The 71537-nt window shown below is 45.4% G+C and overlaps 4 protein-coding genes across 4 annotated transcripts; 1 reads left to right on the top strand and 3 right to left on the bottom strand.

Annotated features, from left to right (window-relative positions):
• Positions 1 to 5475: 5475 nt before the first annotated feature.
• Positions 5476 to 8330, bottom strand: LOC129600622 (putative uncharacterized protein DDB_G0285495). Its single transcript, XM_055499160.1, has 3 exons — positions 8292 to 8330; positions 6243 to 7073; positions 5476 to 5937 (listed from the first exon to the last, which is right to left on the bottom strand). Exons 2-3 carry the CDS (start codon positions 6924 to 6926, stop codon positions 5476 to 5478), a joined length of 1146 nt encoding a protein of 381 aa, XP_055355135.1. The 5' UTR covers positions 6927 to 7073; positions 8292 to 8330.
• A 6212-nt stretch (positions 8331 to 14542) lies between these two features.
• Positions 14543 to 17556, bottom strand: LOC129600616 (uncharacterized). Its single transcript, XM_055499152.1, has 3 exons — positions 16773 to 17556; positions 15289 to 16134; positions 14543 to 14918 (listed from the first exon to the last, which is right to left on the bottom strand). Exons 1-3 carry the CDS (start codon positions 17445 to 17447, stop codon positions 14754 to 14756), a joined length of 1686 nt encoding a protein of 561 aa, XP_055355127.1. The 5' UTR covers positions 17448 to 17556; the 3' UTR covers positions 14543 to 14753.
• A 13255-nt stretch (positions 17557 to 30811) lies between these two features.
• On the bottom strand, positions 30812 to 33593 carry LOC129600621 (uncharacterized). Its single transcript, XM_055499159.1, has 3 exons — positions 32840 to 33593; positions 31426 to 32278; positions 30812 to 30976 (listed from the first exon to the last, which is right to left on the bottom strand). The coding sequence occupies exons 2-3, from the start codon at positions 31897 to 31899 to the stop codon at positions 30812 to 30814; spliced, it is 639 nt and encodes a 212-aa protein (XP_055355134.1). The 5' UTR covers positions 31900 to 32278; positions 32840 to 33593.
• A 400-nt stretch (positions 33594 to 33993) lies between these two features.
• On the top strand, positions 33994 to 61711 carry LOC129600615 (uncharacterized). Its single transcript, XM_055499151.1, has 5 exons — positions 33994 to 34364; positions 48407 to 48538; positions 58793 to 59292; positions 59455 to 59716; positions 60974 to 61711. Exons 3-5 carry the CDS (start codon positions 59228 to 59230, stop codon positions 61541 to 61543), a joined length of 897 nt encoding a protein of 298 aa, XP_055355126.1. The 5' UTR covers positions 33994 to 34364; positions 48407 to 48538; positions 58793 to 59227; the 3' UTR covers positions 61544 to 61711.
• The last annotated feature ends 9826 nt before the right edge of the window (positions 61712 to 71537 follow it).

Genomic DNA, 71537 nt, shown 5'->3' with positions numbered 1-71537 from the left:
TTCGGCGAGTTCTCGGTTCAGCTCGTGAACCGCATCCATGGATCGATCCAACATGCCCTTGAGTGTAGTAGCTTCGTCGATGTCATGCCGACACGGTTGGTCGGTACGCTTCAGTATGGCATTGAGCCGATCGATCTCCCGTTGTTGGATGGCGATGCCTTTGTTGGCGTCGGCCATTTCGCGTTCCCATTTGCTTCGTTCGAGCCGATGGGTATCTTCCGAGTTTCGGAGCGATTCTTCCGCCGAGTCGATAATTCTGTCTGCCAAAGCGATCTGAGTGATCAGTCTACGGCATCTCGAGCGGAGTAGGTCGACGTCTACGATCCTTTCGGGCGGTGTTGCCGCTATCCACTTCTCGGCCGTATATTCGAGTGAAGTGGCTTGATGAGGGAGGTCGTCCTTGTTGGACCCCAGTGGCATCGTGAAGAATCCGTCCGCACTATTCGGTCTTGACGCTGTTGTTGCGTCAAAGACTTCGTTTGTTGGTGGCGGAGTGCTACCGAGTTCGCCCGTTTCGAACATCGGTGGTGACGATCTGATTTTCAGGTCGACAGGTCGACTTTGTGTCGCCTTAGTCGACTTCACCGTTTGTTGAGCTTCAGTTACTCGAGTCGACTCGCATCCAGTTGGCGAAGGTCGGCTCAACGGTGAGATAACCCGTTCGTTGGGTGCTGGTATGCTAGTCGGCGATCCAGCTGGGCGAGGCCGCTTCGTGGCGGTACCTCGGAGTCTTTGTTCCACTTGGTGATATGGTTGGCTGGACGGCCAAATCCGACTTTGTGTCGGTTGGTTGCCGTTCCAGACTAGTCGGTTGCTTGTTGCCGACTTCCATCTGTGGATCCACTGTGGCCGGTTTCAGCTGACCGACCCTCTCAATTGGTGAAATCCTTCCGACCTGTGTGGTCGGTTGGACGTTGCCGGCTTCTGTTGTCGGCTTATCCATTCCGGTCGAGGTCGGTTGTTCGACCTCTCGAGTTTGGGGCAGGTCGGCCTGCTGTTGACCGACTTCTCTTGCCGGCGGCTGGTCGACCATTTGTTGGTCGGCCACCGTAGTCGGTTGTTGTTCACCAACTTGCTTAGTCGGAGATTTTCGCTCGGCCTGTGTGGTCGGCGATTTCCTTCCGACTTGGTTAGTCGGAACATCCATGTTGGGCGAGGTCGGCTTCGGCACTTCTTCCGTCCTGTTGGGTGAATGCCGTCCGAGCTCGGTTGTCTTTGTGGCTACCGAGCCTTGAGCTCTGTGTGAGCTCGATTCCAGGTCGGTATGAGACAATGTAGTCTCAACTTGCGGCTGTTCTACATCCCCCTTGGTCGGGTGGGACGGGGCTGCCATGTCAGCTGGGGTTTCCAGGAATGTTTTATCCCTGGCGTCCTCGAAGCTGTCATCCGAAGTTGGATTCGAGTCGGCAAGGAGGATCCGCTCGTTGCGCTTCTCCCTTGCTTCGGCCGACTTAGTCGAGTCGGTTGAGGACGGCTGACTTTTGTCTTGACCGTCTTGGCGTATCTGAGTGAGTACTTCCCGGTCATATTCGCACGCCGAGAATAGTCCGTGTTGAACTTTCTCGCGTACTGATCTTCTCGGGGATTCGACATTGTTGTCGAGTCAGGTCGGCTCTGGTGGAGCCTTAAAGGTTTAATCAGTTAGAGAGAGAAAGTCGAACAATCTTCTGTGTGAAGATGTTCGGCAAAATCAGAAGATGTCTTTTTGTTCAGGAACTTCCAAGGGTCAGGATCGTCCGGTGAGATGTTGTTGTTGTTGTTGATGTGTCTGTTGGTGACTCAGTACACAGGGTATTAGTATACAGTACTATGGTACAGTACAGTACGTAATAGTAGTACGGTGTAGTACGTCCTATATTACTGTGCTGACCAGTGTGACGTAACAGGTTAAGTGGTCTTGCACTTCTGCCTACGTCACAGAATGCGAGCCGCGTGCAAAATTTGCAAAAAACGATGAATCACGCCTATGTTAGGCTATGGGAACTTTCCCCTGCACTCTGATTGGCTGCCTCTTAAGTACTGATAAGCGGTCGTTATGACGTCACAAGGAAGTTCGAGAATTTTCGCGCTATTTTCCGCAAGAAAAACAAATTATTTTAGGTCGGCTAGAAAGTTTATCTAGTCGGATTTTAAAGTTTTTAACCGTTAGAAATTAGTTTTATTAATTAAGAAAATTTTCTGGTGGTCGAAACACCGTTAGAAATCAGAAATGAGAGAATTTCCGACCTGTTGCCGGTTAGCCTTTGTCTAACTGTCTAGACAGGTTCGTTGACCTAGCAGGTCGGTTCTCGACCAAAAGCAAAATTCCGAGTCGGTTTCTCCGTCGAAAATCACTTTTTCACCGTTAGAAATTTTAGATTTACGGATAGAAATTGTTTTCTACCGCTAAAAAATGAAATGCCGACCTAGTTTCGGCTAAAATCGACCTATAACCGTGACTTTACCAGTGTCGGTGTCGGTGTCGGTTCCGGTCGATTTCCTCCGTCCGAGGTCGGAAATCCGTCGTTTCCGAGCTGAAATCCGCGAGTAAAGTTGCGGGTCGCTGTTCAAAGCGAAGGTCCCCGTATAATTGGAGTATTCCTATCGCGCTGCAGACTCTCGTTCGAGTCTGATCCGTCAGTTGGGAGAAGAAAAGTCCGTGCTGTTGGGAAATGAGATTCCGCTCTTCAATGTGGAAGAGACCAAGGAACTGTGCTCACCAGCTGGGCAAGAATCACTTCAGTGATCCTCGTTTTCCCCAGCTGTAAGACGATGCGATCAATCCGATCAAAGTCAAGGGCAGAGATTGCTTCAGCAATCTATCTGACAGTGACTTTCAGGTTCCTCACAATTTCTCCGTGAATTGAGCCTTCACCGTCTCCTCAAAGGGTCCGTCGAAAGAAAACCAAACGATCCTGCTTACCATGTAACAGGCAAGCGCGAGGAGATCACGAGTGATGCTTTATTGTACAAATAAAGGAACAATGCTGCGTAATAGCAGGGAATGCAAGAACAAAGCACTGATGGCTAAGCAAGTGAATGCTAGAAAAGCTCTTGAGCGTTCGCCAAGGCGTGAAAGAAGCAACTGGCGGCAAGCACGTGCTGTGTGCCATCAGCTGTGTGATGATGCGCAGACTGGACTCAATCCAACGCGAGCGTATGAACGCTGAGTCATACCGCGAGAGAGGAACGAGAGAGAGCAAGTATGCTCAGTGTGTGCGCTGCGTATATCCGCTTCAGCGGATATGAGTGCAGTGCAGCAGCACACGTACGTACAGCGAGAGAGGCGATATGGCAAGCGTGAGTGCAAATACGTCCATGGTGGGCCGTATGCACCAGGCGCAGTCATGTGCCTCTGACAAAGGATAAACTTGCTTTATGGGATGTCCTGTTTACACAAATTCCGTCATATCTTTCGGAAGGTGTTCTTTCAAACCACGAAGCGTGAGGGGTTCGCCAGGGCCGGCAGGATAGGTTTTGTCTCTGCGCTTTCCTTATTCCGAACATCAGATTCGATAATTGTATACTAAATATTCAGGCGCTTCTCTTGTTCCCTGTTTCCGTCCGTTTTCTGTAATTTACTAATCCATAATTATTAGTTATCAATAACAAGACTTTTGGTACAGCTCAATGCATTAAACTTTTTAGAAGTTTATTACCATCAGAACTTTGTAACCGGATAATCGTGAAAACCGCTTAGGTGGGCGGAAGAAAATTCAGTCCTATGTATACAAATTATGTTCCATGTTAAAAAGCAATGCAAAAATGTGTTTGCAAGAGAAAGTTCCTGCAGATGTTATGTACCGGGTCACTTCCCTTATAAATGATACGGTGCCGGTTCACGGTACTGATTTTCATATACACTGATGTCCAGCAAAGCGTTTATTACTGCGCACTCTGAAACACGTTGTTGTAGCGTTTCATAGCATTCTACAGTCGAATGATTGGTATCCATTGGCCGGGAAACCGTTGGTGCGCGCAACGTCCAACAAGATCGTGGAATAATGTCGCCCTTGGTACACGCCTGTAGCGGTCGTCGAAGTCGACTTTATATGGGAAGCAGCGACCGTTTCGACAGAGTTAGCATCCCAAGCCCAGCGCACCCCATTTTGCCACACAAACAGTGTGCAGCCGTCTGGGCGTCGCTCGTTCGTGTGTGAGGTGCCGCGCGGTTCCGGTTTTGCGGGAAAGCCGGTTCAAACGAGAGCGCGGCATGCAGTGTTATTTAGCCGCCATGCTGTGGATGCCTGTCGGTGGAGAACGCGCTGCATAAACCGTGGCGTGCATGTCGGTCGAGAGGTTACAGTCATGTGGGTCACAAACAACTCCGCCAAAACAGAGGCCAAGCGAAATTTGCCACGTGTCATCTTCGAGTAAATTCCCAATGTGGGGAAGGGCAGCTTGTGTCTGTACCATGCATTTGGCAGGCTGGTGGCTTGGCGCATGCCAGTATTGCCAGATAATTTAATGAGAATAATAGTAACTGCCTGGCGGAAGGTGCAGTAGTGAACAATCTAACTGCGGAGCGCAATTAGGCAATCCGATAAACGTAAAGCAGTGGCCATCGTTTTAAGCACAAACTACGGGTTAGCTTTAGCTGTAAGACAGAAATTACCGGACAACGGGACAAGCTTGTACAATATCCAATCGAACGTGTCCTCCTTCAACTGGAAAAAAATCGGTTCCGGTCACAGGAAAAACTTGCACATTTTTAAGCCAATTTCGAACAGATCATTCCAGATTCATTGCCTTACGACCTTCTAAAATATGCGGGAACCAACCTTTGTGCTATTGGCCAGTATTGGGGTTATACTATATATGCACCGGAAACAACGTGCCATTTTTTCTATCATTGTTCCGTTTTTAAGCATCCTTCATTTTACTGTATTACGAAAACTCCTGGAAAATGCTGGATTTAAAGACCCAAGGTCTCTTAACAGTATTGTACGAGTAATAAATTTTGATTTGATAAAATTATTAATTTAACTGATAATTTGATAGAAGTATAGGTAATTTGATGTCTGATAGTGACCAGTGACTAGTGACCACCAATAAAAGTCTGTTAGTTCTACATTGTACTCGTACTCTGCAGTCTGTACTATGATTCCAGTTGCACGGCCGACAAATTAATTTTTTCACCAATATTCTCCTCGCTTTGCTTTCTTTGAAACTATGTAATTTACTAAATATTATTATTCTCTTCCCACTTCGTTCCGTGCTGCATCTCTAATTTACTAATAAATACGGAACCTGTTCGTGACCCGTGACAGAAAAGACGGCTCACGTTAGTCACGTACAAAAAACGGATTATTACCGAACCATCTCAAACATTGCAGTAGATTAGCAGAATCAAGACAAACACCCTAAACAATATCTGTAGGTATTTTTATTTACTCCCTAGAACAATCAGTCTATCCACAAGAGGGCTAGTCGAAACATTTCGTGCAGGCTACGCCAATACAAGCTGTGGCAAGGCGATTATTCGCCGTATTCCTCTTATTCTTCTTCCATAGTTTCGTCGAATTCGTGGCCCTGGACATCTTCATCGTCCTCGTCAACTTCGGCATTTTCTTCATCATCAAAATTGTCATCATCATCATCTTCGACGTTTTCGTCTTCATCCATATTCTCGTCATCTTCGAAATTTTCGTCTTCATCCATATCCTCGTCATCGTCGAAATTTTCGTCTTCATCATCTTCGTCATCATAATCTTCAGCATCTTCCTCAGCATTGTCGTCATCTTGGACATCGACTTGCTCTTCATTATCTGCGCCATATCTGTACTTATCCAACCTGATGGAGAATTTCAGTTCTCTAGGAAGCACGTCTTTCAGAGCGCGCAGAGTAGCGATGGTCAGCGTGGAGACATCCAGATCTTTCAGATCATCCACCGTCCAAGTTTGTTCGCGGTATCGCGTCGTCAGTCGCGCATCACAACTTTGGTAATCGTTCAGATACTGTCAGCAGTAAAAAAACACGCTTTAGATGCCAGTCATGACTTTCAGAAGATAACAATATCATCGGATAATTACAATTTACAAATTATAGTTAGTTACTATTTCTCCTCATAGAATTCGAAGATGCTATGTACTCGAAATGTTCTACATGCATCTCCGTACAGATTCGAAGCTGAGAGGTCTCACGTGAGTCGTGACACCACTTTTTTCCGAAATTTAAAATGAAGGCGATTTCTCATAACTGGTGTAGCTAATTCGAAATATAGAAACCCGCAAATGTTTATTGACGTTTTCGAATGTTTCACCTGAGCAACCATGCTGCGCAGTTTCAGCGACCCGGTGCGAATCCATTCCGCCATCTTCCCGAAATCCAGTCCATCGCGCGACAGACTGGCCTCATAGAGATCCCACAACTGTGCTTCAATATCCGCTGCATCCAGCGCAACCGTACCGTCCGCGATGGTTGCCGTCGTGCGCCAAAAACATTTGAACTTACACATGCGCAGCCGCAATCCATCGCAGAGGGGCGCCAAGTCGCGGAACGCCGCCGCCAGACGGTGGAGGATCCCTTGGCCTACATCCTCCAGCCCCACTATGTTGTCCCGTCGGATACGTGCGCGCCATTCGAATTCTACATCGTGGAAGATCAGCTGCTGGATGCGGTTATGGCGCAGCATCCATTTAACCACCGCCAATGCACCGTCCAGTTGTTCCCCATGCATCCGTGCAACGATCAGCCGTTGCGTCGAGCCATCAATGCATTTTATTAGACCGGCGACGGCGGCGTACGCGTAGATAAATTTATCCGCTTTCATGGGAAAGCACAGGTTATTGCGGAAGGAAACCCAGACAGTGTGGCCGCTGTCCGCGCCGGTCAAGACGGAATTCCACAACCAGCACACGCGTCGCAGTTTCACGCGGCTGACGCTCTCCAGTGAGTGGAAGATTTCGCGCAGCAGATGCGACTCGGGTGGCAGTGTACAGTTCATTTCCAGCTGACCGTCATCTCCCGGACGATAACGTTTCCCGCGTAAACGAACCGCACAGCTAGTTGACGGCTCGGCAACACGCTGCTTCCGATCTTTCCAGGGCTGGTTCCGTCCGAATCTCTGTCGGCACGACTCATATATTTCTTCCTATCCAAAACATACACAGAGTACACGACATACAGGGCCGCATGCTCGCCTTGAATGTTTAGTAATATTTAGTATGGAAATGTAATACAGCCCTGGCGCACCAAGTTTGGACAGTTGCGTAAAATAAATTCAAATAAATTCCCGTACGGCATTTTATCTTTATGTTTGTACTTTTCTAGCATAACTTTTTATTGCGAATCTGATAGTGCTGAAGTTGTTGTCGTTTGATACGACAGTAATGAGCCAGATGGCAACTAAGGTGGCGGGGTGGGGTAATTTTTTGGCCGCTTTTAACTGCCGCTCAAAGAAATGCACGAGTTCATATATCTGCGTTTAAGTTTTCCAGAATTATTGCGTGACACAATGGGGTGTATTTTATAGGTGAGCAGAAAATTCTTGCGCGATAGGTGCTCGAGGTCACCTCGCAGGAAGGTGCATCTTCCATAAACTTGTATGTTAAAGAGCACCTACAGAGAAATGCTGTTGCCTAGAGCGCAGATCGCATCAGACAAAATGTTAGTGCATAGATGAAATGTAGGAAGTGCCTGTTAGAAAACCTCGCTATTAGTTGGTAGTTCCTAACCTCCTCCAATTTTAGAATTATTCTCGAATGAACTTGATTATTTCTCAGAAAGCAGTGCGATTTTTGTACCAAAAATTAAATTAAACAGCTAGCTCCCGTTCCCTGTACTTCAGCTTTTGGCATCGAAACAAAATTTTGAAAGATACTGCAGACCAAGAGCTATCATGCAACAGATAAATAAAAATTTTTGACTTTACTGTTGAAAGTAGAGGAATCTGTATGACTGTCCAAACTTGGCACGGCAGGGCTGTAATTTAACAACAATACAAGGCTACACACAAGTTAAAACACTGTATACAGTTTTCAGTTCTTATTTACCAATGGTAATGTTAAATAAGTGCCTCTAAAACTACCAGTCCTGAATAATTTTCATGCGCCTTCGAATGGAAAAAAACTCTACTACCCGGAAAAAAAACTGAAAAGAAGCTGAAAAATAAATATTCTTCCTTTTTGAAGATTAACGGATTTAACCTTCCTTTTATTTGTGCGTAATCTTGATTTTAGAGGTTGCAGAATGAATGTACGAACCCCGCTCAATTGCTCAGCAAAAGCTATGAAATAGTAATATAACTGGCACGTACGCACCACTGCATTTTCTGTAAGGGGCACCGCGTTTTTTCGTTGCAAGTACTTACTTCAGTGTTTGGCTAAGGATCGCGACAATCCGAACATCATCATAAAACTGAAGGTTTTCCCGAAAGTAATCCGATCCCATAGAAGTGGTCGTTGGCCAAAAATTGGTAGGCAGCCGTTGTTCTCGCAGTGCAAAGCATCCCTCCTTCATCGACCGTTGGGCCAGTTCCTCCTCCGACGGTTGGAGGCGCACTTGATCAGAGGAGAAGAGTTCCTCTTGCACTCGACCATCCAATTCGACTGCCGCATACACCAGGCCGACGTCATGAACGTGGAAGAAAAAAGCCCGATGCAGGAGCCGCGCCGGATACCACAGCCACGCGGCACCCGGACGTGAGCGCCACAGCACCTGCACACTGGCGTTCTCCGTCAGCGTGGGACTCCGCTGCAGTTTTGCGTGCCAGCCTCGGTACGACGCCGAGCACGCGGCGACCGACGCGTCAAATAATTTGTCGTAGGGGACCAACTGGGATCGCTGTCCGCTGCATCGGAAATCCACAATCAGCCCGTTCTCCGCTATCTCGATCACGTCTCCGTGTTGGAAGAGGCCGTTCTCCGTCAGCGCATCTACCGAGTTCCAATGGTGCACGGGATAGAAATCAAAACGTTTCTCTCCATAAAGGTGCATTTCCAAGCAAACCAAATTTCAAAGCGCTTAAAAAGAGCAGATTATTATTGGGTGCCAAATACAGGGGACGAAACCGAGCGAATCAAATGACAGCACTTCATTACATAAGATGCAAGAAATATTATGAGACGTTTAATAAAAATCCAGCACTGTGCCGAATGCAGTCGCAGCCGCCATAATGAACACCCAAACGCACCGCCGCGTCATCATCGTCATTAGCGGGCGGTGGAGCATTACGCAGAGCTCACTGTGAGAGCGAACTGTTTGGTGTTTACAGGTTAAACGGACAAGTTTTACAGCTAAATAAAAAAATTACTGGTAATAAAGCCATTTGTCCTGATACGTTCTGAGTAACTGAATCACTTCGATCCTTCTTCGTGCACATCACGAATACCTTACCTCTCTTTCTTCAACAGCTCTATTCGGGTACGCGCGAATTCAACTGCGGGGACACAGTGCTGGCGCGCAACAACGGCAGTAGTGGCTGGGTTACGCTCAAGATATTGATAGTTACCTCGTCCTCGTGAACTTTGAGACCGGCATTATTGAAGCGGAATCGATTTCTTAAATTTGTACGTGGCCGTTTCCTCTGGACCCCGAACGTTGTATCACACCAAGGGGCCTGTATGCACATGGAATTACGCGAGGACGACGGTGGATCGATCTAACCATTAATGACCACTTGTACGATATATTCTCCATGCTGCGACTGGATAGTCCAGCTGGCTCTTGCATCTCGCACCGCTGTCGCACCGCAAGACCACCGGCAGTCCCGAGTTTGTCTGTGCGACCCACAACTGTTGCGTGTAAGAAATACATTGTATGTGGTGGCTTTTTGCCGAGCACACTGCATCGAAGCGAGACGGTCGATCCTAATCAGTTTGCTGTCAAATGTTGGGCGTTTGTGAGTGTCGATGTCGACATGATCATGTTTGTTTACGCTGAAATACATGCTGACGTCACCGGGAGCTTGGTTCTTCGTGAGACAATAAAGCAATCGAAATCGAGGCTGTTCGAATTAGAGCGTGCTACGACCGGAAGTACGTACGGATATCTCGTGTATATTGCTGTTATTGTTATCACCTTATCTATGTAGCAGCCGGACACGTTAAGCCTCGGTTACTACGTTCGTGTATTCGGTTAACTCTTTGCACTATTACAAACGGTAAAACTATGAAGTATTAGACCGTAGACATCACAGAGCGACATGGAGTTGGTCTCAATCGAAGAATGGATTCTTGGGCAGGCATACCATCGGGACCAGCTTGTGGTCGTTACATCCCTTTTTGCGTTTCCGGCCAATGGACCAAGCTAAAGTGGTGGAGCAGTGGAGCTCTCTAGCCTCGAGCACAACTATTGTCTTACCGGTAGCGACTGTATGCATACAAAGGTTAGCCGTGTGGGTAGCTGTAGGTGGTGCTGCGGAATCGCGATAGCAGGTCAATCTTGATGAAATACCGTAGTGCATATGAAGCCGCGTATTACATACTATGTAACAATATCATTAATATGTAATACGCGGCTTCATATGCACTACGGAAATACCTATGTATATAAAACGCGCTTGGCTGACTACGAGGTATAACTTCATCTCGCTAATTGAATGTTAAAGCCTCGGACCGTTCCTTGGTAAGTATAACAGAAATTTCAAACATTTGTGCTGGTATTTAGTAATTACCCTATGCCATTCAATCAACAAAAGACGTACGATGCAGAAATTTGCAGGCATCAACAGTTTCTACTTTCTACTCTTCCGTGCGTAAAAATTTTGTCGACTCTCCGTACGGTAAGTAATTTTATTTTAGCGGAGTAAAGAAACAAATATCTTGATGGTTAAACATACAGTAAGCTGTAAGATACACCAAAATTACAGTATAACTGGCGTTCAAAAATAGCAAACAATATGCCATCATTCAAACCCCAACACAAGGTTAAGCGAGTCTCTTGCTTCGTATTCTAAAGTCAGCCGCGGAATCTCCGAACAGTGCTCCTTAGTTGATAACAGTGTTGTATTATTATTCGCTTCCTTAGTACATTCCTGCGTCGTCAGCTTCGAAAATAATCCCATTCCCGTCGTCCCACTCTACCGGGAAATGCTCTTGCAGTACACGCAGAGTAATGGTGGTCAGCTTGGAAACATCCACATCTCCAAGATTTTCCACCGTCCACCCATGACCACGATAATTAGTCGTCAAACGCGGATCGTGGCTCTGATAATCCCTCAGGATCTGCAAGTGACAAACATCCACTTTTCAGTGCTTTTACATGCATCTCGCTTTCACGAAACTGGACTACCACGTTCCTTTCATCGCTTAAGGGGAAGTAACCCGTTCGTGTACATCCACGCAGGGGCGTAATCCCCGAAAATTGAAAGGTGGGACAATTTTAATTTGACTAGTTTATATGTGGAAAAATTTGACACGGGGTGTCAAACACCCTAAAATCGAAAATTTTTGCCTCGCGCAAAATTTTTGGGAAAGGGGGGAGTCAAATTCCAAAAAACTGCCGGTTGACAACCCCCCCCCCCATATTACCCCCCTGCATCCACGGGAACTTTCGCTTTCGTGCACTCGCAAACACTTTGTGCCGGTTGGTCCCGTTCACGGTACTGATCTTCATATACATCGATATCCAGCCAAGCGTTTGCTTTTGCGCTCTCCAAACACGTTTTCGTAGCGTTTCATAGCATTCTACAGCCGAATGATTGGTAACCATTGGGCGGTCAACTGTTCGTGCGCGCAACGTCCAACAAGATCGGGTATTAATGTCACGATTGGTATTGTACATGCCGATGCGTTTAAACTTCTCATCCAAATTTTAAATCGCACCATCTCGACACCCGGGCGTTTACGCGAACGAACCGTTGTTAGGCCAATGCAGACCAATCATATATGCGGGTTCAGAATGACACAAAACTGGATGCATACGAAACCAGTACCATGTATTGTGCCGGGCCAGTTTCCTTCACGCCTGTTTCTGTGTCCCATAAATATTTGACCCAAAAATTAAAATTTGACTAAAATAGTATAAAATTCGCTAGTGGCACAGTGGATGGCGGGTAATCGAACTTAAGTTTAGGCTAAGCTAGTAAAAAGATTTCAAAAACCCTGAGTATTTGTATTAATAATTTTCCTACGAGTAAACAGCAAAAAATTGAGGACTAAATATTGAGGCAATATAAATCTCCAACTTATTTGTATGTGTCGCCGATTTAAATTTATACTCACCTGAATAATATTCTGGCGAAATTCTTTTGGCCCTGTGCGTATCGAATGAGCAATTTTCTCCAAATTCAGCTCTTCGCGTGACAAATGCGTGTCATACAGATCCCACAATTGTGGCTCAATATCCCCGGCATCCAGCTTAATCGTCGCCAGAGGAATAACTGCCATCGCCATACCGCTGCAACTGATCTGGCACTGCAACATCCGCAGTTCATCACACAGCGGTGCCAAAGCGTCGAAGGACGCCGCCATACGCCGGGTGATTGCCCCGGCTATCAGGCTATACTCGGCCGTTATATAACGTTCCCAGTTGATCTCCACGTCCAAGAAGATGAGCTGTTTAATGTGGACATGTCGCAGCATCCAGCCAATCACCGTCAAAACATTCTCCACGTCTTCGTCAGTCACGTGCTCCACAATCAGCCATTGCGTTGCGCTGCTTACGAACTTGAGTAAACCACCCACAGCGCCGCACACCCTCTTCGCTTTCCGTGGAACGAACGGGTTCGTTGCAAAGGAAATACGAACCGCTTTGCCGCTGTCCGCGTTGGTCAAGATGGTATTCCACAATGGACACACGCGGCGCAGTTTCTCGCGGGTGATGGTGTCCATTGAGTCGAAGATGTCGCGCAAGAGATGCATTTCCGTGGGAATCACGCTGACCGTAAGCGGCTGTGCACTGTTGTCTCCGGGGTTTTTGCGCTTCTTACTGACGTTCAAGGACAGCCGGTCTAAACCGATTTCCCTTGCCTCCAAGTTTGCAGTGGCTTCGCGGATCGTCTCGCACTTCTTTTTCTGTCGCACAGTAGACGAAAACATTAGTGAATTAGAGACACGCGCAAATAAGATTCAAATAAAAAACAAGGAACAACCTAAAGTGCATTCAAAAATTTTTTCAAAGAACACTTTGCGGAGAGGGCGCGGAGAGCATATCCTGAATGTATTCCATGCCGGTGTCATCGGTCGTTTTCAAAGGATAACAAACATTATTAAAGAAGAAAGGAAAGTAAACCATTAAGTGGCCGCTTCGCTCCGCCTTTGCAGTTAGTAAAAAATTTTTCCTTTTTCTGTTCCTAATTTTTCCTTTCTTCTGAAGTGTTAGCATATCATTTATCGTAGTGCCGCACGTACCACTATCTTTTCCGTCAATGGTTTCCCATCAATTCGTTGGAGAAACGTCAGCATCCCGTTGTCAATCGACACAATACGCACACGCTGTGTCGTCTCAATTCGCTGACGAAAGCGATCGGCGAACCCGGATGCGATCGGCGAACCGAAATTCGTCGGCAAACGGCACTCTCTCAGCACGAAGGCGTTCGGCTGCAGCGCTCGTTTGGCTAGACATTTTTGCGAAAGCCGGAAACGCACCTGGTCGAGGTAGACCAGTTCAGCGTGTTTCCAATTACCACGCTCCATTTGGACAATCAACAACCCGGTGTTGCCGGGAGGCAAGTACATGGCCGGACTGAGGAGCCGGCTGCGATACCACAACCACGGAGAACCCGGATGCGAGCGATACAGCACTTGCACGCTACCGTTCGCCGCTGACAAGCCTAGATGCTCCAATTCTGCGTATGTATCATCGAATTTCGTGGAAGACGGGGCTACGGAAGAGTGGAAAATTTTGTCGTAGTTGACCGTTTGCGCTCGCTGACCGCTGCAGTGGAAATCCACAACCAGCCCCTTCTCCGCCACGTTGATCACTTCGCCGTGCTGGAAGAGTCCGCTCTTCGTCAGCACATCTACGGAATTCCACTGGTAAACGGGACAATACCCTGTTTCACTTTCTCCATACAGGAGCATTTTTAGCGACCACAAGGCACTGTATAACTGTTCTGCTGTTAACAAAGTATGGTATTAGAAATCGTGGTTGCCTGATGGGTGACAGGAACACTAGAAGAAACCGATAAAAATTCGTTATTAGGTAGCTGCATAAAGCATAAGAAGTGGATGGTCCTGTACAATTTCCAAAATTAATTGTAGCTACACACTGACACACTCTTCTCTCAGTGCAGCTGCACTGAGAGAAGAAGACATTGTACGTATGGCACTCAGATTTCAGCTCTTTCTAAGCGGTACTACCGGATATTACCCCAAACCGGACTTTGATCACTAAATGAATTTCAGCAGGTCATGAATATTTTGGTCACAAGGCCCAAGGCTGTCTGAACTCTGGTTTGACACTTTTGTTCCGTATCGTATTCTAGCAGCAAGCACTAAAGTCGGCATGTGGATCACAACCGGAATGTTTTATTTCAATCGACCAATTTTGTGCAGCATTAGGATGCGAGTTCTAATTGCAAGCTTTGGTCAGCAGAAGAATTACAGCCGGGCACAAGGTCGTCCCTGACGGAAATGGCGTTTGGCGTTGGTGTTTGGCGATGTTAAGTATGTACTGCGCACTTTTATACCTACTGCTGAGTGATGTTATTGTGTGACCCGTACAGGTTGCCATTAAATTAGCAGTCCACAGCCGGCTCGCACATTACTCTAGCCATTTGCAAATAAAACCGAATTTTTCACAAAAACATCAAATTTCCGGCACGAAAATAAAAGAAGACAGCAGTGCACACACTGCCCAGGAGAGATTTGTTGAGGCTGGTAATATAGGTTTACACATCTTCCATCATATCTTCGGGAAGGACTTCCTTCAGGGCGCGCAGAGTGAGGATGGTCAGCTTGGAGACATCCAGATCTTTCAGATTCTCCACCGTCCACTCGTGATCGCGATACTGCGTAGTTAAGCGCGGATCGCTTCTTTGCCATTCATTGAGGTACTACACAGAAATAAATTCTTAAACCAAATATAACTACTGCACTAGTACAGATACTTTAATTACTGTACGATTAATTGATTACTCGTACAAATGTAAGCTAACAAAGTACGCTTGCCTGCACTGTACAAACTTCCCCAATAATTTCCCAGTACATGTAATGATGTACAGATATTCATAAATGAACAAGAACATATTGCTTAAATGAAACAATATTCATTCAAACAATATTTTCTTGTACCAGATAGATTCGTTTCAATCTTAATGATTTTAAATTCTTGACAGTAAACTACGGCCGAATCGGCGATTGATTTTCGACTGACGAGGACATATCAGCAAACCAACCAACCACAATTTTTTATTGGCATTGTACCTTCGCAATCATCGTGCGAAGCGCTTCCGATCCTGTGCGAATCCACTCCATCGTTTCCTCAAGATTTATTTCTTCACGAGGCAGATTAGTCTCATACAGATTCCAGAACTGCGCTTCGATGTCCGCGGCATCCGGTTTCATCGCCGCATGCGCAACAACCACGGTCATCTGCTGGAGGCAGTTAATATCGCATCGGCGGAGTCGGATTTCGTCGCAGCTGGGTGCCAAATTCTTGAAGTACTTGGCCAGGCGCCGCACCAGTGTGCTGCCATCGCCCTTCACCTCCGCACCATCCACATCGCCGCTGCTGACGTACTGCTCCACGAAACGATCGTCCCACACGAACTCCACGTTATGGAAGATAAGCTGTTTGAGGTGCTTATCGCGCAACACCCATTTAATCACCGCCAGTGCACCGTCCAGATTCTCCCCGCACAACGCCTCAACGACTAACCGTTGCGTTGAACCGGTAGCGCACTTCAGGAGACCAGCGACCGCCCCGTACACGAAGGTGAAATTCTCCCCTTCCAGAGGGAAAAATGGGTTCCGGGAAAAGGAAACCCGGACCGTTTTCGCACTGTCCGCGTCGCTCAGAAGGTCATTCCACAGCGAACATACGCGACGCAGTTTCACGCGGCGGACGCTGTCCACTGACTGGAAGATCTCGCGCAGGAGATGCGGCGTGGTGGGTAACAGACGCTCCTCCTCCGGCTGTGCATCGTCGTCAGGGTGCTTGCGCTTTGCGGGTAATTCGATCGCGCTAAGGGATTCCCGCCCTGGAGCATCCTGCTCCTGCATTTTCTGAAGCTGTGCAAACGCCATCCGGCTCGACTCGTACCTAGTTGCCTAACAACACAACGCACGATAAAAAAACGGCCTATTTGGCTCATATTTATCTAACTAAGTTGAACCAAAAACATTCCCAGAAAAAGACGCAGCTAATAAGTACGCACGAGTATACGTACTTAGTACTCTGTACTGTCTTCAGTCAAAAAATTAGCGCTACGCAGGAAAAGTTGCAGACACAATTCCAACTATCAAACCGAAGAAATAACCGGTTCATTTTAGTTGTAAATTCAAATTGTAATTCCTAGTTTCTTACAAAACCCGATTTAAGCAACCACTAAAATTACGAATCTGGCTGACTTGGAAAAAAATTTCGAAACGTATTCCATAGGGATAAAATTCGGAGCGATAAAAATGTCAACTTATAGTGCGACTAGAATGGTACAATATAAATCAATAATACACATTAAAAATACACACAATTCCAAATGAATAAATAAATCATTCAAATTGAAAAAATAAGCCATCTTTATTACCAATCACTGCAATCAATAACAAGTAAATAACTTTACTAATCCCCGATGTTCCTCATTATTTCCGTACGAGTATGAACCAAGCATAAAAAAGAAAACCGGTAAAATCGGAAAACTTGTACTGTAAAGTTTATTTACATTTTACAGTACATACGCATTACGCACCACATCCTTCTCTGTCAGGGGCTTCGCGACCGTTCGCTGCACATACTTCAGTGTTTCGCTCAAGATCGACACAACCCGAACCCCCCTGTTGAAAAACTGAAGGTGTTCCCGAAAGTGATGACATGCCATAGGCGTGGTGTTCGACCAAAAACTGGCAGGCAGACGCTGTTCTCGCGCAGCAAAGCATCCCTGTTTCAGTACTCGTTGGACCAGATCGCCCTTCGACGGCGAAATACGCACTTGATCAGCGGAGAACAATTCCGGTAGCTGTCGACCATCCAGCTCAACTTCGGCCAACACGAGGCCGATATCATCAAAGGGGAAGAAGAAAGCACGATGCAGAAGCCGTCCAGGGTACCACAGCCACGCGGCACCCGGATGAGAGCGCCACAGCACTTGCACGCTGGCATTCTGCATGAGCGAGCGATTCCACTGCAGTTGGTGCAGCCAGGTTTGGTACGGCACGGAACCGGGGGCGACGGCAGCGTTAAAAATTTTGCCGTAGCTAACGAACTGCGCTCGCTGTTCGTTGCAGTGGAAATCCACGATCACACCGTTCTCCATTACGTCGATCACGTCCCCGTGCTGGAAGAGTCCGCTCTCCGTCAGCACATCCACGGAGTTCCACTGGTGCACCGGATGAAACTGAAAATTCTTCTCTCCATAGAGGTGCATTTTCAAAATCTCCCAGCTACTAAGTAACTGTAAAACCAGTGGAAAATCTAATTCTGAAGATGATTTAGACGGAGATGGCCCACTCCGTTTCCTTCAAAATCGACTTTAACTTTTTCGTACAGTAAAAATGTAAAATTCAGCAGACTACGTATCGAGCGGCGCTACGCAACCTTTCGCACGGCATTAAGGAAACTACAACAAGGTTACCAAGAGACAGGGTAGGAGTTACTACAAGGAAAAGAAGTCTGTTATCACAGACGTCATCCGATACAACTGGCCTACTAAGCCTGTGTTGCGCCGGACCGCCCCATGATGGCGATCACTGGATTTAATGTACCAGTACTCTTGAATTGTGTGAAATCTGATTTTCGAGTACGTAAGAAAAACTTTCTTCATACATGTTCTTCCATAACGTGGAATTGGTAAGGGACGATCGATTCACAGAGGAACACCCCAGCAGCAGTGATGTGGATGTGGCGGAAGTGTGGGATGGGGGCAACAACGCGCTGTTGCGACGCCAGGCGACGGACTTTAAGAATTTGGAGCCGAACTGCGGTGAAGTGAAGTCCGACTGCGCTCATGCGAGATTACTCTAACTGCTTTGCAGCCAATGAGCGCGGTTGTTCCGCATGCGACCATTAAACCGAATGTAGTGAATGTAGAAGCGCACCTCTGGAATTTGTAGGACGCTGCGTTTTCTTGATTGCCGGAAACTGTTCACCGATGCGACAATTGTTTTCAGTTATTTTGACAGTACAGTACTAAAAGTCACAATCTACATGTTGGATTACCATTGTACCAGGCTAACAGGAAGCAATTCCGTGCAAAAAAGCAATGGTTAGGGGAATTTTGAATCTGTTTTGAAAGGTCACCAGTATTTGAGAAAGTTTGCTTATATAAAAAACTTGGCTAAATCCTTAAGGGTGCTGTAAACGTCGTTTTCCTCAGTCAACTGAATTACGGTTTTGGCGTGCTTAAACGTCGACTTTTCAATTAGTTAAATCGGACTTGCCTGGATTTTTAAATTAAGAAAGCAGAAAGTGAAATCACTGTGAAATCTTACTTTAATGATGTCCAGCCGTAAATAGCTTCGTAATTATCGCCCTGAATCCTTGAGCACAAATTCCTTCAGAGCGTGAAGAGTGATGGTGGTCAACTTGGCTGCAGCCACATTCTGGATATTCTCCCCCGTCCATATGTGGCCCCGATACAGCGTCGTCAACTGCGGATCTCCACTCTGCCAATCCGTGAGACATTGCAGATAAACTAACTATTTAAACACTAAATTAACAATTTAAATAAACAAAAAAGTTATTAGTACTTTCTGCCGCGTTTTACTGTTTACTTACAACATGCGCATTTCGGAATGCTGCATCGGGTGGGACCAGTTGGGAACGCTGTCCGCTGCAGCGGAAATCCACAACCAGACCGTTCTCCACTACATCGATCACGTCACCGTGCTGATAGAGGCCGGCTTCTGTCAGCACATCCACAGTTCCACTGGTGAACGGGATGTGACTCAAAATCTTTTTCTCCATACAGGTGCATTTTCGAAATTTCAGAGAACAGACAACTAGAAAATTATTGGAAGGCAGAGAGCGGGAACGAAATCAAAAGATAGAAATGTCTAACAGCCGCCAACTGTTAACCCGTTGACGGGCATTGGCGTCAGGACGCAACATGGTCTTCTGATTTTTTTCCCAATGACTGGGGACAGCCAATGAATATCAATTAGCATAATTAGCAATAAGAGACTTTAAAGCAGCAGTAAAAACGTAATTCAAACTTATATCTCAAGTTATTTACAAATGACCGTTGCCCGAAAATGGCTAATTTCGGGCTTTTCAAGCTCTCGTAGATCTTGCCAATTAACTAATTAGTGGATGAATAATTAAACCAGAGATAAATCAACAAAGTACAACTAACAACGTTCTATCCAAAGTCAATTAACACGGGTCTCGTAAGTTGAACCGTAGAAGACCACAGTCCGTCAAAAATTTGTGTTGCGTGCCAACACCATTGCCCATGAAGGGTCTCAGATACACGGACGGGTGCAATTTCGACTGTTTCTCTATATCACATAATTAGATCAAGTTACTGTCGGTTCGTACGCAAAACATGCGCCACGCGGTTCTGTTGGTCGGAAGCTGGCAAAAAACGCTTTTGCGTATCAACACCCCGGGCGGTCGGCGAAAAGACAAAATCGTGCCTAAATTTTTCGGCTTCTGGAAAACAGAACGCTTAGAGGAACCGAACATGATAGTCCCAATTATAATTCTATACCGTCGTTGCAGTAACACCGTGAATGGCGGCACAACACCACGCGCTTTGCCCCGTTTCTACATATTGATGCATTGCTTGGGCAAGATAGGCGAGAGCTGCACAGCTTTGCAGAAACATGAATTTTGTTCGATCAGTCTCGGGCGGTTGAAAACTACAGTAACTGCACACTGTACGCGTGCACATTGGGGATCTTGACCTTTGCGGCAGCCTAGCTAGTTTCTTCCGGTCGCTAATGCGTTTCCAAAGGTGCTAGTGACAAGTGACCGCTAATATCTCGTTTTGCGCCAATAACCACTGTAGCTGGACTATCCACGCCGCATTTTTGGACAGTGGCACATGCGGCCATACCAAGGAAAAATGCAAACGCGCACCATGCGGGCAGTATAAAGGGGTGGTAGGCGTGCCAGACATTCGAGAAATGCAATGTTAAACCCCAAAAATAATGCTTCGTGCAGCCTCGTATGAGAGTATAATGAAAGTTATGGGAGAGAAATATCGTTAGCATAGTTTATTTTCTGTATTTGATGAGTGAAATGCCATTTCACTGAATGGCAAAATCACCCCCCCGGGAATATTCACCCAGGGCCCCCCATAAAAATGTTAAAATTAATAAAAAATAAATTTATTTAATCCATTAAGAAATTTTTAAAAAATGTACGTCTATACTGGTGCTGTATGCACATCCGTATGTTCAGCGTATCAGCCAACACTGAGCTCCCTTGCCACGGTAAGGCCCAAATGGACTGCGCCCTATGGTCAGCTTGGACTTTATCCTACGCTAGACTGTCATTCTGCGCAGTTCACATTTGCGGTCAGCTTGGACTGTGCCCTGCTGTCAGCTGTAATCCTACGAATTTCGTATTCATGCGAACGAGTAAAATCAGCGGGAGAACTTCAGTGGAATTACGGGCCAATATAGTTTATAGTGGTCTGAGATAATAAATATGCACATTATGTTACTTGTAGATATGCAATAAGACTGACAGCTGCGCACAGGTTTTGATAAAATCCGTTGTCCTGAGCCTCCATGCGGATAAATGAGGTTATAGTATGTTCATATGTTCAACGTATTTGATGATTTCAGTGATACCGCATGTTGTTTCTTGTCTGCTTTTCAATGCTGATGGAATGTACTGTATGTTTACATATTTCTTACTCATTAAGATCATAAGAATCCAGCTCTCAAGCAACACTTACCCGAATACAGCATGAACACATTATGGCTGATAACGGCTTGCTATGCTGACCACACAGACATGCTAACCGCACACACGCAGCACGTACGTGTATGTAATCACAATAGGCAAACATCACTCGATCTGAAGACCATGTGCGCTTGCAGTCGGTTAATGTTTTGTCAGGAAGTTCACAGTTGTTGTAAATGGTAAAGAGGTTCTTCATCGTAACTGTTTACAAAACCAATATTCAAGCATTCGAATATCAAAATGTGGATTATTTTGTGTTTCGTCTGTCTTCTTGCCGTCTCTGCCGGATATCCATCATGTCCAGAAAGCTGTTCATGCGAAGGGAAGGTTTGGAAGTGCGAAGATCCCCACATGACTTCGTGGCCGCTTGATAACCAGCCATCACTTGTCGTACGTGGTGTCCATGTTCTGGATCTGTCGGGATCTGGAGTGGACGTTCTCCCGAACTGAAACCCGCATAATTTCCCAGATCCGAAACTGATTGTTTTGTCTGACACTGTGTTTGACGGAGAGCGATGTCGTGAGCTGGAGTGCCTTCAGAATCTTAAGATTCAGGTTGTCTCCAGCTGCGGTAAAGGTAGGTTTACATGCGAAATTATTTCGTTTTGTGTATTCCGTTTTCTTCTTACCTTTGCACAAATGTACTGTACTGTTACTTTGCACTTGCTGAAAGTTTCACTGGCTCATCCTGACGTATATTGTACGGAGCATCCACTCTCTGTTCATGATTCACCCACTCAGCGTGGAACTACGTACAGGCTTCTGGCTACTAACTGAACGCAAATTGAGTCAACCTTATAAAATTACAGTACCGTACCGGTCATACAGCAAATAGCGGGAATAAATACATCTGCGTAAATAAAAAATGTATTTCATTTATTTTCAACTTTTAAATAGACATCGCTGATGTTGATAGTATTATTTGTTCGACCAAATAATTATTGGTAAAGAAGCGAATAATCACACTTACTCAAAGATAGTCAAGTACTGTACATATTTGTTTTGCTTTGGCTTTGTGCCAGATTTACGGAAGGGATGTTCGACTGCCCCCTGCTGTTCATGGACGTCTTTTCCCCCGAAGTGGTCTACACAAGCACCCCGAACGCCTTCTGCAGAAACCGCGTCCACCCGTGAACCTGCGCTGCCGGATCGTCAGTACACACAACGACCAGTGCCGCCGATTACGATGGTTACCGGTAAGCGTATGATTCATCCTACACTCCCCGTCTCCAGTGCAACACGTCAGCATTATTCACTGAGCAGCGCAAGTGTGACACGTACGACTACATCACGACCGTACAGAAAGAGTGTGGAAAAAGGCAAGATTTCACATACTGCGCGATACACACAAATCGGAAACGTGGGTACGACTGAGCAGCCACACCATACCACAGCACATAAAATTGAATATGGCGAAATTTATCAGCAATCGACCAACATACCTTACACGCCGGACAATCTGCTCTCATCCAGCACGTATATTCCAACATCACTGATATTTGTTATCATTGAACGCACGGAAAAACCGCAAATAACTACAACGGTATTTAACCGGGCTTCGAGACCACCCGATTACACATTGGCTCGCGTTGTGCCATCAACCACTTTACTGGGAAATCCACAAGATTTAACTCCGTTCAACACATTAACATCATCTACGAATCAAATTTCCTCCACCACGTACCCGTCAACTAAAGTGGAAGCAGAAGATATCACTTCGGAAAATCCATTACCACAAACCACTGTGACTGATTATCGTTTGATTACATCATCGGTACCCGTTTTAATAGATAAATACAACGATTCACTGCCAAGCGCCGTCGGATACTCTGTCAACGTTCACAATAATTCTTCGAACGAAGTGATGAATAATTTCACGGTCGGCAACCAAATTACTTTTGGTGACAAACGTTCATTTCCTCTACCTGAATTTTTTCACTGGAAACGAAACCATAATCAACTTCTCTAATTCTACATTACATGAGAACGACAGCAGTACTGATGACCTTGCGCACCGTTTGTATACGCATACTGCCGGTAACGATACTACAACCATTTTTGCAAATTCAACACACCACGATGGCAACGTTACTACTGAAAGTACATCGCACTTCGAACCTGGTAATAGTTCTCATTTCCGAAATAATTAATCATTTCAAAAGACGTATTTTTTATTTTAGCGTGTGTTTGCCCACCATGCCCCTCGTGTGTTCTAGGTCAGAGTGTGGACGGGGTGGCAATAGATATGAAAGCGGTTATTGGCAGTTCTGTGGGTATCGGTGGTCTGCTCGCTGTATGTTTATTAGTCTATGTTGTGAAGCGAGTAGTACGCCAAAGAAGGGCAGCAACACCGAATCTTAACAGCGGTCATCTGTGCACCGAGGAACAAAGTCCAGCTTTTGTACCCGCAGACAATATCTACTCAACACCTCCTACCGGGCCCGGGCTTGGCATTCATAACGCCAACGCTGATCTGAACAGGCGAGATGATTTTACTACACCGCAAAACATCCATGGTAAGACAAAAGTTATAAAATAAACTGCAACATTATGAATAAAAATAAATATCAGTTATATGAATGAAGGTGTAGTTACAGGAAGATTGAATTTTGACTCACCTGGCACAATCGACACCATTGATGAGACCAATAATCAAGGTAATATGTGCATAGATATTACTTCAATTTCTAACGTGCTTGAAACCTAAATAATATTTTATTCTTCAGATTTTTCTAGCAGTTCCACGATTGCTAATGAAGCCGAGAACGATATTCCAATGGCATCTGAGAATACCACTACGGTTATGAAGAAGAAACGCCTCCCGAAGACTCGTAATCCTGAGGACATCAAGTGGGCTCGTGAAGGTGGTCGGATGCAGCGAATGGATGACAAGGTTGACACCCACACTGGTTTGGAAACTGGCTCCAGTGAGCAAGTAGAGGACAACGGTTCAGACACCGGTACCATGTATTCTGCTCATGAGTGAGAATTTATCTGAGAATTTATCTCATTGGACTTTATCTGAGATTCAGATGGAATTGTGCTAAACTTTAGTAGACATTTATCACCGTACGCTCTTCAGAGCATGTATGGTGTATTAGAATTGTTTTTTCATTCAAATTGATGCGGTCTTGCTTTTTATTTTTTATTTGAATATTCGCTAAATGCTTTTATGGCATTATTAATTTGATGATTTGACATCTTGTATTGCAAAAGAATCATACGCAAGTTGGGCAACCTAAGTTTTTATGAATCACGTTTCAGATAAAGCTATCGCTGTGGTGTACTCAAAATATTCTGTAGAAAAATTCGGTAACAATAAACGCAATCGTAAGTACTCTACTTTTTTCATCAGTGCTGAATTAACAGAGATACAGGATCAAGGTTTTCAACATAATAATTAACGTTATTATTTGCGCATTCGGTCTCCTGATTGCTGGTGACAAATTCATTAGTTTTACAAGCCAGACAGTAAAAAGATAATCATCGGCTTTCGCGGTCAACCAACATACAACATACCCACCATTCAGTGCACAAATTTGCGCGCTACACCACATGCCTTTTGGTAATAAATTCGTTACTATTACAAGCGAGACAGTGGAAACATAATCGTCTGCGTTTGCGCCCTACCAGCGTACAGCAACTCATGCATTTAGGGCATTGAACAAAATCTTTAAAATAATTTTTGAAAACCTGATTTATGTGTCGCAAATTGAAATGACCAAAAATTTCCAGTGATGTATATCTGCAGTATGGATCCACAGCGTGTCCGGCAATTGGATCCGATGCAGTTTCTTCACGCGTCATTGCGAATGTTTTAAGAGCATGTCGGAAGTAGCTTTCGAGAGGAATCAGCGGATGCTCCATTATATTTCGATAATGATAAAAGTTGATTACACGAGTTTTGGCAATTGCTGAAGTGCTACAGTACAGTAATATCGGAACCGGAAGAGGCTAATAAATATAAAGAAATCATTAATCGAATAATAAACGTGACAAAAACAGGCCTCGTAGATACAGATCTGAATACACTTTTGCAAAACTTACAAGAATAAGAGAAAGTGGTGGATGCAGCTCAGTCACTGGTGACAATTTCGAATTTGATTGCTGACTCTCTACATCACCGAAAGTGCGTTTTCCCATTTTTACGTAACAATCACTGGCGGTGTGTCCAAAATTTCCAAAATTATCGTATAGCTCTCCTTAAGAATAACGCAGGTCAAATGTCGAGCTGCAGATTGCTTGGCAGCGATAGCGCTTGATCCGTTTCCGGCTGCGTGCAACTTTTGATTAGGAATACTTACTTCACAATTATAGACTGTGGTGTTCCCGGAACCGCTACGAGAGCGATGGTGATATTCAATATCAAAATTTAAAACATTAGCGATATTCTCGAGAAGCCTGTGGTAAGGAATTGAAACGTCTTGAGAGGGCTCATCAAGTAAATTTATAATTTATACGAAATGCGAAGTTCACAGAACAGAAAGTTCCAACATGAAGAGAGATTGCATCTGCCCAAGAACTTACTATAGCTGCAAGGACAGGGAACGGATTGCGGAACGGTCGACAACGTCAACACTGTCGCATACAGAAAAGCATTGCTGCGCTGATGCCTACCACAGTCCCACAGATCTTGTTGTCCCTTTTAACGGGTATTTGAAGTTTCTTTCTCATCCAAAGCTTTCTGATATTTTAACAGATCATATTAAATATAGAAACCTCAATTTCTGAGGCTAGAAATAGAAGACAAGAGCAATCTGCTGAGATGGGCTGGGATGGGCGCGGTTGCACCGAGCACCGAAAGCCGTCCACCCATGAGGGTGGACGCAAGTGCAACGGGCTTTACAACGCCCGTTAGAGAGCGCACGCCTGCAAAGGTCATCGCGGTGGTGCGGGCGTAGGCCTATCCAGATAAATAGACTTTTATTCCAAAGCCTATAGAATGTACATATATTTGTCAGAGGCTGCCATAAACACGGCTGTCCGTGGGTATCTAAGCGAAGGGAGGGCGGCCAGATGAAGTCCGAAAGAATTTCATGTTAAGGAAATTCTGAAAAATGGCGACTGAGCAGAATCTAACCGCTGGCTACCGCGTGTGATCCACGTAGCAAAGCCACTGTGCCATCGCCGTTGTTGGCTGAGATCAAGATATTTGTGCTTGAGCTTGAGACAACCAGGTAGGCGGCGGATGGGGCGGATGGGGCGGCTGTCCTGAGTGCACAGCTTTCTGCTCTGACATATTCGATACGCTTTGGTTATTCGCGTCTTGTGAAGCACCGACCGAAAAAAGACAAGTCTTTCACCTTCGATGAACGTAATATTAGCGTTATATCAAGGGAGTTAGACAGAATAACAGCTGGCGTAGCGTGGACACACTCTGAGCAGACAGGAGCGGCAAAATTAGCAGAGAGGTAACTCAGCTGACGCGGAAGTACAGAGCAGCTTGGAAAACATTCAATGGCCTAGATCAGTGGTCTTAAGCAATCTTTCGTTCCGTGCCCCAGCCACGTTTAGCGCAGTCAGCTGGGAGACTGGTAGAACGGCTTTGTCACGTTCTGTGCACAATCTATGCATTCTTGACAATAAGCGGCAGAATAGCAGGTTGAACAAGAGGCTAGTCATGGACGACAGGCATTTGTTTGTCGGTATTCAGCACAGTCTGCCATCAGACGCCAAGCAACGGCCAACGGTCAGTCTCCCCCTTTCAAGCCAGTAGTACAGCCATACCGAAGAAAACGATACACTGGCATAGCTGATTCTATTGTCAGTTATGCAACACCTACTGACTACTGAGTAGTGACCAATATATACAACTTATAAGTCTGTGGTATATGTGTGCGACCTTGCCGGTCGCGTGTATTCTCATAATATTATAACCTTGTACGTCCTGACTTGCTTAGATACGAATATACGCTGTTGTCACGTACAACTGCATGAGCAGTTAGTACGTTCGCAGACAAGTTACAGTAAACATCAATAAATACTAATGTAGTATTATACAGTACGTATCCAATATTTCACAAAGTACACAGATATGAGAGCGTGTTCTTAATACGACCAAAATTTTGCGAAAACGTCACGTTGAGTAAAAGTTCCCTGAATGGGTGTGTTGCAGACGCTGCATGGGATTACCTCCCGCATGTCCTACTGGGTGGACCTGCGCTCGTGCTGGGACAACACCGCCTACGAAGCCTTATTTCCGGACGGCGCCAACAACCTCTCACCCGGCGTCTTAGCTGTCGGCTGGTTGGGCTATGCTATCTCGGCGCCGTTCTGTATCCTCTATCACTTTGCCATACCGCTGTTGCCGTGGATCTTGCTACTGTGTGCGTGCTTCTGGTGTTGCTGGGAATGCTGTACCGCGAAACGCACGCAAGACACCGACCCGAAGCGCCAACCACTGGCCGAACAGACGGACCAGGGTATTCCAGCGGTCAGTTGGGTGTATATGATATCCGGGCATGTCGTCCTGTACGGGGCCTGGTGCTATGCGGCTCGGACCAGCTGGGAGTTTCTCTTCCCCGAACGCGCCTGTTTGTTGCTGCATATCGTGGCGGTAATGGCCTACATGGTTGTCGGGATCGTCTGGTTTTGGAAGACGGTGCGGCAGGCAGGACGCCCGGGTCAGTGTCGGGTGAGCTGTGGTTATGGAGCGATTTCGGGTGGCGATGAAGGATTCGATTAAACCACCAAACTAACCAAAGGACTCTACAACGGGCGGCCTTGCTTTTTGTTTTTAATTACTCTGATAGGTTTCGGGATGCAATCATTGTTGATCTTAGTTTTTCGTTAGCTTTGCTTTACTAGAATCTCCATAATTCAGTCTTGTACTAACTTAGGCAACTAACAGAACAGAGTTTTTTCGTTCTTGTATGATCTTAAGAATTTACAAGAAAACAAGCCACGAGTTACCTCGGTTTACGATTAACCAGTATTATTCCGACCGGAGCCATGCTGGGTAATTGGCTTAATGAAACGTCCTCGACCGTGTCAAGCTTTCATCTCCTTAGCCGGATAATCGTGGAGAATTCCACTTCACCACTTTCCGCAACCCATTAGAGCAGCAGTAAAATATGTAGAGCAACTGTTATATTAGAGCAGTTAACTAGGTTTTCCAGACGCAATTTGAGGGTCAACGTTTTCTTACCGGCAAGCAGCAACTGAGTTCGAGAGAAATGAACTTTTGTGACGACTTTTGTTCGAACGTGTCGAATAAATTTCTAATATACGAGCATATCGCCCCGGGACACTTCGGTAAAGAAAAGACCGCTCACGTATAAAAAGTCACTGTTACCGAGTCATCAAAGTCAACGCATTACTATGATAAAAAAAAGCAGAATAGTCAAGAAAGAAACACCCATAATTGTATTATTTTTCCCTTTGCAGAATTCATCTGCTACGAGTAGGTTTGTCTACACGAAAGCTAACCGAAACGTTTCGTGCATTTGAAGCCAATATCATATGTGGCACGCAACCCATTCTTCATCGTCTTCTTCTTCGCCGTTTTCGTCTGATTCCTTTTGTCACCTTCATCGTCCTCGTCAAATTCGTCATTTTCCACATCACCATCACTTTCGGCATTTTCGTGGTGTTCATTGCCTTCATCATAGAAGTATGAGAACTAACCATCCGCACCGCTCGAATACTTCAGTTCTCTAGGTAGCACGTCTTTCAAAGCGCCCAGGGTGATCGTGGTCAGCTTGGAGACATCCAGATCTTTCAGATTATTCACCGTCCACTGTTTTCCGCGATATTGCGTCTTCGGTCGCGGATCACAGCTCTGGTAATCCTTCAGATACTGCCATCACAAAAAAACTACGTTTGCGCTGACATCAGGTTTAATTCCGCATTTCATCACTCTGCGGTGCCAAAGCGTCGAAGCCCGCCGCCATACATCGGGTAATCGCCCCGGCTAACAGACTGTACTCTGCCGTTATATAAGGTTCCCAGTTAATCTCCACATCCAAGAAGATGAGCTATTTAATGTGGACATGTCGCAGCATCCAGCCGATTACTGTCAAAACATTCTCCACGTCTTCATCCGTCACGTGCTCCACAATCAGTCGTTGCGTTGCGCTGCTGATGCTCGTTTTCGGTGAACTGTGAGGCCGCCTTTAGCCACCCACAGGGCCCACCACACCCGCTTCGCTTCCTTGGAACGAACGGGTTCGTTGCAAAGGAAATACGAACTGTTTTACCGTTGTCCGCGTTGGTTAAGATGGTATTCCATAATGGGCACATGCGGCGCACTTCCTCGCGGCTGACGGTGTCCAGTGAGTCGAAGATTTCGCACAGGAGGTGCATTTCGCTGGGAAGCACGCTGACTGTATGCGGCTGTCCACTGTCATCTCCGGGAGTTTTGCGCTTCTTCGTGGCGCTCAAGGATAGCCGGTCTAAACCAATTTCCCTTGCCTCCAAGTTTACAACGACTTCGCGGGTCGTCTCGCACTCGTTTCTCTATCGCACAATAGAGGAGTTGCAACCGCGCGCAATTAAAATTTAAATCAAAAAGAAGGAAACAACTTAAAGTGCATTTAAACTTTTTTACGTAGCTAACTTAAAATTTATAACAAATTTGCACCAGACGTTTGCTGGTCCTTCTAAAGTTTATCTGAAGCTGTTAGCTGGGCATGTTTACAGTATGTACCGTAATAGCGTTGAAAAGCGAGACTAGCATAGGCATATCCTGAATGTATTCCATGCCTTTGTCGTCTGTTTAGAAGATGCAAGTCTTTAGCTTAATGGAGGCATTGGTTCGTTTTCAAAGGTAACAAACATTTGCTTAAAAAAAGGAAAAGTAAACGGCTGAGTTGTTGCCTCGCTCCGCCTTTGCAGTTAGAAAAAAAGTTTGCTACATGTTTCTTAATGAAAATGTTAATTCGTAGTTCCGTAAATCATCTATTCGTAGTTCCGTACGTACCAATATCTTTTCCGTCAAAGGTTGTCCATCAGTTCGCTGGAGAAACGTCTAGATCCCGAGACCGCTCTTCGTCAGCACATGAACGGAATTCCACTGGTCAACGGGGCGATACCCTGTTTCACTTCCTCCAAAGAGGAGCATTTTTAGCTATCACAACACACTGTAAACTATTATGGTATTAAACAGTTGGCAACTGTTATGGTAAACTGTTAACAAAATATGGTATTAGAAATCGTGGCTGCCTGATGGGTAACAGGAACACTAGAAGAAACCGATAAAAATCGCTATTTTTAACTGCATAAAGCATACGAAATGGATGGTACTGTACAATTTCCAAAATTACAGCTACACACTGACACACTAGTTTCTGCAACGAGAGAAGAAAAAATTGTACGTATGGCACTCAGATCCAGCCCTTTCTAAGCGGTACAACCGGATATAACCCCAAACCAGACTTTGATCACTAAATGAATTTCTACAGGTCATGAATATTTTGGTCACAAGGCCCAAGGCTGTCTGAACTCTGGTTTGACACTTTTGTTCGTATTCTAGCAGCAAGCACTAAAGTCGGCATGTGGATCACAACCGGAATGTTTTATTTTAATCGACGAGTTTTGTGCAGCATTAGGATGCGAGTTCTAATTGCAAGCTTTGGTCAGCAGAAGAATTACAGCCGGGCACAAGGTCGTCCCTGACGGAAATCGAGGTGTTTGGCGATGTTAAGTATGTACTGCGCACTTTTATACCTACTGCTGAGTGATGTTATTGTGTGACCCGTACAGCTAGGTTGCCATTAAATTAGCAGTCAACAGCCGGCTCGCACATTACTCTAGCCATTTGCAAATAAAACCGAATTTTTCACAAAAACATCAAATTTCCGGCACGAAAATAAAAGAAGACAGCAGTGCACACACTGCCCAGGAGAGATTTGCATTGTTGAGGCTGGTAATATAGGTTTACACATCTTCCATCATATCTTCGGGAAGGACTTCCTTCAGGGCGCGCAGAGTGAGGATGGTCAGCTTGGAGACATCCAGATCTTTCAGATTCTCCACCGTCCACTCGTGATCGCGATACTGCGTAGTTAAGCGCGGATCGCTGCTTTGCCATTCATTGAGGTACTACACATAAACAAAATCTTGAACCAAATATAATTACTGCACTAGTACTTTAATTACTGTACGTACAAATGCAAGCTAACAAAATACGTTTGCTTACACTGTACAAATAATTCCGCCAATGATTTTCCAGTATATCTACAGGCTGGTTCAGATACTCATAAATGCACAAGAACATAATATTGTTTAAATGAAACAATATTCATTCACACAATATTTTCTTGTACCAGATACAGTGGACTTCATAAATTAATGTGGTTACACATAGCCACGCGTACGCATAGCGCTATCGGCTTTAAGTGTAACCACATTTAGGAGTCCATTGTAGATTCGTTTCACTCTTAATGATTGTAAATTCTTGACAGTAAGCTATTGCCGGATCGGCGATTAATTTCAACTGACGAGGACATATCAGCAAACCAACCAACCACAGTTTTTTATTGGCATTTTACCTTCGCAATCATCGTGCGAAGCGCTTCCGATCCTGTGCGAATCCAGTCCGCCGTTTCTTCCAGATTCACTTCCTTACGAGACAGACTGGACTCGTACAGATCCCAGAATTGCGCTTCGATATCCGTGGCCCCCGGCTTCATTGTCGCATGCGCAACAACCACGGTCATCTGCTCCAGGCAGTTAATATCACATCGGCGCAGTCGGATTTCGTCGCACCTGGGCGCCAGATTGTTGAAGTGCTGGGCCAGGCGTCGCACCAGTGTGTTGCCATCACCCTCCACCTCCGCAACCTCCACATCGCCGCTGCTGACGTACTGCTCCACGAAACGATCGTCCCACACGAGTTCCACGCTATGGAAGATGAGCTGTTTGAGGTGTTTGTCACGCAGCATCCACTTCATCGCCACCAGCGCACCGTCCAAATTCTCCCCGTGGACACACTCGATAATCAAGCGCTGCGTGGAACTGTTCATGCACTTGATGAGACCAGCCACGCCGCCGTACACATAAATGAAATTCTCCCCTACCAGTGGGAAAAACGGGTTCGTGGAGAAGGATATCCGGACTGTTTTCCCGCTATCCGCGTCGCTCAAGAGGTCAATTCCACAGCGGACAGACGCGACGCAGTTTCACTCGGCCGACACTGTCCATGGACTGGAAGATCTCGCGCAGGAGATGCGGTGCACTTGGTAAGAGACGTTCCACCTCCGGCTGTGCATCGTCATCAGGATGCTTGCGCTTTGCCGGTGTCTCGATCGCGTTAAACGGCGTTTGCACTGGAACATCCTGCTTTTGATTTTGCAGCCGTTGAAGCTGTGCAAACGCCTTTCGGCTTGACTCGTACTTAGTTGCCTATCAAACACAACCCACGTAAAAAACGGCACACTCTGCCCATATTAATCTCTGTCATTTAGTCGTGTGGCAGAAAAGCGAAGCTGAACCCATAAGGTTTTCCAGGAAAAGACGCGTTATACGTAAAAATGCTAGGATAAGTATTAGTGCGTCTACAGTTAGAAATTAGCGCTTAGCTCTTGTAGTACATAACACATGCGAACACAATTCGAACTTTAAAGCTGAAAAAATATAAAACTGGTTCATTTTAGTTACCATTCTTACAGATTTCGAAAATCAACAATCTGGATGATCTGGAAAAAAAATCCTGAACGCATTCCAGAGGAAAGAGCGATCAAAAGTCAACATACAGTGCGACTAAAATTTTTTAAATCAATAAAGCTAAAAAAAATTCGAAATGGTCATTATAAATCACAAATAGACAAGCTTAATTATTAGATGGTAATTAATTAATTGTATGAATCCTTGATGTTCCTCGTAATTTCAGTTGCATTATGAATCAAGAATAATAAGAAAAGAGTCGAAAAACTTGTAGTGTACTGTAAGCACACAGGTACGCACCACATCCTTCTCTGTCAGGGGCTTCGCGGCTGTTCGCTGCACATACTTCAGTGTTTCGCTCAGCATCGATACAACACGAACTTCGTTGCCGAAAAACTGAAGGTATTCGCGAAAGTGATTACATGACAGAGACGTGGTGTCCGACCAAAAATTGTTAGGCAAACGCTGCTCTCGCGAAGCAAAGGAGCCTTCTTTCAGCGCTCGTTGAGCCAAATCTTCCTTCGATGGCGGGAAACGCACTTGGTCGGCGGAGAACAGTTCCGTTTGACGTCGACCATCCAACTCCACTTCGCCATACGCGAGGCCAATATCGTGAAAGGGAAAGAAGAAAGCACGATGCAGGAGCCGCGCAGGGTACCACATCCAGGCAGCACCCGGTTGCGAGCGCCACAGCACTTCCACCATGGCATTCTCCGACAGTGCGTAATTCCACTGCAGTTCGCAGAGCCAGTTTTGGGAAGCCGCGGAACCGAAGACGACGGAAGCGTTAAAAATTTTGTCGTAGCGGACGAACTGCGACCGTTGGTCGCTGCAGTGGAAATCCACGATCAGGCCCTTCTCGGCCACGTCGATCACTTCGCCGTGCTGGAAGAGTCCGCTCTCCGTCAGCACATCCACCGAATTCCAGCGGTGCACGGGATAAAACTGGAAATTCTGTTCACCGTAAAGGTGCATTCTCAAGTTTATCAGCTAATAAGACTACTGCAAAAAGTAACATTAGATAAAAGAATCAGTTTCTGGATGCGATGCAGACTGAGATGGCTAATTAAATCTTTTAACAAACTATACGGCGCAGGAAGTACAAGTGGTTACTTTACCTCGGAACCGGTTTTGCGGCTTTAGCTTTTTAGACAAAGAACAGAGTTAGACAAAGAACAGAGAGAACACGGTTGCCGCGCTTACTGCTGACTAAGCGGATATAGCGACGGATATGCGGCGCTCATTCATCGTATGCGCTTGTGAAGGCCTGTGAGCGAGGGCTTGCACTGCGTACACCGTATCCGGGTTGTACGTACGGATTCTCCGTCTGTGCTATGTCTAGCTGGTCTTTTGTTAATATCGGCTTTAGAGCCGTTTCTCTCTGTTCTCTATCGCGCCACATGCGAATGTGTTGATGAGTGGCAGCTGAATGCGGCTCGCCGAATGCACCGTGATTCAGTCTTGGTCAGTCATAAAGTTTGCACTTGCTGAACGGTTGCCGTGTGTTGTAACACTAGCCGTATACAATTAGCATTGCATACTCCACGGGATCCTGTCCGTCTGGATCACCGTCCTGGACTCATCCTGAGTTCCACATTATAGGCCGATAGCTCCGGCTTCATAATTGGCCATTCGCTGTTGTGTTTCGCTGTTTCTGGGGATTTCCACCCCGCACATTTTTGTGGTGTTTTGACGGATCTACAGCGCAGCTGCGCTGGCTGTAGGATCCGATCTCATTATTCTGGTGTTTGCTGCGCCACGGTGCAAACCTTAGATTTCGGCATTAAAGTCTCAATCCGGGTTCGCCGCTGTTTCGCCGTCGAAGGTACGTGGGCGGGCTATATATGAGTGGCCTTCTCCTTCCGCCTTCTCCCTTGCCTTCGCCTTCTCTTTTAAGTTTTACGCCTACTCCTTCGCCTTTTCTGCTTTTATGCCTTCTGATTGTTACGAAACTTAGGCAGAGCAAATGGCAAAACCGGCGAATAGATATTACAAGCCTTTATTGGTGATTGTCAGTACACAGTAGGAAGCAAAGTTCGGAACATAAGACTGGTAGGGTAACTCTGTTGATTTTAGCGAACATGTAAGTATTTATACGGATAGTATATCTGATACAAGATATCGTGAATCATAGGGAGAATTATCGCATTAAAACATCGCTAACGTAACACTTTTCTCCGATATGAAGACTGTCCGCAGTCTATTGCCACGAAAACAGTGAAGCTTATAACGTACCAAAAACAGTGTTAATGTTACACAGAAAAATAGTTAAAAGCAATCGGGCAGGCAACTTTACAAACGATCTGTATGTTATGTGCATGCATATTATATGATAACACCACGATATCGGTGATATGAGAAGATGTATGGGGAGGATGATGTCAATGTGGCCAGTATGGCATGGATGTTAATATCCGCGACGCAACATTGGTGTGGTGTCCTGGTAATACCGTCCATGCTTCCGGAGTTCCTTCTGGTGCTGTGAGTGGTAGCCCGGTGAACGTTCCTTTGATCCGATCTGGTCCGCAGATAAAACCCTGAGTAGCTGGATGGCCATATTATGCGTATCCGTATATTACATAAGCAATAAATAAAATATGCATCGGGAGTTTTCAACACCCGTTTGGTTTTTAATTTTTATTTTCTATTGAAGGAGAACAACCCGAATTGTAGTTTTTTTTTTATTTTATTTTCTATTGAAGGAGAACAACCCGAATTGTTTTGTTTTCAGAACTTTTCCTCTCTTCCCGAAATAAATACTAAACTACATATTATGAATAAGTAGCATAATAATAAGGTTTTTTTTTTCGCATTTGTTTATAATAATTAAATATTCGAACGAGAGAATCTCAACAAGGTTGTTTTTTTTTTCGTTAGTTATTAATTTATCGTAGTGAAATATTTGAACGAAATAATCCCCGCAATTTTACGAAAACGTTCGTATTTTTGCAATTTTGCTTTAAGGAGTGACAAACGTACACCGCTGACGGGGTATGGATTACGGCCAGGCATTGAAACCCACTACGCGGGCTTCTGGTAGTCGAGGTGCGGACAACGCAGGGACAGCTCTGCAGGAGCACCTGCACTGCGGGGGGCCAAACTCGACTTCCAGTGGAAGCCGGATTCGAGAAAGATAACTTCGTCCGGAGGTTTACAGATAAGGATTAAATTATAAAAAATACACTGTCCTATTTTTTTTCTGATTTTGCAATTTTGCGGCCGGTTTTAAAGAACAGAAAGTCATCGCAGAATATATATATATTGCAATATTTTGTAATATTTTGCATAGTAAACCCGCAATTAGATTGCGATATATAAGCTATCTAGTAGCCTTTGACATACGACGTGACCATAGATCAATTAATTGCGCCCAATTATCGGAAATTCCCATCCCGTTTGCGTGATATCCCTGATCCCACAACATATCAGCGCAGCGGCACTGTAGTGTCCATGGCAAGGCTGCTGGCGATATCCAGTGCTTTAGGTATTACAAAATCGTTTTTTGGTTTTTTTTTTCAAAATAAAAAATAAATTCCCGTTTTGGTGGTATACGCGTTTCGTTCTTGCACCGTTTCACCGCCTCTGGGTTGTAATCAGTGTCCGCGCCGACGGGCGACGCAGCACCGCAGGGCGTTAACCCTTATGGTGCTGTTGTCCGAACCGCCTACAGTTGTTGGCGCAACTGGACACGATTACGCCTGATTTGATGGTATTTGCGGTTGTGCACAGCTATTAAATTATCGACGCCGAAAGACTTGGCAGTTTAAGCACATTAAGGGGATCCGGTGGAACGGTTGTCAGGTTGTGCGCGGCCGTATAGTAGGGCGTGGGATATCACGCAATGGAGTTTTGGTCAAAATTCCCGTACAGTTATGAATAATATCAGTTCAAGGTCACGACATGTTCAAAGATTATTAAATAACCCTCGTATTTTGACCGGCAGTTTGTTAACTAACGATACAATTAATGAAGTAAATGAGCTCGTACTAAAGGAAAATATTACTCCGGACTACAACGTACGTACCCGTATTATGTCTCCCGAGGCTCGGTGTGTCTGATGGATAGTCGCCACTCTTGTCCGGGATTACAGCGTCATGTACAGCAGATATTAGGAAATCGACTAATAATTTTCTTTTGTTTGAAAACCAATATTAAAATTATTGTTACAAATCAACACCGATAGAAGCATTAATAAAAAATTTTTTTTTTTTTATGTTTATGTGGTTTTAACGAACCTATTAGCTAAACAAAATGGGCAATATTTGAATAACAATTTTTATGGCTTTTATTCATTGTTAGGAAAAGATGATATCGCTTTATAAATAAAGAAAAATCTGTTTTTGAAATTGTCGCAAAGTAAGGGAATTGTGCTGACGACGGAGCGTTCAACACGAATACAACGATTACATTTTACGATCGGGGTTTTCTACAACCTATAATTTACATAATATACACCGCATGGCCAGCCACTTCTCAAGAACAAGGCGCTAGCGCCGGGTGATAGGTGGCGGTCCGTCCTGCGAATGTTACCCGAGCCGTTGAATTGGCGTGCGGTGTTCCGGGAACTACTTGCGGTCGCGGAGGTAATGGTGGGGGAGCCGTTGCCGATATATTTGGAGGGTCTGGGAACGTTTGCGAAAGTCCGTCCTCATCCACGTAATCGGGCGGGTCGACCCCAGTGGGTTCCGGAGGTGGTCGCACAGTCCGGGGAGGTGTCCAGCGTCGCATCCGTCCATAAAACCCGAGACACTGGAAAAGGTAGTGAAAAAAACAACATATGCTACGATTGAAGCGGACGCAAACACAACAAAGGATCATGAACACCACAAGAAGGAAGGCCAGGGAAGTCACACCGTTAAGCAGACTGAGTGATTCCAGGTCCTGGCGTTCAGTGGTTGGGGTGATAAGGCGAGTAAAATTACTCAGTCCGTTCACCATCATCATACCACTTATTTCAGCCGTAAGGTCCAGAAACCGCAGCGGATCCTCACGCAGGGAACCACCGAGAAGTTCCTCCGTATTATCTTCAAGTGGTTCTATGCGATGGGCATAGGCCTGGACCGATGGGTGAAAACTGGGGTTCACGAGCGTCCAGTCTCCATCCTGATAGCGATACGGGAGTCCGTCAATGGTGACCACATCGTATCGGTGGTAGCAATCTACGGCTGGACGGATAAGCATACCATCATAATCGACCGTACGGAGCATGGTGTGGTTTCCCGCCTGGATGCGAAAACGAGGTTGGGGACCACAATGCCCGGGAACCGCAAAAATGGAGACGTTGACGGAGCACACTGGTAGATGCTAGCGTGAAAGTCACGGACAACTGCGGCGAAGCAATGCGGGTACCCGAGGAAGTGTGCTGCATTCAGGGGTGAGTTTAAGCTAACGAGTTCCAACTGCCGAACTGTCTGGTGATCGGCCTGGCACTGGAGTGCCGAGAGGTGACGCGCGATGTCCAGTTCCATATAGGCAAAGTAGTCTTCGATGTACTGGAGGTGCGCGGCCAACGCGAGACCTGTATCGTCGGGCGGAAATAGAGTACGGTTACTCCGATGGGGAGAAACTGGTTTAGGAAAAGAAGTCGTGGAGGTACACTAGTCTGATTGAAGGAAACCAGCAACGTGGGATGGTTCTTGACGGTGTACACGAAACCTTTCGTGGGTCCGCAGAGCTCGTGTCTGCGTTCCTGAAGGTACCAAGACACCTGCTGGTTGTGATCCTGGAGGTGAGCGAACCCGGTATCAAAGACAATCCAGGTGGCTTGTCCTTTCAGGATGGGACGATACTGACATTCCTGGGGCAGCATGTGGCTGTCCCATACAAAGGTTTCTTGGGGATGGACGCTCGACCCGGCGGAAAAGTTGGAAGAAATTTCCCCTGTGGCTGCGAGAACAGGACAGTTCTCGCAGGCAACCTCAAGAGTTACCTCCTCGAAAAGACAAGTTAAGAGATCCGCTTGGCGTACCTGGTTCCAACGACGTTCGACCGTGGGAATGCCGTCGAAGAGCCATACACGTCCAGACTGGACCATGGGATTCGATCCACATTTCCCAGAATTAACCATCGCACGGCAGGCATCCGCTGAAATGGGCACGATCACGTCGACTCGTTGGGTGTTATAAGACCAAAACAGGAAACCCTCCTGTACGATGCTTTTCTGTACGAGTTTACACACGTAGCCATGAAACGTACGGGACTTAGGACGATGTTCATGGACTCGATAACTTACCGGTAAAGAGGTTCGGACCTTTCCGCTGGTACTACCACAGCGAATAAGTCCCTGGAGGTCCGCTAATCCAATGAATTTCGTCGAAGTGCAGTCACACAACGTTTTGTTTAAATCGGCACCGACCAGAGCACAGGAAAGAAGAGTAAGGAACAATGTAGCCATGATACGGCGTCGAGGGCTTGGCGTTGGTGTTGGAAGTCGGATATCATGCGAAGTGGAACGCTCGGGAGTGATACCTGATGAATCCGCATTCAGGGGATTCCCCGCTGGGGGTTCGAAGACGTCGTCTGGCATTTCGGCGTCGTTCCCAGAAGAACTGTCTACGGCAGCAGGGTAATCCATGGCGATTTGCTGAAGACCATTTGGAGGATGAGCAGTCTCCGACGTTGTTACTGAAACGGTGGAGTCCGCATCGGAAGTTTCATCGTCGTGGTCAGTTGAGACGCCATTCGCGAAAACTAACAAGTCGTCGATGTTTACGGATCCGGAGCTGGGTAAATTCGCACTAAGCAGCGCATCGACGTCAGCTGGAGTAGCTCCGCTACTTACAGACGGGGACGCTAGTGGGGGAGGTTCCATTGGGTCCAAGATGACGGTGATGTCATCATCCGGCTTCTTTTTCATGTAAAAACAATGAGGACAGCCGTTATGAATGTGGCAAGACGAGTGATACAGGTGACCGCTAGGACAGCGGTCCAGTTTATCCAGGTTTTTAAGGACCACTCGATTTTCGCAAACGCACACCGCATGTTGGAACACCGCCTCCAGGCAGGAGGCACAGGCTGTGATCGGAGTCGGATAGACGGCCTTAAAGATGCGTCGTGGGTCAGCCGGTCGATTGCAAATTCCATTGGCTTTGTGAGTTCCACATAATTGTTCGCTGAAGACGGCGGTGGTGCGGCAGTACTTCAGGGTCACCGAGGGAGATGTGTAGTAATCCTGGGCGGTCCATCCAAGGAACGAGGTGGATTTCTTATTGGTGAAGCAGAGACAATCGAAGTCTTCCGCGGTGTCATGGTACGGTAACTTGCTGGTGAAGACGTCGATTCCAGGAACACTAGTTGGGATGTTAGAAAAGATGGGGAGAAATGGTAAAACGGCCTTGTACGCGAGGCGTTCCTCAGATGGGTCGCGCGGGACCAGTGACATGAACTGGAAGAGCAGCGGATCGGACCGGAGCATATGCATGAAAGTATTTGTGAAAAAGCGACTATTACGATGAAAGAAACCAGAGTCCTGACGCGTGATTAAACCTCGAACCCGATCCAGAATATGGCGTGCTTCTCCTGAGGAGGTAGAGAGGTAACGTACTTCGACATATTCCTGTGGTGTGAACGCCTGGTGTGGAGCATCCAAAATCTGGAAGAAATGTTCCCGCATCCCAAACGCAATTTGGGTGTTGTAAACGCGTCGTCGGCGAGGGCCGACGACATTTTCCGCAAGGCGGCTCACCTTGTAGCGATTCTCATATTGGCAATGAAGGCACTGAAGGTATCCCCGGCGATTCGGGTGTCCCTGGCGACAGAGCTCCACACCTGGGTCATCGGGGCTTGCATGAAAGCAACCGTCGTTACACAACTCGTGATTCAAAGCCTTATTAAAGCAGTCCTTGCAGAAGAACTTGGGAGCGCGGCTGAAACCCCGGAAAAGACCAAATCGTTGAGCCGGACGTCGACAAGTGGTGGTAACCTGCTGATCCGAAGTCCATCGGACGGTCTGCGCAACGCAAGGCCCAGTTGGACCGGTGGCTATGACTAATGATGTCCGATCCGGTTTTAAGGTGGTGGAGGCACACCCGCAGTAAAAAGGCGCCGGAAAAGCTGTATGGGAACCGGTTTGAGCGACGAACAACTTTGCCAGGTGAAGCGAAACCATGAGCTCTTTCCCGGGAACATGGGTATGCATTTGATTCAACGCGCTGGAGTACGACGTCAACTCGGCTTGTCGTAAATGAGCCTGGAACTCCGTAAAAAACGATGTAAAGCAAGCGATGTCCGTCTCGTCGAAAAGCGTGCCAAGAAATTTCGCGACGTAAGGGACCTTGAGAAACGGTCCGTCGTCGGACAATTTGCTGATAATTGTCGTCACGGTCTCCACCCCATACATGCCGAAGTGATCCACCACGAAATCGTTGCCAAGGGTAGAGGGGTTTTTGCCTTGGACTTGAAAAACTGGGGGATCAAGATGGCTAGCCAACTATAAAAGAAGAGGTCATCGTGCCATAAATTATTAACTTACAATTTCTGACTTCGACCACAATAAAAGGTAATACTGGTCTAACCACCAAAGTTCTACCGCGTTGTTGACACCTTTATCCCTTTTTTTTAAGTTTTTTTTTTTTTTTAAACCGGAGACATGGGTATATATGGTTTTATTTTATTTTCTATGTACTTGTACATATAATTAAAACACGGGAAAATACGAGAAATGCGAATATTCTGAACACAAGACAAAGTTCAAACGTGACATTTAACACCTAGAAAAAGATAGCTCAAAGGGGTTGCGCTTCCCCTGCATGCTTTACTCGGAGCCGTTCCGACCGCCGTACAGAGCTGCGGTTCCGCGGAGGTGGCTGTGGTGCAACCTCGCAGGATGCGTCGAGATCGACATTACTTATATTATTCAAAGCGTCAGGTCCATCAACTTCGGAGGCAGGCACTGGAAACGCAGAATCCATGCGCTCAGTGTAATGCCTAAGACGCTGAACGTGAACCATCTGTTGTTTTGGTCGGCCCCGGACGGATTCGATGGTGTAATTCACTAACGAATCCTTTCGGACCACTCTCCATGGTCCGTGCCATTTCGGGAGAAACTTCGGACTAAGAGCTAGATTATCAGGATTTTGGATCTGCGGAGGGCACCGGAGGAGGACCAAGTCACCTGGTGCGAAAATGCGGTTACGGCGAGTTGCATTGAAACGGGGGCCGGAACGATCTTGACTGCTATTGGCTCTTAAGCGGGCGATTTCCCTGACCTGCTCAAGATAACGAAAAACTCCCTGAGTGAAAGCGTCATCGGGAATATTAAGCGGAATGGGGGTCTGATCTAATTCTGTATCTAACGGGAGATTCGGTCGGTATCCATAAAGTAATTCGTAAGGCGAATAGCGGACAGTGTCCTGCTTCATGGTATTCAGGTGATGAGTCATTGTGGGTACCAGTTCGTCCCAGTTTCTTTGGGTCGGGGAGACGTAATGGGCGATTGCTCTGATAAGAACTCCATTCATCCTTTCAGTGAGCCCATCCGCTTTCGGATTGTACGCAGTGGTTGTGTTATGTCGAATTCTTAAAACCGTAAAAGATTCTGGAAAAGCGAGCCCGTAAAATGAGTGCCGAGGTCGGTAAGAATAGCCCTTGGGCAGCTATGCCGGCACACGATCTGTTCGTACAGAAAGTGGGCAGCATTGGCCGCCGTGGCCGCCTTCACCGGGCGTGCCTCGATCCATTTGGTGAGATGATCGACAGCCACGATAAGGTAGCGGTCGCCCTTCGAGCTAGTCGGAAGCGGGCCGACATAATCTATACCAATGACATCGAACGGGCGGCCTACATGGATTCGTTGTAGGAAGCCATACGGGGACGAAGAGGAGGTTTCAAGGTCTGGCAAGAACGGCAACTGCGCACGTGGGATGCGGTTAAATCGATCATTCTCGGCCAGTAGTACCGTTCATGTAAAGATTCGTACGTGCGAGTCACGCCTGGATGACCGATGTCGTCGTGGTAAGCTTTTAAGAGCAACGGCTGGAGTGAACGTGGGACGACCAACAAGTGAACGGGCAAGTCATTGCGAAAAACGATTTTATAGAGCAGATTATTCTTCCGGACAAAATGCAGGATTTTCATGCGAAATTCTTCGGTATCCGACGAGCCTGTTAGAATACTGTTGATTTTACGACAGAATCCATCGGTCGCCTGCATGGATTCGATGCTGTCTTCGGGGACAACTTGGGTAAAATATGAGAGACACTGGGTTTTAAGCCGTGAAAGAAAGTCAGCCATTGAGTTGTATAGACCTTTGCGGTACGAAATCTTTATTTGGTAAGGGCGAAGGGCCAAAATCCATCGTGCTAAACGCCCTGATGGAACCGCCGTTTTAAATAAAGGGACAAGCGAATGATGGTCAGTGATTACAGTGAACGGCCTGGGACCACCGAGATAATAATGAAATTTCTCGGTAACGGCCCATACGACCGCCAACAGTTCCTGCTCGGAAGTGGAATAATTCCGCTCGGCTGGGCTAAGCGACCTACTGGCATAAGCGAGTACCCTGAGTTTGCCATCCTCAACCTGATTGAGGACCGCGCCGAGTCCGTCGAGGCTGGCGTCAGTTTCAAGGACCAGATCCTTGGTGTTATCAAAGTGCGTTAAAATCGGTGCAGCGGTAATTGCACCTTTCAAATCCTGGAACGCCAGGTCTACATCAGGCGTCCAAAGGAACGGGACGTTCTTTTTAGTGAGCTGCAGGAGGGGAGCCGCGACTTTACTAAAATCTTTAATAAACCGTCGGTAATGGGAACAAGCTCCAATAAAACTTTTGACGTCTCGCACGCTTTGGGGTGTAACGGAACCAAGGATTTTCTGGACATTCTCGGGGTCAGGCGAAATGCCATCACCACTGATTAAGTGGCCAAGGAAACGAAGCTGACTGTTTCCGAAGAAACATTTCGACGGCTTCAACTTTAGGCCGGCCTTCCTCAGCTCCGTGAACACCAGTCGCATATTCGTCAGCAACTGTTCGAATGTTTGTCCAAAAACCTCGATGTCATCCAGGTATAGAATGAGGACTTTGTTACGGAGAGAACAGAAGACCTTATCCATCATCCGCGAAAAAGTAGCCGGAGCTGTTTTAAGACCGAACGGCATGACCTCGAATTGATAAGTACCTTCCGGAGTACGAAAGCATGTGAGTGCTTTTGAGTCCGGATGCATCGGGATTTGCCAGTATCCACTTGCTAGATCCAGGGAGGTGAAGTATTGGTTTCCCCGGAGACAGTCGAGACAATCGTCAATACGCGGCAGCGGGTACGGATCAAATAGAGTGTCATCATTTAGAAGTTTGTAAGAAATGCAGAAGCGGAGCCCACCATCCCGCTTACCTGCGAGAACAACGTTGGCACAACGATCGCTCAATGAGCAAGGTGTGATCACGCCCTTAGCCTCCATATCCGCCACCTGTTTCTGAATTTCTTCACGTTGCCACGGGGCAAAACGGCGAAGCGGTTCAATTACCGGATTTGCATCCCGTCGCAAAACGATTTGATGCTGCATCGCCGTACAAGTCCCTAATTTCTGGTTTTACCTGGGAATAAATCGCTGAACTCAAGTAAAGGTTCATCAACTGCTGTTCTTGTGACTCCGTTAGGTTATCCCCGAAATTGAGAGTTTTACGGTCCAGAGGTGCATCTGTATACTCCACCGGTCCGAATAACTCATCGGGGACTGGCTCGAATTCTGCTGCCAGTATGTCATCGTTAACTTGCATGATGTCCTGCAGCCGAACAACGTCTGCGAGAGTGACCATATCGACTGTAGCTGCCCCTGTACCCAACTGCGTGTCGCTCGATAGAAGAGCCCCCTTGTCCTCACCCAGACCTAATTCGTCCAGCGAACCGATGTCCGGATGGTTCGAGCGAACCTCATTTGCCAAACCTCGACTAAACACATTATTCTCTGATGAGCATAATAAATAACACGGCGCCGTGATTGTACTCGTGTGGCAAGGAGTCGCGACCTCCATACCACACAGAAACCGAAAGGGGGCTGATGAACGGGGAGTAGTCAGTACTAAACGATGGAAGTCGATCTTTAACGGCGTGAGCTGCATGAAATCATTCCCTAATAACACATCAAACGGGACGACATCGACGACCGCAAATTTAACGGTTTTCTTTATGTCCAACAAAGAGATATCAGCGGTTACCGTACGGGAGCAGTCAAGCGGACTTCCTAACGTGAGTAGATTAACAAACGAATCGGTAGAAACTGGTAAACGATGTGCACCAACGAATTGGGAGTTGATCAACGAGACACCAGAACCAGTGTCAATGATAGCGCGACAACCAATCCCGTTAACACCAGCAGAACACAAAATCGGACCAACAACAGTAGACAAGGTGTCATCTCTTCCTGCGCGTGGGTTGGTATCACCCGCAGGATTCAGCAGTTTAAAGGAGTGCGGTCCATTACCTGCGCCACATCCTGTCTAACAGGGGGCGGTCCGGTATAATAGACCATGGTAGGCGGAACCGAACCTGCATTCGTACCGGATGCAGCCGTCGCCTGTGGGGCAGGCAACGAGAGTACTACTGGGGAAGCGGAAACGGGCAATTTGGGAAAATTTTGGTTATCATATGTAAACGGACGAGCCGAGGTATTCCCAAACCTGCCACGCCCCCGGAATCCTCTACTACCCCCGCGACCGCGCCCACGATACGAGGCACTTCCCGGGTTTGACCAGCATGTAGCTTGGATGTGTCCCGGTCGGCCACAGAAATGGCACGTGCGGAGGGTGCGCGAGCGATCCTGTGAAGGTTGACTGCCGGGTGCCGTTCGTTCATCCACCAACTTTTGCAACTGTGCTTCTACCTTTTCAAACTTTTTCTCAAATTCAGCCTCGGTGACCGGTTTATTGGATGTCTGCGAGGATGACCCACCGAACGCTGCAAACGCCGGAACATATTTTTTAACTTTTGATTCTTCTACACACGCTCGTCCGCGTGGCAATTCGTCCGGTTCGGGGAACAAAGAAGTATCCCCGTATGGGAACGCCAAACGAGCCCGATAGCGATAGGCTCGCGAGACGTTTTTCAGCTTTTCGAGGAACTCAGTGGCATCCTCGAGATCCTCATACACCGTGACCATTTCGGCCTTGAGGTTATCAGGCAACCCTTGAAACAGGTGTAATATGAGATCGCTCTGCCGCGCCTGCGGATTCCTGGAGAGGACGATTCTGGTAATGCGGGTAACGTAAGCTAACGGATCATCAGTGGCAAGCATGCGCATGGTCCGTCCTTCCAAGTCGTAGTCTATTGGACTCTTGCCGAACGCCTCCTTCAAGGCGTCTTGCAGGGCATCCCACGACTTTTCCTTAGGCCGAGACATGTACCACTGTAGGGCGTCACCCTTTAGACATACTTTCATGTAGTCGAGGAACTGTGAGCTGCGCCACCCGAAAGCTCGCCCTGTGCCTCAAATTCCATAAGAAAATTGTCGACATCCTCGAGCAAGCGGCCACTGAACTTCGGAAGATCTCGTAAGCTTGGTTGCCGTTGACTTGTACTACCCGAATCGGCCTTCTTAGATATCTCCCTTACGTCATCGTCATCACCGGGGGACTTACTGTCCTCTGGCTTCGTCATTTCAAAGGCTACTTTCTTTTGTGCACGCACCTGTTTACCGCGTTCTCGAGCTTCTCGGGTAACAATGTCTAACTGATCAACAACCTCCCTAAAGTCCAACTGGTGTTCGACAGCCGAGCGCAGGAGGTACCCGACTGGGGTACTAGGAAACGTGTCCAAATCAGGGGTCGCGAGAAATGCTGTATTATGGAGGGCGTTATCACTGGAAGATGAAGACGTACGGTCGCTGGTGACAGGAGACTCTGGTGTCTTCTCCCGGTACTCTGTCCAGTTACTGGATGAATCTATTTTGATGATTCACGTAAAACGAACGCGAGATGAGTGATACGCCAAACCTATCCTTGATTTTGCGACATTAACGAATGATGAACGTGATGACTCAACTCTAATTTTGCGACAATAACGAATGACGAATGTGATGGCTCAACGAATGTGATGACTCAACTCGAACAAAACGGGATAGAGCATCTGACAGGAACATCTGACTAATTACACACCCAAGCCTTATGAGTGACTAACAGCGATGCTTTTTAATCGTACTCTGATGGTAATCGTTTTTGTTTTTAGCTCTGGTTACTCAACAAAAATGTATTATCAAATGTTCAATCCGAACTGTACCCACGGGACACGTAACAACAAAAAAATGAAATGAACCGCTCCCAAATAATCTGGCTGTTCGTTTCAACTTTTTCTGGTTCCTCTTTACATAACAGAGCATACGGTTTTCGTTTTAGCGAGAAGTAAGCTATTTGGCAACAAAGGTCATAATGATTTTGTGCTGAAAAATATTTAGTCCGTGTTAAAGGAAAATAATCAAAGTAAAACACTACTTTATACAACATTATTTGGGATAATCAGATCATACATAAAATTATTTACGGAGAATTTTACCCAAAAATTAATCAGTTTTTAATTACGGCTAGAGACGGGAACGCGAAATAGACAACCGGAAATCGGACAGACACAGTCGATACGCGAGAATCGTATAAAGATTAATTTACTGTCAAGAGCAAAACAGCCACGGCTGAACTGGCCTACCTCGGCAAAACTCTAAAACTCGAACGGACCACTAGATGCAGCACTGACGTAAAGGTCATCACTAGTTCGCCGAACTATGAACTCGAACATTAACAACATGATAGTAATACAACTGATAATTGCTTAAATCATTTTGTACCGAAGCTACCAACCTTCTAAATTGCAACGGATAGGTTAGAGGCAAGAAACAATAAAAATATCAAAATAAATCAGGTCGAGATGAATATCGAGAAAAAGACGAATAAAATCTCTGTTTAAAACGTTCCTGTCTTCCCGCCTGTTAACATTTAAAGATTGTCACTTACACATGGCACCACCGTTGTTCCGTTCTCCATGTCTATGGGTAATGGGCCGTTGGGGATGGAAAGTCACCTCCGGCAATGAACAAGGGGTTATATGGTTGGAAAGCGGTAACTGGGGAAAAGGTCAGCGGAAAAGTACTGGTGAGACGTAAGGTCACCCGGTAGGAAAGGGACTGGCTGTATACCACACAGGATTTCTCAGTCGTGATCGGACCAAAATTGTTACGAAACTTAGGCAGAGCAAATGGCAAAACCGGCGAATAGATATTACAAGCCTTTATTGGTGATTGTCAGTACACAGTAGGAAGCAAAGTTCGGAACATAAGACTGGTAGGGTAACTCTGTTGATTTTAGCGAACATGTAAGTATTTATACGGATAGTATATCTGATACAAGATATCGTGAATCATAGGGAGAATTATCGCATTAAAACATCGCTAACGTAACATGATTCTGCTTAATGTGATTTATAAAAGTTGTCGCAAAAATACCATTTTTTGCACATGCATCATTGGATAAAACTGTAGCATTATCATTTTTGTATTTGTTAAACAGTGCAAACCACGCTACTACTGCCAAAAAGCGCACAAATATTCTAAGCTCCGTTAGTGGTCAAGAAAACCAAAACCTTGAAAATTTAACACGATTTTTATCTATGTAAAAGAAGTTAAATAAAAAATTATTACACAGAAAAAAACAGGTAAGTAAAAGTGATCCGGTTAATGAAAAAAGTTAAATACAGGGTACAAGTGATTAGGAAATTGTTTTATTAAAGCTCACCTTAAAATGTTTCACGAATGGATTGTAAAGCGCCGGCTCATCATCGGTCTTGACCTTTAGATTAAAACTTTGGTCTTCGTGTGTAATCTCCACATCTCGCTTTTCCATCTGAACTTTAAGTCAGAGAACAATTTCTTCATAAACTTCCTCTTCTTTAGATTCTGTGATCGCAATCAAGCAAATAATGACAATCGGGGTTTTGCGCTCCTTATGAACAACGAACGGAAGTCGGGTGGCCATCACTACAGTGTAGGGGTCCGTCAGATCGAACTTCACGTCCACATCCAAAGGTACAGAGTGTGCTCTGAATGCATACTGTGCCAGCAAGTCTAGCTGATAATTTTGATATACAAAGTGCACCTTCCGTTTTTGAAGTACCATGCCGCTGCTGTCTTTTTTTCCAAAAAGAGAAAATGTGAGTGTCCACATTCTTTGTCTCAAGCATGAACTGCAGCATATCGGTACCGTAGCGCTTTTGTTTGTGGGCCTGCTTTGCGTTGCTAGCTTGCCGCACCGTGGACAGTTAGTAAGAAGGATTCTTTTGTATTAAAACTGCTGGAGTTTCTTCGACAACTGCCTGTAACGCATGTCGAGGTGGTGCAGTAGGCGCTCGCTTGTTTTCTGAATATTTTTCTGAAAGCTTCGCTTTGAAGTATGCTGGCAATTTGGGCTTTCCATAAATGCTTGGATCGAACGACGTGATCTATTGTTTAGAGTCCCAGTAATACCGAATCAGGATAAAATCTGTTTCCGACATGTCGATTTCTTTTGAGTTTGCAGTGGTCACGATAAAGCTGATGCATTTGTGAAATCCGTGACGTGAATGGGAATAATATACCGAGAATAAATGAATGCTCCGGTTGTTAGACGAAAACTGATTCCATCATCGGGTTCCCTGCTTCCATGCGCGGTTACCGTCATTTTTGAGAATGTCGTTGAGAATTTTTGAGAATTTTTACAAGGTCACCCACTTCGTCTGACATGGTAACAGCGAAAACGCCAGATCCTTGGAATTGTTGTGGAACCCAGTTGTTCATATGCCGGTTTGTGCATGACCTCAGATAAGAATGAATATCGCACAACGCATTCCCAGTGACTTCTCGTGAAAACATCTTATATGACTTGCTGCAACAGAATGAGCGAATATGCGCAAAAAATAATTACCTTTCAAAAACAGCAGGTTTTTATTTGGTTATACTAAAGTACGTGTTAACGTTGAAAATAAATTAAAAATATAACTATTTATTATGATTGAAAATAATCATCTTTGCAAAAGCTAAAGGTTTGTATTCCGAAAAAACTCGTGCGTATTTAAGCAGCATAAAATTTTCGTTCTTGTTAAGCAAGTATCTTAAATGTGCGCAAGCTGCTTTCAAAATAATGGTGACGTATTAGACCCAAATGTCACCAAGTGGAGAAACCATTCAGACTGGCGAAACTCGGCGCACTTCCTCGTTTGCAAAAATAATTGTTGGCACGGGATCACAGATGACAGAACTCTCGGAAACAGCGGGTTCATGGTCGAAAAGATCGTTTGAGTGGATGCTACGAATGTTACGAGTATAAAATTATGTTGTAAATATATCTAGTTCTAGATCTTTATTACCACGAACAGAAAAAATTGCATACACCAATGCCAGAATCCCAGACCGAATTAACAAAAACCACTGCTATCATCGGAAAGCCCATGTTCTAAAACGCGGCCAGAGGGTGTTCGTTTTTTTCGAAAATGCATTCAAGCGACCAAACAAATCACCTCCAAAAGCCGGGTCTGCCATGTAAAGTTAAAGTTCATCCATACTTAAGAATACTATGTCTATACTTACGAAATTACTGTTGCTACGTTAAAAATATTAGGTTTGAAAATAAGTGACCTCAAAGAAGACAAATATTCGGTTAATTCCATAAGGGATTAATTGGGTCTTATGGGATTGAATATTGATTACCCCTTTCTAATTGTCGAACATAAGAAAATGCGTGAAACGTAAAACATTTCCATCTTACTGTTAACCATTTCGGGAAAACGTCGAAAATATTACACTGATCAGAAATCTTTCAATCAGAAAATCGCTGACAAAAATCTGCATCATGTACCCAGACAGGCATTCAAATCGTGAAATGCAATTGTACAAAATATAGTACGAATCATTACGAGGTAATTAGTACTCATTTCACTGACCAAACACACAAGATACTCGTAATTACACTGAATGAGTGACCAAACTACTGCTACCTAGTGCACACTTCCCGTTGGGTGAATGAGTGACCAAACTACCACTGCTACCTAGTGCACACGTCCCATTAGGTAAATGAGTGACCAAATTACCACTGCTACCTAGTGCACACTTCCCGTTGGGTGAATGAGTGACCAAACTAAGGTGAATGAGTGACCAAACTACCACTGCTACCTAGTGCACACTTCCCGTTGGGTGAATGAGTGACCAAACTACCACTACTATCTAGTGCACACTTCCCGTTGGGTGAATGAGTGACCAAACTACCACTACTATCTAGTGCACACTTCCCGTTGGGTGAATGAGTGACCAAACTACCACTGCTACCTAGTGCACACTTCCCGTTGGGTGAATGCAAACTACCACTGCTACCTAGTGCACACTTCCCGTTGGGTGAATGAGTGACCAAACTACCACTGCTATTTAGTGCACACTTCCCGTTAGGTGAATGAGTGACCAAACTACCACTACTATTTGCTATCTACCACTGCTATCTGCTGCTATCTGCTACCACGTATACGGTATACCTATACAGATCCACTGAGGACCACAAGAACTGCGGAGGCGAAGCCGACGTCATTTCTTGTATGTTGTAACGACCAATATAAATGTTGTAAAGACTATGCTGCAACCCGTATTTCAGTAACGTTAGCATTTGTTGCCTTTGTTCTTCAAGCGGCTGTTCTACTGTTCCGTTGCTCTCGTCGTCAGAGTCTGCCATATGACTGCCGACGGATCCGATATGACTGCCGAAAGGTCCAGTTCTCTGGCGTTGTTACGGTTACCAAAACTTTCATCGTGACGCTCGTCGGCACTCTTTTTAAAAACCCACGAAATTTTACTTTCTGAAAAATAGATTTTTTCTTTACGGTAACTACCAGAAACTTTTCAAATATATATGGTGCTCCAGTGCAACCGAGTGATGACAATAGATTACGCGGCAGACCGTTTCACTGTTTTACTGTTTACTGCTTTACTGTTTCGAATACATAATTTGCTGTTATTGTTCGGCAAAAGATAACGAATGTCAAGAAGAGCTTCTTCTATACGGGCTTTTGTAGCCACTGGAGTAAGCGAACCAGCGCGTTGCTCAAAAAATGCCGAGCTAACATGTTTGCACGCCCCAGGAATCCCTTCGTACTTATCATTCTCTCAGATTTGTACTTGTACAAGCACGTGTACAAATTATGTATAATACTGTACATCTATACAGGTAAACGCCTAAATAGCATGTGAGGTTCTCCTGTTAATATGCAGTACTAGCACTGTATTCTTACCAGGGCACATAGGGGTCCTCCAAATTCAGAAAAATTTCATATTTTGTAAAATGGTAGTGTACTATCGTAGTATGCTTAAAAAAATATTTTCATCTGCCATGGTCAAGGGGGCGTGGTCAGACAGCATTTAAAAGTTTGCGTATTATCTCATACTATGCAATGCAGTGAGCGGAGTTATTCATAATAATTAGTTTTAAAACCGAATTTTTACTGTAGCACCGTGAACTTTTACAGCTGTCCAGATGTGATGCAAACGAAGACCACGTGCGGCGGCTCGTGTCACTGCTGCCTAAATACACATTTTCGAAAATTTGTTATGAAGTACAGTACGAGTACATATCTGCTAATTAGTAAAAGAAGTTTTGTACACGATTTACTACATACAATACTAACTGATAAAAAATTTTCGAAAATACTCTTGTACTCAGGCAGCAATGACATGAGCCGCCGCACGTGGGCATGGTTTACACCACAACTGAACAGCTGCAAAAGTTCACGGTGCTACAGTAAAAATTCAGTTTTAAAACTAATTACGAATAACTCCGCTCACTGCATTGCATAGTATGAGATACTACGCAAACTTTTAAATGCTGTCTGACCACGCCCCCTTGACCATGGCAGATGAAAATATTTTTTTAAGCATACTACGATAGTACACTACCATTTTACAAAATATGAAATTTTTCTGAATTTGGAGGACCCCTATGTGCCCTGGTTAGCCCAATATTGTTCCCACAGCAAGTGAGTAAATTGCCAAATTGCCTGAAAGCGAATGCCTAAAAATGGGAAGTGGAAAGAGAAGGAAAAGGCGTAAAACTTAAAAGGAGTAGGCGAAGGAGAAGGTTATTGGCTAGAAGGCGGAGGCAAAGGAGAAGGCGGAAGGAGAAGGCCACTCATATATAGCTACGTGGGCGCCCATAAGGCCCCACGTTACACGCTGTAAGCCGACAGCGGCTGACGGTCCGGGGTAAAGTAAATTTTGTCGTCCATTGTACGTATTTATTCGTTCATGCGAAAGTCAAAACGCAAAAGACAAGCAGCAATCGTCACCATTCGGGCGGCTGGGCAACACAGGCTTACCACGCGAGTTGCCTAATGCCTACTCTAAAGACATTAACCGCCTGTGGAGTTTGATTTTTCATTCTTGAGTAAAAATTTTCTCGCACAGCAGTCGAATTTTGTTGCGGAACGGATTCCGGCGAAAATATACTTAGCACAGAGCTATTCCGATAAGTCATCGTAGGAGACCGCTGTGTCCGATGCATAGCTCCAGTATTTCCAGTGTTTCATCGGAACTGGATATCGGAGCAGTTGTGATTTAGGAAGTATACGTACGCAACAACATAGATTTCTATCGCTACTAGCCTATTTATAATCTTGCACTAACAGCTGAAATCCCATGCTGCTGAATAGCGCGTACCATTTCCGCTTGAGTGACCTGTGGCACCCGCCAAAATGTCCTGCATCGACCTACTTTCCTTTCCTTGAACCTTTTTTTCTTTCGGCATTTTTGCAGTCATATTACAGTAATTATATTACTAATTATCCACAGTCTTATTAATTATCTTAATTATACGGAGTCTTATCCGCTCCGGTCTGCCAATACACAGCTCGGTGCAGTTGCCTAGTTGTAACATAAGAACACAATCTCCGAAACCAGAAAAAGGCAGGAGATGTCAGAAATGGTCGCGAAACGATCCTTGCACTACGAACCACGAACAAGGCAGTTTTCGGCAGATTATTCATCGGCTCCATCGCTTACCGTATCCTCGATGTTTGCGTCCTCGTCGGCTTCAACGTCTTCGTCGAATTCATCGTCGTCGTCATCTTCGGCCTCTTCTTCATCAACCTCAGCATCGTTCTCATTTTGGATGGCTTCGTTAACTTCATCGACATCTTCGCCTTCGTCGTCTCCAGAATCCTCCGCAGCTTTCAAAACTTGCGGAAGAACATCTTTTAAAGCACGCAACGTGATGGTGGTCAGCTTGGTGACATCCAGCTCGTCGAGATTCTCCACCGTCCATTCGAAACCGCGGTACAGCGTCGTCAATCGGGGATCGTGACTTTGCCAGTCCTTAAGAAACTGCACATGAACCAACAATTTTGAAGATAAATAGTAAATCAAAATAAATTTCAAAAAAATTAGCCAGTTTCGGGATCGGTAAAAAATTCGATCGTACAACAAAACTCAGCAAATTTCTATCCGCAATTGATATCGGTAGCTCTGCACCTGTGCAGCCATCGTGCGAAGCGCCTCGGATCCTGTACGAATCCATTCTGCCGTTTCCTCCACATTCATTCCGTCGCGAGGCAGGTTGGCCTCGTAGAGATCCCAGAATTGCGCTTCAATATCCGCTGCATCCGGTTTAAGCACAGCGTGCGGGATAATTGCGGGCATTTGTTTTTGGCAGTGGAATTTACAATCTCGAAGTCGGACTGCATCGCAACTAGGCGCCAAATTCTTCAGCTCCTTAGCTAGGCGGCGTATCCACTAGTTCCCTCCCCCTTCGGCTTCCCCAGCAACCATACCATCGATTCCAGCGTATTCGGACCCCACGAACTGGTCGTCCCAATCAAACTCCACATTATAGAAGATCAACTGCTGGATGTGGATATTCCGCAGCATCCATTTAATCACCGTCAGTGAACCGTCCAGTTGGTTTCTCTTCGCATGCTCAATAATGAGTCGCTGCGTGGGACTGTTGATGCACTTGATCATCCCCGCGACGGCGCCGTACACTTCGGGGAAGTATGGGTGCCTCTCGAAGGAGATCCGGACAGTTGTTCCGCTGTCCGCGCCGGTCAAGACGGCATTCCACAGCGGACAGACGGTGCGCAGTTGTATGCGGCTGACGCTGTCTAGTGAATGGAAGATCTCGCGCCGAAGATGAGCCGCAGTTGGCAGCACACATCTGATGGCCGGCTGCTCGTCATCTTCTACGTGTTTGCGTTTTCTGGGTACTTCGAAGAAGTTACGCGACTTCCACTCAGTCCAACGCCGCTGGTGCTGCCGCCGTGCAAACCAGTATCGCCTCGATTTGTTCATTTTTTCCTGTCAAACACATACATCATCAGAACATGAATCATCATGCGGGAGATATATCTGCGTTTAACCCTGAACCCGTGTGCCAAATTTGTAATTTAAAACCAATTTTCATACCTGGTGCTTGAGCATCCACGGCTACACTACCCAGCTCACTGAACTATTCAAGAAAATCATGTTTTAAATTTGCGAATTCACTGATTTACACATAAGTTTAATGGGAATCATGAAAGAAAAACCACAAAAAACGACTTGGCGACGACTTGGTTTTACATATACGCAGTACGCACCACATCTTGTTCCGTAAGGGGTTTCGCGTCTTTTCGCTGCACATATTTCAATGTTTCGCTTTCAACGGTGACAAAACGAAGATCCCCGTGCAACCGATGGTAGTTGCGAAAATGGTCAAACTCCATAGAAGTGCCGGTAGACCAAAACGTTGCAGGGAGACGATGTTCTCGCAGTGCAAAGGATCCTTCTTTCAGCTTTCGTTTCGCCAGCTGCTTCTTCGACGGCTGCAGACGCACCTGATCAGTGGAGAAGAGTTCCGCCTGCAGTCGACCATCCAACTCAACCTCGGCAAATACGATGCCAGTATCATCAAAAGGAAAGAAGAAAGCACGATGAAGGAGCCGTGCAGGGTACCACAGCCACGCCGCACCCGGATGCGAGCGCCATAGCACTTCCACAAGGGCATTCTCCGTCAATGCGCGATTCAGCTGCAGTTCTTCCGGCCAGTCTTCGTACTGCGCGGAACACGGGGCGACGGCAGCGTCGAAGATTTTGTCGCAATGGACAAACTGGGAGCGCTGTCCGCTGCAGCGAAAATCCACAATCAGACCATTCTCCACCACATTGATCACGTCACCGTGCTGAAAGAATCCCTTCTCCGTCAGCACATCCACAGAGCTCCACTGGTGAACGGGATGTGAATTATAATGTTTTTCTCCATACAGGTGCATTTTTAAATTTCAGGTAACTAAAGATTGGGAAACGCTAGAAAAAAAATACTTGGAGCCAGAACAAAGCCAAACGACAGTCACGATACAGATCTTTGATGTCTGCCCGTAAAATACGGTAATAATACTGTAGTCGCGAACTGTTAAGCAAGGGCCCAAAACGGCCTAGACTCCAACTCTGACTCTGACTCTGATTCTGACCACTCAAACTCTGACTCTGACTACTCAAAGTCTGACTCTGACCGCTCAAAGTCTGACTCTGACTCTGAAGGTTTCTCAGGTTTCTTAATAGGTTTCTTAGGTTTCTTAGGTTTCTTAGGTTTCTTAGGTTTCTTAGGTTTCTTAGGTTTCTTAGTTTTCTTAGTTTTCTTAGGTTTCTTAGGTTTCTTAGGTTTCTTAAGTTATTCTTATTCTTAGGTAATTCAGTCAGAGTCAGAGTCAGACTTTGGACAGTCAGATTCAGACTTTGAGTAGTCAGAGTCAGAGTTTGAGCGGTCAGAGTCTGAGTCAGAGTCAGAGCTTGAGCGCGGGCCGTGCAAAACGTCACGAACTGAGAATTTCAGCGAACAGCAAGTTCTAGCATAAAGATTCCAACGCACCACCGCGGGCGGTGCGCCATCGACCGTCATCACAGAGTGGTTGAGGCTGTTGAGCACTATGAGCAGTGCGCAGTTCTTGTAGCGTTGGTGTTAGAAAAATAATTTATAAGTACCTTACTAGTACTCGTACCGGAAGTCCGTAACTACCGTTTAGAAGTTAAACTAATGGTGCAAACTTAGGTAAAGAAATTATCACAAAACAAATTTCGTGCTTTTGTGGTAATTTTGCCAATAATAAAGTTCAACTTGTTGGCATCATTAACGACTTCTGTTTCGTGTAATTTGTTTTGCCAAATTTCGACGCGCTTTCTTCGTCACACGATTCAACATACCAACCAACATCAGCCCTGACTCCGCCCAACGAGCGGTCAAAGGGAAGCAGTGAAGTCAAGTTAACGGGCGAGCTGTAGCCGTGAATCCCGTGATGACCGGGCACGGTGTGGGTAATTGGCAAATTGCAATACCTACTGCTCGCACTGTCGCACACCGCTATCAATTGCAGCTCTATGCATTCTGAGTACCCTTGACATTAGCCTATCCGGCTGAATAGGCCGACACTATCCCCCCTCCATCCCCTTCCGAGTTCTCGTCGGCCAACGGTAACCAACTAAAGAGGGGTAGCGCTCGAAAGTCTCTATCACCGACAATTGTCATCTGGCAACCAGCTTCCGCAGGCAGAGGTCATCGCGACGCAGGCGCGCGTGGTGCAGACGTACGCAATTCTGGACTAATCGACTGTTATTCGCGCTTTCCTTAGCTTGTGCAGAACAGGCTGATGAAAGACCGGAAAAATTTAATTGTTATCTTAATTGAATATAACCTATATAAGTGCATATATAAGTGTAAATATAAATGTTTTCTAGTACTAAGTTTGTACTTGTGACATGATACTTATTAAAGGTGCTTCATGCAGTGCATAATTATATTATTATCATTGTATTATTAAAACTGCTTTACAATGAGACAGATTGGAGAATACTGCTAGGTAGAATCAGAGCAGACGTGTCTCAGGAAAGACGACAGAATTGAATGCAAATACGGAAAGCACGGAGCAGCTACTCTAGGTTGCAATGCTGCAGAGCGGCTTTTAGGTAGATCCGAAACAGCACGGAAATATTCAGCGGCCTAAATGAGTGATCTTGAGCAGTCTTTCATACATGCTTCTGCCACCGTTTAGCCGCAGTTCAGTTGGAAGAGGGATAGAACGGCTCTGTCTCCCTCTCTATCCGGTGTTGAGAATAAGCGGCAGAACAGAATTGTCACGACTTAGCACTTTACTGCAGCTCGACCCAACACACACTGATGGTCTCACACTGATGACCATACGCTAGCAACATGGTTGCTATAATACGCCACACACTGATGACCATACGCTAGCAACATGGTTGCTATACTACGCCACAAGAATGTTCTATGGGTGGCTTCAAGTACGGTACAAGCTAACAAGGGATTAGTCTACCTGTGGGCTGTGGCTATCACAGTGTATACGAGTATAATAATTATATAATCTGCCGAGCAACGACCACCGATCACCCTCTCTCTCCAACTCCCGCTAGTATCAAAGCCATAGTAAAAGGCAGGATTAAACACTCAACAGGCTGGGCTGCTTTCCTCGTCAGCCGTCAGTTATGTAATCGCCGATACTGCATTGATTTCAATTTGACAAAAAAAATCTCTGAAGTTCTTCGGTTAAATTTCGATAACATAACATATTTCCAGTTTTGAGTCGAGTCTTGCACACGGGCAGCCACGACGAGTACCATGTCCCAGTCATATTTGCGCCAGAAATCCTGGCGCTACGCCGAGATCCTCTGTGAAAGTATTGTTGTGCTGTTGATGTGCACGGACTTGTCGCAGTTCCTACTGCGCTTGGCGTTGCCCGAATTACGCGAAGCCCGCACGGACATTCGAGCGGAGATGGATGGCTTCAATTCTCTAGTGTGGTCAGATCTCCAGCAGGCAAGATTCCACGACTCGGTTTTTCAAAAAATATACTTTTCACTGATAAACAAGCAAATGATGCAAATCTTATTGGTAGCTTTACTAAATAACTATCTGGTTCTAGGCTATCAATTTTGTATTTCATACGTACTAGCAACTAGCAAGTAATTACTATAGTGCGAGACTAGCTATAGTAAGTTCTTGGTACTAGTGAAACGCAGGCAAAGTGGAAGCCGAATAATTTTGATATAAAGCAATGACTGAAAGTTGGTTTTGTTAGAAGGGGTTTACAATATTATGTGATCTCCAAATTTTTCCTCTCTCGATTTGTTAATTTCTCTTGTGTCAACAGTCGGTCACAACAGTGGATATACTGCTTTATTCATGCGCGTTTACTTCAATGTTTTCTGCATTGGTATTTGGAAACAGTTTCACTATATGACTTTCCAGAAGAAACACTCGTCAAATTTACACTGTAATGTTTTCTTCAGGGCGACCACTGCCGCTGTTTCTGGCTGCGCAGTGCCGGGCCGTGGTTCCCCTTTCTCGACATTATCTGCGACACCACGGTCTACATCACTAAAAACCCCTCCCTCGGCTTCGACACGGTCGCGTCCGCGTTCCTTCTCCTAATCTGCGTCGTACCAACGTTGGCGCTGTGCATACTGCTGCCGTACAGTCTGCTGGTGAACACACCTTCCTGGGCCATTCACGATACACCGGCGGGTTTCCTCATCACCACCCGCTACCGCACCTGCTGCAGCCGGATTGTGGCCGCCGTCGTCTTCGTGGTATACGTGACGTCGGTGTGGGTGCCGCCCATTCTGACCCTGAATCTGGCCATCTGGTTAGCCCGGGCGGTTGCCGGCGATGCCGCCGTGTTGCCGGCCAGCAGCGTCGTGGTGGGAGGGTGGGCGGTGTTTTGCATGTTGAATCTCGCGGGGATTGTGAGGATTCCGTCGCGGATTGGGATGTTCTTTCGAATCTGGCTGTAAGTTGTACATATGATACGACATTTTTTGGAAATTATTTTTTCAGAGTGTAGGACATTATTTTACTCCCGCCGGATTTATATAGAACAACTTTTCGACGTCTGAAAAATAGTTCTAACGAATGGAGCGTCTTATAATTAAAATATTGATTACCGCTGCAGGAGAGACAGTTACCGGCTCGAGAAGAGGAGCGACGCAGAAAGGACCGCCGAGGTCAATGCAGCGGATTTACAGCGACCGCTTGTCTTCATCGGCGTGATGTTCTTTCTAGGACTGCTGCTTCACCTGAGCTATCCTAACAATCTCTACTCCCTTTTTGTGCACGCTGTGATACCGGATGTGACGAAACACTCCAGCGAACCGGCAAACGGAACCGAAAGTCTTAACGGGACTGAAGCCGCCGGAAATGGGACGGAACTTGTGGTACGTATTGGCCATTTTTACCTGGTTGTCTCGGAAATAAATACTACGTTTCACCTAAATCATTTGAACTGGTATCTCCGTATTCTGATAATCGCAATCAAAGCTGTCTTGGTGACCTTTCGTACTGTTCCGACTTTCGAGATACACAGTTAGAAGCACACTCGAGGTACTATATGAAAAACACGAATAGGGATGCTCCAGCAGAACTGTTTTCCCCATATTTCTCTTAGCCCATTATTTTAATCAGTACCGCTTTAGGGATCAATATATTAATCACTTTTACTGCAAAGATGCAGTGCTGGTCTTGTATAGATTGCATCACTAATAAGCTGCATAATGTGCATAGACTGAAAGGTAATGCACAGACTGCATTTCAGTCCGCCGTGGTTGTTCGTGTAGCCGCCGGCCACAGGGGCTGTCACTTGGGTAAAGTGATTAATATATTGATCCCTAAAGCGGTACGAGGCAAGCGCAACTCTTTCCCATCGCTTTAGTAAATTTTATCACTTTCCCCGCTGCATCTTACCCGTGTGCAGGCGCTCACGTGATATCGCATTTATTCACCATTCTAATCAGCGCTTACTTAGCCGGCGATAAAATCTCACCTGCCGTCCTCTTCGCTATCTTCTTTTCAGTCTGCGTAATCAACTATAGCTGCAAACCGGTTCAGACGTGAAACGGCTGAAATCAAGTATCACGTGAGCGCCTGCACACGGGTAAAGATGCAGCGGGGAAAGTGATAAAATTTACTGATGCGATGGGAAAGAGTTGCCGCTTGCCTAGTAATGATTAAAATAATGGGCCAGGCGAAGTATTCCACTTTTAGTAAAAGTCCCAAGTATATACGCTTCCAAATTCTGGTCACCCACACCCTCTTTTCGGCATCGCGCTACATGAATAACAGCTTATTAGCTAATTAGCTTACGTCTTTTTGATTTTGTTATCACTGCTTTGTAACTGCCAAAAATGAAGCGAGAGTGTTTAAATCTGAAACTGTTGAAGCCAGAATGACCGGTCCATAATTACTTTGCTTTTTAATGGGTAATAATTTTTATTGAGTTCTTTACTTTGAACGGCACGGTGGAAGTTGGAAGTTGGAACCATGAAAACTGTTTATTGCTTTAAACCTGTTATTTTGAAATTTTAACACCCAGTGACCAATATATACATTTTGAGCGTGCACTTGACAGTTGAAACGACCAAAATACGTGAAAACGTTACGTAGTGTTGAAATTCGCCGAAGTTCGTGTGTTGCAGATGCTGCACGGGATTACCGCCCGCATGTCCTACTGGGTGGACCTGCGCCCCTGCTGGGACAACACCACCTACGAAGCTTTATTCCCGGACGGCGCCAACGACCTCTCTCCCGGCGTGTTAACTGTCGGCTGGTTGGGCTATGTCATCTCGGCGCCGTTCTGTATCCTCTATCACTTTGCCATACCGCTGTTGCCGTGGATCTTGCTACTGTCTGCGTGCTTCTGGTGTTGCTGGGAATGCTGTACCGCGAAGCGCACTCAAGACACCAACGCGAAGCGCCAACCACTGGCCGAACAGACGGACCAGGGAATCCCAGCGGTCAGCTGGGTGTATATGATAGCCGGTCATGTCGTCCTGTACGGGTCCTGGTGCTATGCGGCACGGACCAGCTGGGAGTTTCTCTTTCCCGAACGCGCCTGCTTACCGCTGCATATCCTGGCGATCGTGGCCTACATGGTTGTCGGGATCGTCTGGTTTTGGAAGGCGGTGCGGCAGGCAGGACGCCCGGGTCAGAGTCGGGTGAGCTGTGGTTATGGAGCGATTTCGGGTGGCGATGAAGGATTCGCTTAAACCGCCAAACTGACCAAAGGATTCTGCAACGGACGGCCTTGTCTTTTGTTTTTACTTACTCAGTTACTCTCATAGGTTTTTGGGATGCAATCATTGTTGATCTTAGTTTTTCGTTAGCTTTGCTTTACTAGAATCTCCATAATTCAGTCTTGTACTCACTTAGGCAACTAACAGAACAAAGTTTTTTCGTTCTTGAATGATCTTAAAAATTTGCAAGAAAACATGCCACGAGTTACCTCGGTTTACGATTAACCAGTATTATTCCGACCGGAGCCATGCTGGGTAATTGGATAGAAACGTCCTAGACCGTATCAAGCTTTCATCTCCTCAGCCGCATAATGGTGGTTAAGACCACCACCTTCCGCAACCCATTAGCACCACCTTCCGCAACCCATTAGAGCCAATAAAATATGTAGAGTAGCTGTAATATTAGAGGGGTAGGTTTGCGAGATGCAGTTTGAGGGTCAACGTTTTGTAACCGGCAAGCAGCAACTGAGTTCGAGAGAAATGGACTTTTCTGATGACTTTCTGCGTACTTCGCAATTACAACAGTCATCAGGTCATGTCGATTTAGCCGTTCAGCTACTATTAGTAATGTTTGCCCGTAAATTTGTTATGAGAGTCTTTATGCGACTGCCCGCTCAAGGCACCTGACACCCGAAAGAAGATAACAAACAACAGAGATTATATTACAAGAAAACAAGAGCAAGAAAACTAGAGCGGCGTTGCACTAATTCCCTGGTTATTACCGAACATGCCGGCGACTGGACAAAAGTATGACAGAGCTGTTCGTTTACGAGGCTCCTTTTAACAAGAAATTAGCATTCGTTGGGGAGCATTCCAATCCGTAAAGGGAAGAAAACACGAAGTCATCTGTTGGGTTTCCCATAAAAACAAACCGAAAACATTCGCGGAAAAAGAACCGTGTACGATCGACGTTATCATCGAGTTCGCGGTCGTCGTTATTCAACTCGTTTTCGACAACTTCGTTATTCTGGATGTTTTTGTAGACTTCATCGGCATCCCTTCGTGGCGTTCTTAACCACCAAAATCACCAATAATTATTCTCTAAATATTTAGGAAGAACTTCTTTCAGAGCACGCAGCGTCAGTGTGGTCAGCTTGGACACATCCAGCTCGGTGAGATTCTCCACCGTCCATTCGCGACCGCGATACGGCGTCGTCAATCGCGGATCGTGACTTTGCCAGTCCTTGAGAAACTGCAGATGAACGAACTTTTAACATTCCATTAGCAACAACAAGAGAAATTCGCGTTCCCGTATTGTCCAAATAACTGCCGGGTCGGTAAGAAATTTTGACCGCACAAGAATACATACAACAAACTTCTGTTTAACGAAGAAATAGTATACTTCAGTAACCATATTATTGGAAGCACTAAACAGTAATGTTTCTAACATACCGCAGTACCGTATAGCGCAATGTGTTTCTAAAATAATCTGCCTGCCGCAGCATTCTTTGTTTAGTGTTTACCCGAACAACCATCCTGCGAAGTTCGCCCGATCCGGTGCGTAAACGCTCAGTTATTTCCTCCAAATCCACTCCGTCACGGGACAGACCGGCCTCGTACAAGTCCCAGAATTTCGACTGAATATCCGTTGCATCCAGCTTGATCGTCGCATCGGGAATACATGCTTCCATCTTCCAGATGCAACTGAATGCACATCGCCGCAGTCGGACTTCACCGCAGGACAGAGCCAGATCCCTCAACTCCTTGGCCAGGAGCCGTGTCAACGTGTTACCCCCAGCCTCCACTTCTCCAACACCCCCTTGCACGTTGCCGAGGAATTTCCTCGGGAACCGATCTTCCCAATCAAGACTGGCATTATAAAATATCAGCTGTTTGATGCGGATAGTTCGCAGCTTCCACTTGATCACCGCAAATACCCCGGCCAAGGTGTCCTCCTTCACACCCTCCACGATCAGTCGCTGTGTCGAGCTGTTAATGCACTTGATCAGGCCAGCGACGGCGCCGTACACGTCGGTGAATTTGTCCGCTTCCATTGGGAAAAACAGGTTAATCTCGAAGGAAATACGAACCGTTTTGCCACTGTCGGCGGCGGTCAACACGGCATTCCACAGCGGACGCACACGGCGCAGTTTCACGCGACTGCCGCTATCCAGTGAGTGGAAGATCTCGCGCAGTAGATGCGTCTGGGTTGGCAATACATATTTCATTTCCGGCAGTCCATCGTCTCCTGGGTGTTTGCGCTTTCCTGGCGTTTTGGTCCCGTAACTGGACTCCACTAGCTCTACAACAAGCTCGTGCAGCTTTTTCAAGCCTTGCAGCAGTGAAACCTCAGTAAGGCTCCGCTGGTACGAGTTGTCCTATCATCAACACAAGACATTAAGTGAAGTGACCCGGTATATGGCACCAAATTCGTGTACATGCACTGATGCACAATATCTTTCACTTTCGCGCATTCCCAAACACATTTTGGTTTTCTTTTATGCTATTCTATAGCCAGATGATTTGTATACACTGGCGTGAAAACTGTTTGTGCGCGCAGCATCGAGTTCGTTAGTAATGGCTGTACGAAAATTCCAAAAAGTTTAAATGAGTTCGTGCAAGCGCAACGGTCGTTCACGTCATCGCCCTCGGCCACTCGCATAAGTACTCATCCAGAACGCAGTGCTGTGCTGTTTGAGCCTATTTCGTACCATAGTTCCCCATATTTTTATGTCGCTTTTAAAAGATATTCTCAAGTTTCTTTCTCATCAAAACCTTTCTGATATTTTTGCAGAACCGGGTGAGAAAGAAATCTGTGAGAAGAAATCTGGTGAGAAATCTGACAAAATACGTATCTGTCACCACGGCAGCCGCCCTCCTGTATATGCGACAGTGATGACGTAGAAGACCGTTGCGCAGCCCGTGTACTCCGTTCCTAGTCCTTTCAGTTAAGTAAGTTTTAGTTAGTATTTATAAATCAATCTTTATAAGTGCATACGCACCACATCGTTTTCTGTCGGTGGCCTCGCGCCATTTCGCTGCACATACTTCAGTTTTTCGCTAAGGACCGCGACAACACGAAGACCATTGTAATTCTGAAGATTTTCCCGAAACTCAGCTGCCACAGCAGCGCTGGCCTGCTAATAATTCACAGGCAAACGCTGTTCTGGCGGAACAAAACATCCTTCTTTCAGCGCTCGTTTGGCAAGAATCGTCTTTGACGGTTGGACGCGCACTTGATCAGCGGAGAATAGCTCCGCTTGCTGTCGACCGTCCAGTTCCACTGCAGCGAACACGAGACCCAAGTTATGAAAAGGGAAGAAAAAACCCCGATGTACGAGCCGCGCCGGATACCACAGCCAGGCGGCACCCGGATGCGAGCGCCACAGGACCTGCACACTGGCATTCTCCGTAAGCGTGGGATGCCGCTGCAGTTCTGCCTGCCAACTTCGGTACGACGCAGAGGCGAATGAAGCGTCAAATAGTTTGTCATAGTGGACCAACTGGGATCGCTGCCCGCTGCAGCGGAAATCCACAATCAGCCCGTTCTCAGCTATATCGATCACGTCACCGTGCTGAAACAGCCCGTTTTCCGTTAGGACATCCACTGAGTGCCACTGGTGTACGGGATGGAGATGAAAACGTTCCTTTCCATAAAAGTGCATTCTGAAGCAAATCAAAGCGCAACGCTCGAAAAAAACAGATTAATACTGAGAGCAACAGACGGAGAACGAAACCGAGCTATATACTACATACTACATAAAAAACAAGAACTTCACGAAAAAAATCAAAATCGCGATATCAAAAACTTTGTTTTTTACAAAATCGTTTGCCACCCTATTGAATGGAAGAAACCGTAATTAGAAATTGCGAGTATTTTCTTAAATTAATTATTGTAATAATTTGTTTTACAGCTTATAATGCTTATTCGTATTTTTCTACACAACGACAACACATGAATAATTTTGGTTTAATGACCACTGTTTAAAGCCCATTATTTATCATTTAAATCCTAAATTCAAATTATTTGTCGTCTTTTTTTAAACATCACACTGGACAGTGGTCGATACTGCGCTAAAGTTTAAAGCCTCCCTTAATACAATATATTATATACTCTACTAATTTTTTTTGCATCAGAAACGTTTGCTACTAGCACAAGAGTTGGTATAAAAGAAACACTGCGAAATTAGTACTGAAACGTTTTTTTCAGGGTGCCACCTACCGCTGTTCCTGGCTGCGCAGTGCAGGCCAGTATTTCTCCGTGATCGATATTATTTGCGATAACTCCGTCTACGTCAGCAAAATCCCTGCGGGTGACATGGCCGCGCCTCTGCAATAACGGTCAGATGCGATTGCGTAGCACTTCCAACAATACGAGTATCCTTGTTTAAGCAAAAAACTCCCGCGACATTGGTTTTTTTGCATTCACAAAAGACAGTTTGGAAGAAAATTACTTTGTGTAGCGAAAGCTTTCCGCCGCTTTAGTGTTATGTTATTTATAGGTTCCACGCTTTTAAAACTTCAACATCGTGCTGATGTTTCGTTGCATAATCACGATCAGATTTGTACTATTAATATTGCTGTTGGATAGTTTCCGGGAAAATTCGTTGCGCGATTTGTATTGTAGTGCTAAATTTTTATGCCTGTTTGGAAAGAAAGTTAAAAAACAAAGTTTTGTTATTGAGGCCTGAAATTAGTTTTGCTGTGCTTACAGGTCATACCCACCTTAGCATTCACCGAAAATCAATTTCCAGAATGCATAAATGCTTTCCAGCATTGTTCTCACTTGGTCTTCCCGGGTCCTGAAAATCGTTTATTGCAAAGTTGGCACTGGCATTTTTTGGTCAAAATCTTGAGGATATTTGCTCTTTTGGCAACTTAACGGCACCAACGATAAACAAGCATTTCAAGAGGTCCATTTTGCCTATTCATTTTTATGACACAGCTCTTCGTGCAGCGACACAGCTCTTCGTGCAGTGGAAATGAACATTGAAAACAAAGCGCATGAAACCTACCAGACCGTGTACGAGTTTTCACTTGTGTTCTTTTATTCGCATTAAATACGATCATCTTCACGGTTGGCTGGCGAAATTGTCCGATGAGGAAAGGTAATCTTTTTTCTTCGTGAAATAATTTTACTTCGTTTGTGAATTCTTATAATTTTCTTTATCCTAAAAAGGCGTAGAATTTGCAGAAGGGTGGTGTTCGTGAAATTTGAAGATACTTTACCTATAAAAAAGGGACTTATCTTGAAGAGCTCAAGCTACGGGCATCCTAGTTAGCAGTAAATCTTTACCACATGAACGACCAAAAGATAGAAACCATTCTGGAATGAAAAGATCACTTCTATTATCAACATAAAGCGAGGGCATTTCCTGGAGATTCATCTGATGGACTTACAAGAGCACTGAATTTGAACGCGTTACTGTTTGCATGCACGGAAATGATGAGTTTACAAGCAAAATTAAACGAAAAATTTCGTTTATTCAAAATATTTTATCTTACTGGTCTCTCGTTAATCCCGTCCTTAACGCAAAGTGGCTAGCAACTCGGTCCTTCTGCGGAAAGGGGCATACCGTCGACGCGCTACACTTTTAGACAAAACCGTAGCATATGACACATAAAGAAATGATTTTTGTACTTTAAAATGGGTTCAGTAATGGTAACGCATTTGTTGTTGCTGAGAAATAAACTTTTAAAGTGAAAAATTTGAAGTCAATTTTCACAGAGTACAGATGTGAAAAAAAATATTCCGAAACGGCCATTTTATAGAGTAAAGTATTAGAAACTTATTATACGGACAGAATTTTGATTGACAAAAAACAGAAAAAGAAAAAAAATCGGGGGTGCCAAAGAAGTGCCTGGGGCACTCTACCCCTGGATAGTTCTGACCATATCTGCCGAACAAAACCCTAAACAGAGATTCTGTCCGTATAATAAGCTCAGGCTGCGGTGCTTTATTTAATGCGATTTTATTCGTAATTTTTGGCAAACAAATGTATTTACAGCTGATTTTCAAAGTTTTTTTTTACGTTTTGTTCACTGTTAGCTTGCAAAAGTACACTTCTTTCACGGCTTTGGTGCCGGTACCGAGAGGTGCTGGCTGCCGCACGCAAAAGCACATGCACATGTTGAGCAACGCAAAACAGGCAGGCAGCCATATAACATTCATGCAGACTGTTGCAGACTGTCGCTAAAACAAAAGACTGCAATCAGACGGCAGACTTGCGTTTATGGCGTCTTTTGTTCCTCTTTCTTGTCAACAAGCTTAACAAAGCTCGATGGGCCAGTTGCAGATTTTGATTGCACCTGATTGCGATTACTTCAATGCCAACCACTGATGTCGGGGGCGATTGAAGGAATATGCCATCACTCACAATAAGTGCGGCGCAACCCCTTATTTTGCGGTTCACCTTACGTGCCCCCCTCTTCCACTAGTACAACTTTAATTTTTTGCGTGTTAACGAAGAGATATACTCATTACAATTATTGCGTTATGTAGTATAAAAAAAGCTCTGTAAGATGAGCTAAGGTTATTTTTGGGAATTATTTTGAAAATTCGCTAGCCACTTCGCGTTAAATGTATCCATGGGGACCATTGTGCCAGCTTTATGTGAGAGTATTACAGAAGCTGCTCCCTACCAGAGAAAAGCGGTGATTTCGCCTCCGTGAGCATAAAACGAACTCGCCCTTCAATTATTCAGCCGTGTTGTGGATCTTGTATCGACCTTGCGCACGGCTGTGCCAGAGAACGAAGTGAATAAAGATTGATAGTTATAACTTGCTCTATGATTCCTTTTTAAAAAAATACTTCTAAAGATAACAAAAACTTCACTGATTTTAAATCTGTTTATCACTCATTATTTCCATATAGTTTATCACCGTTCACAAGCACGAAATAAACATTTGAGGCCACGAGCTTCCTTTTATCGGAATCGTTATAGGAATCTTTTCCAGCCTGCAGAAAAAAATGCACGGATCAAGTGACAGCCTTGCAACTTTTGCAGCTTTGGAAGGCGCCCAAGCAGCAACAGTTCATCACGCGAAAATTAACATAGGGGTCACGGGTGCAAAGATGCCCAATCATTTCGCACAAGTTCTTCAATGAAAGCCAAATTAAAATCCTGAATGGAGGTATGCTTTTATTTATTGTATAAAAGTAGCTTATTACTGTGTGGAAGGGAGAAGTGCCAACTGTGTGAACATGGCATTTCATTCCGAATTCTTGAATGCGTGAATTTCATTGCAAAGTAATTTCAGTTAGTCAATTGAACTGGTTTGCTTTACACACGGCTCTAATAGTCACCCAATGCCAGCTGGCAGTGTGTCAGCAATCGGTTCCCTTTGTCTGATTGTTACTGTCACTTCCACACACTTCGAACTGAACGGTTATAATGGCAACCGTTTTACGAGCTTAATCGTAAAGCTTTTAAACCAGAACCAAGGCGAGGGCGTTCTGTGGGATCTTCTAAAATGATTTCTGTAACTGTTAAATACATGATGTATCCTCAGCAAAACTGTTGAAAATGGCTACCTTGCAATTAAACATCTGTTTTCGTAAAAAATAGCGGAAGCGTGAGCTTTGCAGAAAACTAGTCTGAAATTCTATAACTTTATTGATGGCAAGCAGGAAGCCACCAAAAGATTTTGAGAAGATAATACAGGTTTTAAGTTTTTTAATTACCAAGCCGGTAAGTAATCTAGCAATTTGTAGCGCTTTGATGGAAGTACAAAGCACTAGCTCAAACGCGAGCTTGCTTTTCATACGACTTGAGCGTTTTCATTAACCTTCACTAGAAGAAACACAAAGCCCGAAAAAGCTTACTTCTGTAAGAGCTAACCGACTTCAGCACTTCTTTGCGTAAAAATACCGACTAAAAACTTGTGTGTTTTAGAACTTCGGCGGATGAAAGCGGCACCAAAACTGCAAAGGAAAGGAAAAAGAAGAAAAACCAAAGCGCAACGGTTGAACCTGAGGCTGGGAACGCGAGAAATAACCCTGAAGGTAGAATATTAGGAATGGTTATGTTTTGCGAGTAATAAGAAAATCGAAAATAACGGTTAACAGTGAAATTGCACGAGGCAGAATTGCCCATTGCTGACTTAAAAAAATGCAACGTGCTTCCGTTCAGGTGGTAATTCTGTTTTGCACCATTTTATATTTTCATATCTCTGTCAACTGCGTTTTAGACTTTCCGAATACGAAAAACGGCATCGTTGCTGAAAAACGGAGAAAAAAAAGCGTAAACATCAGGTAGCGTTTGAACCGGAGATGCCAGACGCGGAATTGACCAGTAATGGTAAAACAGCCATGCAGGATTATATGTGTCTGAAAAAGAAAAAATCAAATTTTATCATTAAGAGACAAAGTCCGGCGCCAACAATGCTTTCTTGAATGATTACATAGGTGACGAATGCAATATGATCTTCTCGCAGGTGCAAACTACTTACTACATCGCTCCAAATTGTATATATTTCGATTCAACGATCACTTTGTTCGAGAATTGCGAGCAAAAGAAGGCGAAATCGCTACTAAAAGACGGGAAAAGGAAAAGCGAGAAAACAGTGTGGTGGTTGAACTGAGGCGGCACCACCTGATCAATTTAAGAATGCAGAGAACGGAAAGACTGAAACACCGCAGTGCGATTCTTTCGTACGCTAACACAGAAGCCAAGACAATATGCCTGTTTATTATCTGTTTTTGTTTTTGCTACCTCATTTAAAGCCGTACACGTTTCAATCAGTCTGTGTTCTAGAAATTCAAGCTGAAGAGGAAAGCAGCGTTAATGAGAAACGGAAGAAGAAAATGCAAAAACAAAGTGAAGCAGATGATCCTCGGGCGGCATACAATGAGGAGAAAAATGAAGGTGAACGACTGTTTATTGTTGTATTCTTTGCTTACAAAAATTAGTTTTCTTTACTTTTTTAAAGAATTATTTCTTGGCATTTGTTGCCTGCTTCGTAATTAAAGGCATCATGAATAAACCCTCAGCTCGACTACCGCATCAACAAGACCTTACTTTGTTTATAGTCAAATGACACTTTCGCACATGTCAACAGGTTGTTGAAAGCAGTACAGGTCAATATATATATTCATAATTTACGTGCATGATTTGTGCAGGTGTATACATTTGTACACGTAAAGTACAAGCTTTCGTCTTCCTCGTCTTATATAGACAGCATAGGACGTGATCGATATATTCATGTAAAACGCCCATTATTGCCGGCGCAGATGTGCGACGGAAATGATGGGCGTTTTACATGAATATATGGCCAATTTTTTTCAGTAAGCGGGTCATCTGAATTTAAAACTTAGGTAAATGAATAAGTTTCTAATTATTTTGGTGGATTTGTTTTGATAGGTGGGCATTTATATAACTGGTTTCAAAAGAGAATAAAGACTTTACGTTTTTTCTGTTTACCAAGGCGGTCCATAATCCACCGATTTGTAGCGTTCCATTGAAGGTGCGCAGCATCGGTTCACGCACAAGCTTGCTCTTTTACAGTTTTGATAACCTCCCGTTAGAAGAAATACACAGCCCGAATAAGCTTACTTCTGCAAGAGCTGAACGACCGCAGCATTTCTCTGCGCAAAGATAACGACCAAAAGCTAATGATTCAGATGTGTGTTCTAGAACTTCTTTCTGATGAAAACGGCATCAATACTGCGAAGGAAAAGAGAAAGAAAGAAAAACAAAGCGCAAAGGTTGAACTGAGGGGAGAAAGGCGGAAATCAACTCTGAAGGTAAACGGTCGTGTGCCTGCGTTGTAGCGGCAATCCCGCATTCGTGCACGTTGAGCCCCTTGTATCAGCGTCCAAGCTTTCAAAGACTGGATGCGCTCAGGTTGGCTGCTGGTGGATACGTCTTTCGAATGAACGAATCAGCTGCGCTCCAGATTCTCTGGCAAGAAAAGACGATATCGCCACTGAGAGACGGAAAAAAAAAAAGCTTGAATACGGCGTAGAAGTAGGAATAGAGGCGGTGGACGCCCAAAAAAGTAACAAAGATAAAGCAATGTACCAGGG

This window comes from Paramacrobiotus metropolitanus, unplaced genomic scaffold, assembly GCF_019649055.1.
Source record: "Paramacrobiotus metropolitanus isolate TYO unplaced genomic scaffold, Prichtersi_v1.0 Parri_scaffold0000186, whole genome shotgun sequence".
NCBI classification, from domain to species: domain Eukaryota; kingdom Metazoa; phylum Tardigrada; class Eutardigrada; order Parachela; family Macrobiotidae; genus Paramacrobiotus; species Paramacrobiotus metropolitanus.
Note: the sequence above shows the minus strand (reverse complement) of the source record. Positions and strands in the feature narration are given on the sequence as shown.

What these genes read in the sequence shown, in the direction of transcription:
- LOC129600621 (XM_055499159.1), bottom strand. Translation starts at nt 31,899, where the DNA reads ATGAACAGTTCCACGCAGCGCTTGATTATCGAGTGTGTCCACGGGGAG. An exon ending in TTCGCACGATGATTGCGAAG is followed by an intron (nt 30,977 to 31,425) that starts GTAAAATGCCAA and finishes GTTTATGTGTAG; the next exon opens with TACCTCAATGAATGGCAAAG.
- LOC129600622 (XM_055499160.1), bottom strand. Translation starts at nt 6,926, where the DNA reads ATGAACTGTACACTGCCACCCGAGTCGCATCTGCTGCGCGAAATCTTC. An exon ending in TGCGCAGCATGGTTGCTCAG is followed by an intron (nt 5,938 to 6,242) that starts GTGAAACATTCG and finishes TACTGCTGACAG; the next exon opens with TATCTGAACGATTACCAAAG.
- LOC129600615 (XM_055499151.1), top strand. Translation starts at nt 59,228, where the DNA reads ATGTTGAATCTCGCGGGGATTGTGAGGATTCCGTCGCGGATTGGGATG. An exon ending in ATGTTCTTTCGAATCTGGCT is followed by an intron (nt 59,293 to 59,454) that starts GTAAGTTGTACA and finishes TTACCGCTGCAG; the next exon opens with GAGAGACAGTTACCGGCTCG. An exon ending in GAAATGGGACGGAACTTGTG is followed by an intron (nt 59,717 to 60,973) that starts GTACGTATTGGC and finishes CGTGTGTTGCAG; the next exon opens with ATGCTGCACGGGATTACCGC.
- LOC129600616 (XM_055499152.1), bottom strand. Translation starts at nt 17,447, where the DNA reads ATGCACCTCTATGGAGAGAAGAATTTTCAGTTTCATCCGGTGCACCAG. An exon ending in CCCTGACAGAGAAGGATGTG is followed by an intron (nt 16,135 to 16,772) that starts GTGCGTAATGCG and finishes TTGTGTTGTTAG; the next exon opens with GCAACTAGGTACGAGTCGAG. An exon ending in TTCGCACGATGATTGCGAAG is followed by an intron (nt 14,919 to 15,288) that starts GTACAATGCCAA and finishes ATTTCTGTGTAG; the next exon opens with TACCTCAATGAATGGCAAAG.